Raw genomic sequence first — 68,897 nt, forward strand, 5'->3', positions numbered from 1 at the left:
TAATATAAGTCAGTCACAATTGTGATCAAAGTCTTAACTGATTTACAAATACGTAAACTCAGTTATAACATATCCACTTACCACAGTTAATACGCCCCTGTTCACAAGTGCTGTAGACAGAGAGCACAGTAAAAGATCACAGTTACCATTCTCCTGTATGTTAAATCGATTTTGTCTTTCTCATTTCCGCATAATAGGCCTACATAGAGTATACTTGCACTGCTATACTGTAAATAGGTACTCACCAGTTCCCAGTGGGTTTCCTGATAACTGTACCAGGCTTAACCATAGTCTCGTTGGAATAACAAGTGCAGTTGTCCAAAGTGGAGCATCTCCCTGTGTTCTCATCATAGTATGGAGCCTCTGCTGTGCATTTCGGGTAGCAGCCTGCACACAGAGAAAATGTCAAAGTTAGCATTAAGATCAACATCACTGTGAGGAGCAGATGAATCTCTCATGACAGATGTAAACATCTTCTGGGATCATAGCCTGTTGACAGATCGGTTTGACAGCACAAACAAATCCGGGACCATGTTAGATGGATCATCCATTTCCATGAATTGAGTCAGTTCAGTTACCTTCCAGCTTGCCGGTGAAGAGGTTGTTTTTGCCACAGGTCTTGATCTGTCCACAGGGATCATAGTGCCAGCTACAGTGGCCCTTCTCATTGTAGTAGTCGCAGTACACCGCTGTATGGGTAGGTAGAGGAATAGTTCATTTAAACACTGTGTTTTAATAACACATACAGTTGATGTCAGAAGTTTACATACACCTTAGCCAAATACACTTAAACTCTGTTTTTCACAATTCCTGACATTTAATCCTAGTCAAAATTCCCTGTTTTAGGTCAGTTAGGATCACCACTTTATTTTAAGAATGTGAAATGTCAGAATAATAGTAGAGAGAATTATTTCTTTCAGCATTTATTTCTTTCATCACATTCCCAGTGGGTCAGAAGTTTACATACACTCAATTGTGAAGTAATTGGTCTACAATTTCTTTTCTGAGGTCTTGGCAGATTTCTTTTGATTTTCCCATGATGTCAAGCAAAGAGGCACTGAGTTTGAAGGTAGGCCTTGAAATACATCCACAGGTACACCTCCAATTGACTCAAATGATGTCAATTAGCCTATCAGAAGCTTCTAAAGCCATGACATCATTTTCTGGCATTTTCCAAGCTGTTTAAAGGCACAGTCAACTTTGTGTATGTAAACTTCTGACCCACTGGAATTGTGATACAGTGAATTATAAGTGAAATAATCTGTCTGTAAACAATTGTTGAAAAAATGACTTGTGTTATGCACAAAGTAGATGTCCTAACTGACTTTCCAAAACTATAGTTTGTTAATAAGGAATTTGTGGAGTGGTTGAAAAACTACTTTTAATGACTCCAACTTAAATGTATGTAAACTTCCGACTTCAACTGTACATGTAATTAGCATCTTATTGAAAGACTATCCTTGGCAGACTCATACATACTTAAAAAAGAACAATAAAGCATTACACATGTAAGTAATGGTAAAGTGTTAGCATTACTTTTAAATGAAATACTGAGGAGAATATTAGCGTCAGTTGTGATCTGTTACGTACGGCACATGTCTGGCGTTCTCCAGCGGACACACACGTCCTGGTCACTGCAGGCCTCAGCGTAGGCTGCCACGGCTGTACAGAAACCCAAGAACTTCCCCTCAAACTCACAGGAGCATGACTCCAACACACAGGCCTGGTAGTAGGGCTCTGGGTCCACCTGGAGAACAAAGCAGAACATCTTAACTGAATGTCTATTTAAAGGTGTTACATAATAATATAATATATGCCATTTAGCAGATGCTTTTAAAAATCTTGTACGGGTGGTCCTGGGAATCAAACCCACTATCCTGTCATTGCAAGCACCATAATCTACCAACTGAGCTACAAAGGACCCACATGTTTGGGGTGAACTATCTCTTTAAGCCTACCTTTAAGTGGCAGTCCTTGAAGGTGTGTGATGTTTGGGGTAAGCTATACTTTTAAGCGTACCTCTGTAGCAGTCCTTAATTAAAGGTGTTTAATGTTTGGGGTGAACTGTCCTTTTAAGCGAACTGTACCTTCAAGTGGCAGTCCTTAAAGGTGTCTCCCCTGAGGATCATACAGCGTCTCTCGGCCCAGGTGGAGCAGTAGGAGTGGCGCTGGCACGGAAACACCTCATTGGTCACGTCAGAGCAAGGGGGTGTGGCCGTCTTCCAGCTATTGCCGAAGGCGAGGGGGCTGGACACCACCGATGACCCACTTATCTGCAGGTCGTTCATCTCGTTGGAATCGAAGTTTCCGCAAAGTCCACACACTCGATTCTGTGAAAGTACAGCTGATTAATTAGGTAATTAACTTGAAACAAATTAATTAATGAGTTACTTAGGCAAGACAGTTGTGCTAACTAAACCATAGCTTAATACTAAACAGTACTTAGTAGCTATGAAATTATATTTCAGAAGTTGCAATGACATCACAGTAGTTGCAATGATATTTCAGCAGTTGAAATGATCAATGAGCAATAGGGAAATCTTACAGGTTACATCTTTAACGTCTAGACAGAGAGAACTCACCCTCCAATGGTCGTCCAGTATGACAGTGAGTCTGGAGTGTTTGTCCCAGATGAGGGTTAGTCCTCTAGTAGGCACTGAGATGATGATGTAGAGCCCCACAGTGTGGGTGGAGTACAGAGGCTCCGCCTCCAGAGAAGCCCATCCCCCTTGGAGCCGTCTCGTCACCTTCATTTCATTCAGAGTCAGAGTGACTTTACCCTGAGAGAAAAGACAAACACATCATTAATGAAGTTAATAACTCTCCATATTACAGTCCAAATAACAGAGGTATTCAGTAAAAAATAAAAAATACATGCAAACTTTCTGATACTTATTTACATTATTCAATACAATTAGTATCTAACTGGTGATACCAAGTGGTGCTTAGTCCTACTTGATAAAACACACCAAATAAACTGAGGGGAAGTTCTATGTAATAATGTACTTCAAAAGCATGGCGTGACAGAGGAGAGAAGTGAGCTGTGTGTATTACCATCAGGTCTAACACGATGGTCCGGGAACAGGTCAGAGCCTCGTCACAGCATGGGACACTCTCCACCTTGACAGAAAACGACCCAGCTCCACTACCACAGCCATCCTATGAGAGAAGGAAGAAAACAGCGGAATTGGTTCTATAAAGAAGCAGTACCATTCATTTCCCAGCAGTATAGAATAGAAAACAAAACAAAATAAACAACAATGCTTGATAACCCAATGAAAAGGTGATATCGGATGGCCTTCTGTGACTCACCTCCACTAATGTGTACTGACAGTTCCCATCGTAGCGGTACCATTTAGAGTCAAAGGTTTGATAGTGTCCGTTCCCATACACCAGGCATGTACCAGGGCATGGTTTATCTACACAGCTCCACTGGGCTTGACGGCAGGTGCTGGGAGGTGAATGGAGACAAACTTTTAGGGGGCGATTCCTAACTTCCACTTAAGTAGAATTATTTGCTTAGTCATGTATTGATGTTAATAGGAAACTAAGTGAAAAATCAACTTAAGTAGAGGTTAGGATTCAAATTCTGGATTCCATTTCAGACAGTGAGTATAACACACTATCTTTGCTTCAGCTCAGACTCAGACAAACACTTCCTGATGTTCGTTAGATATAATACACTACCTGGTGTGTTTGTCTTTCAAAATAGACAAATCCCCAAATCGTATTTGTGATACATTCACTTATGCATGTTATCTGTAATTGATACACACTTCAGAAGTAGCAAGGCAACAGTTGTGGCTCACTCACCATATTCTACAGTTGGTCTTGACACTCTGTCCTGCTTTGAACACTCTGCCGCTGTATTCACAGGTGCAGTTGTCCACAGTGACACACACACCCCTATGGTCTTCCAACTGGCCCCCTGGACAGTAACAGCCACTTGTACAACTCTGAACAGCACTCTGGGAACAAAGAATATGAGTATCTCATTGACCGAATGGATAGCTGAGAGTTACCCTGCATAGTGCATATACTGTACAGCAGACTAAAACATTAACAGTTTTAATTTCTACTTTTGGGCTAGCATTAAATATTAACTTTTTTGTTTTTGTTTGGAATATTAACAGTGAACTTACTGTTGGTTTGCTCAGACTGGCACATGTTTCTCGAGCTGTGTCTATTGACAATTGTGAGCAATGCACACAAACTTTCCCCTGGGTGCAAACTGAAACAGACAGTAACATACAGTATTATCTTTGAAGGCATGTCAAGCGCCACAAAATATATATATATATATATATATATTATATTTACCACAATCCTCAGAGCACTGCAATTCTCCATCCTCACATTTGCTGCAAAAGATTATAAAAAGGTGGATGTAAGATGTTGGTGTGTTGGAAAAGACGCCTTCCTGATACATGTATCAAGTTTCAAATTGTTATTGTTACTTGCACTAGTACAGTGAAATGCCTTTCTTGCTTACTGTTTCCCAACAATGCAGTAGTACCATAGAAAATAAATAAAAAAGTAAAGTATAACAAAAACACATCAGAAATAGAAATAAGAAGAACATGAGAAAGTAAGTAAGAACTGGATACAGGTCCAGTTCCAGGGTCAGTGCCAATACCATATTTACAATTAAAAACAACTGAGAATAGGCATTGGTCTGAAGCTGAAAAAGAAAGGAAATTCACATGAGCACCACAAAGCCTATTCCACCCATGCTCTACCAAGGTTTTCCAGCACACAGCTTTGACCTACTACAGTAGCTATATTGTACTTCAAATTATGTGTATGCAGGTTGCTTGGGATTCAAACCTTCTCAAACAGCCTAATTCATACTCTTAGAGGAGGTGCTCCCACAATAATGTTATTTGTACCGCATACATGGTAAAGTATTGGATTCTTCACACACCACAGTAAGACATTATCCCATTACCCAACTTTTCATGCTTTATTTTATTACACTGAACAAAAATATAAACATAAAATGTAAAGTGTTGGTCCCATGTTTCATGAGCTGAAAAAAAAAATCCTGATTTCTGTAACTGTTAGCTTACCTGTGTAATATTGAATTATGCTCAGAACCACTTGTGTTTAAAACATGGTGCTGTTTTATCAATTGCTGTACTGATCAATGGACAGTTCATTACCTCTGTCAAAACTATATGTAGCTTAAAGTTATGTTTGTACTTGTATTTCTTTTTGCAATAAAATGGCGATGCAAAAATAATACACATTTACAATAGGCCTATATATATATACACTACCAGTCAAAATTGTGGACACAGATACTCGTTCAAGGGTTTTTCTTTATTTTTACTATTTTTGACATTGTAGAATAATAGTTAAGACATCATAACTATGAAATAACACATATGGAATCATGTAGTAACCAAAAAAGTGTTAAACAAATCAAATTATATTTTATATTTGAGATTCTTCAAATAGCCACCCTTTGCCTTGATGACAGCTTTGCACACTCTTGGCATGTTTTGATTTTAGAGAAAGGGTAGCGAGTCAGTGGTTCCTGCACCATAGACAGGCAATTGCTTTGGCGTTGAAAGATTGCTTTGATATTTCTATATGATCAACTCACAAATAATCTACACCTACATGCAACAAACAGTACCTCTTGCGCTTTTGACAATGATTTCACGAGGCCTACTTCACATCATATATGCCTAAATACTAAGCAGCTCTGATAGCTAAGGCATCGCCATCAGGAGCAGGTGCAATTTGGACGTAGGCTCAGTTCAAGACCAAGCAAACTTAGAACCACTGGCTTGTCAAGCAAAATTCAAAGCTGGGCTGTACAACATGCAAAAAGGTAGTAAAAGAGTGGGTGGAATGTACAGTGACATCCTCTGCCTCCGATGAAAAAAAGCAACAAAGGGCCCTCAAAAAAAGGTTTTTGAACATGCCCAAACCAAGGCCCATTTAGCACAAGCAAGCATTGTTGGCAAGGCTAAAGAGGACACCTTAACACAGGTTGTAGTTAACGCTCAAAATAAAAACATAGACACTACAGCCAGTCTTCCGAACAGCTTACAAGGAGACTAAACGTCACAGACCCGCTCACGGTTTTGAGCAAGAAATGGACTGTCAGGAGTTAAATGGACTTGACATGGGGAGAATTCTCCATTCCAATGTTGCTTGCTCCAACATACAGCAACATATTTCATCCGAAATGAAGCAAAAACTATTTGAAAGAATAGTACAGTGTTCTCCCAAAATCAGCCTAATGCTCGATGAGGCTACTGGTTTGAATAAACAGAGTGCCTTGATTGTATACATCAGACTTCAGCTGGCAGATATGGACCTACAAGCAAAAATGTTTGTTGATCTTGTGGAACTGGAGGATTTATCTGCTGGGGCAATTGTCCGTAATCTGTTATCTGCATTAGAGGGTGTAAAGTTTACTGAAGACTTTCTCTCCAAAACACTCATTGGAATTATGTGTGATGGTGCGTCTGTCATGCTGGGACGCAAGAGCGGAGTCGCAACAAGGCTCCAGGCCCTCTTCCCTAATATAACTGTTTGGCACTGCTCGGCACACAGGCTTGAGCTCGCAGTAGGTGATGTGGTAAAAGAGATGGGAGCTATCAATCATTTAAAAATACTTATGGACAAGCTATATGCGCTTCATAGCGTATCTAACAAAAACCGAATGGAGCTGAGGGAGTGCACAGAGAGTTTAGACATTCAGCTGTGCAAAATCGGCAGGATCTTGGACACTAGATGGGTGGCATCCAGTTTTAGAACGGTAGAGTCTGTGTGGAAAATTACCCGGCTCTTCACAAGCATTTCACCACAGCAGCTGAGGATGCCTCCTGTGACGGCGTGACCCATCAGAACTATAGTGGCCTTTCCATGCGCATATCCTCGCATGCGTTTGTTAACAATCTAGGCCTTATGTGTGATGCACTTCAAGGACTATCTGAATTGTCACTCGAGCTCCAAAAGAGAGACTGCACAATTATTACTGCACACATGGCAGTCACCAGGGAAGCGAGGGTGTTCAGTGCAATGGCAGAGCAGCCAGGCCGACACACACAACTCAGCCAGAGAGGGATTCAGGAGAACTCTTTCCAAGGCGTCAAACTGAATGGTGGAAGACCCAGGGCAGAGTCCTTAATCAGAGGGAGTTTTTCGAGAGCTTGGCGAGGAACATGGAGGCTAGAATGTTCTCTCAAGGAGGACGGGCGGTGGACAATACAGGATACAGCCAGTTCATAGAGGAGCTGAAAGTGCTTTACGTGCAATACTGGCCGGAGGACACAGGAGCACTGTATGGAGAAACAGAAATAGTCTCTCTGCCAGCAGTTTGGCATTGACAGTCCACATATGGTCATACGGGCCTGCAGGCAGTACAGGGACACTAATGGTAATGATAAAGGAGACATTCCAGACTTAAAGAGCTGCTGATGGCAGTCAGCACCATCCCCATCTCCAGTGCAGAATGCGAGCGGGGATTTTCTCAAATGAATCTGATTTGCACCTCAACCCGCGCCTCTCTGCATACCTCCACCATATCAGGGCTACTCTTTCTGAACCTTGTTGGCCCACCCCTGACCAAATTCTACCCAGTCCCCTATGTGAGGTCATGGATTGATAAAGGACACAGATGTGTCACAGACACCAGGAGCAAAACAAAAAATAGGGAGGATAAGATGCACGAGGAAATAGCTGTGTTGTAGGAGTTTTGGAAAACTAAGGTAGGAACATCTTTTTCCTTTACAAACCTGTTCTGTACTGTGAAGTTAATCTGAATATGCACTTCATATTATCAAATAGGCAGGAGGCCTATATATTATATAATATGTGTTCTGCTGTAGGCTACATTGATTTATTTTATTTGAAGTATATTCTGATATCAAATCAAATGATTGTGATATGTTTGTTCTACTGCTACATTGATGTCTTGAAAAGTATATGCAATTCGAGTCTTGTAAGCCCCACAGCTGAGTATGTGTGTGTCACGATCGTTACAGGAAGCGGACCAAGGCGCAGCGTAATAAGCGTACATACTTTATTATTACTGAACACGACACAAAAACAATAAACAACGATGCGTGACGTCCTGAAGTTATACACAACAAACCTTAACGGAACAAAATCCCACAAACCCGAATGAAAAACAGACAGTTTAAATATGGCTCCCAATCAGAGACAACCAACGAACAGCTGACACTCGTTGCCTCTGATTGGGAGTCACTAAGGCAAACATAGAAAACAACAAACCAGAACCCCCAACATAGAAATACACCACATAGAACAAACACACCCTGGCTCAACAACTAGAGTCCCATAGCCAGGGTGTGACAGTACCCCCCCCTAAAGGCGCGGACTGCGACCGCGCCTCAAAAAGAGCAAAACAGGGGAGGGCTGGGTGGGCATACCTCCTCGGCGGCGGTTCTGGCTCCGGGCTTGACCCCCACTCCTTCTCTAACCCCCCAAAGTACCCCTGGTCCGGTCTGGCCCTGCTGGCCGGAGCTGGACTGAACACTGGTGGAGCGGATTGCTCTAGCTCCGACGTGAAGCCTCTGACCGGTGCCGGACCAGCCACCGGTGGAACAGGCACGGGCCGTGCCGGACTGACGACGCACACCACTGGCTTGGTGTGGGGAGCAGGAGCGGGCCGAGCCGGGCTGTCGAAGCGCACCCCTGACTTGGTGCGGGGAACAGGCACGGGCCGTGCCGGACTGACGACGCACACCACTGGCTTGGTGTGGGGAGCAGGAGCGGGCCGAGCCGGGCTGTCGAAGCGCACCCCTGACTTGGTGCGGGGAGCAGGAACGGGCCGAGCCGGGCTGACGAAACGCACCACTGACTTGGTGCGGGGAGCAGGAATGGGCCGGACCGGGCTGACGACGCGCACCACTGACTTGGTGCGGGGAGCAGGAATGGGCCGGACCGGGCTGACGACGCGCACCACTGACTTGGTGCGAGTGGCAGGAACAGGCCGGACCGTACTGGGAACACACACCACTGGCCCTACGTGGGGATCAGGAACAGGCCGGACCGGACTGGCAACACACGCCAGTACCTCTCGCCGTGCCTCTACAACCTCCTTCCCCCTGGTGACCAGTGACTCCCGTAACCTGGCGTCCTCCTCTGCCAATCCGCTGGGCCGCTCTGCCGCGGTCTCCTGCTGGCCCGTCGTCCACGGCGTTAGCCCCCCCCTAAAAAATTTCTGGGCGTCTCCCCTACCCGTGGACCAGGTCTCCATGTCCCTCGCCAGCCTTTCGCCCTTCTGCCACAAGGTCAAGCCCTTCTCCTCCTCACTCGGCTTGACCCAGTCGAGGAGGCGAAGGAGATCTGTTAGGGATCTCCCTGGCGATGGCTCCTGGACACGCTGCTTGGTCACATCTTGGTGGGATTTTCTGTCACGATCGTTACAGGAAGCGGACCAAGGCGCAGCGTAATAAGCGTACATACTTTATTATTACTGAACACGACACAAAAACAATAAACAACGATGCGTGACGTCCTGAAGTTATACATAACACAAACCTTAACGGAACAAAATCCCACAAACCCGAATGAAAAACAGACAGTTTAAATATGGCTCCCAATCAGAGACAACCAACGAACAGCTGACACTCGTTGCCTCTGATTGGGAGTCACTAAGGCAAACATAGAAAACAACAAACCAGAACCCCCAACATAGAAACACACCACATAGAACAAACACACCCTGGCTCAACAACTAGAGTCCCATAGCCAGGGTGTGACAGTGTGCATATGCATGTGGCGGGTGTTCTGCAGTGACACCTAAAAATGTTGCTGTGCATTGATGTCTTGAAAATGTGGCTATAAGAAATTCAGACTTGTAAGCCCCACAGCTATACTAGAGGAAGTGGACATAGTATATGTTTGAGACCAACGGGTGGCCGAGGCGTGACGGTGGCTGTGTGAGAAGCGCACCAGTATCTCACATAACTAGAATGAGATTCACTTTCTAATGTCTCTCTCCCCCTCTGCTCCGATAGACATGACCCTGAACTCTCATCTCTCAAGCGTTGCACGTAATCATTTATTTAGACTCTATGCTGTTGGCCACCAAAATATTTGATCAACTTCCAAATATTGTTTTACAAAAGAGAGAGAGAGATAGGCTTTTGGCACGAGTGCATCTGCCATCACCAGTGAGTGAGATGCGCATCATTGGGTGAGTCAGTGAAACTGGAAAGCATTTTTAGGACTACAATTTCCTCCTCATATTGTGTCATATTGTGTCAATATGTGTCTCCACACACCTAGGCCTAGGCTATTGATGGATTCAAGACAAGGTCGTTTTTATTGATCTATGATTCTCAGTTTGTCAGAATCCTGTTCTGAACAGGTTGACTTCAACAGATTATTTTAATGTCTGGAAGGGTTCATTCCAAAATGATTTAGTTCATTTACTCAGTAGTGATTGCACGTTTATTTCTCTGGGTTAAAATATAATAGTCTAAAACAGTTGATTTGTTGAAAACAAACTCATTTAATCAAGTAGTTAACCAAGTTAGTAAGCATTTTGTTTTCTTTTGACTGCAAGCTGCTGCAACCTGATCTCATAGCATTTTGTATTATTCTGTATGTAAATCCTAGTTTCTCCATTTAGTATGATAAAGTATGTTACATTTCGTATTGTATATATTAATTTGTGGATGTCCATCATCCATTTCACATGATATGTTACGAACAACAATTTGTATGATATGTTACGAATTGCAATTCCTATGATCTGTTATGAATTTCAATTCGTGCAATATGTTAGGAATTTCCAATACGTATGATATTGTAATGAAACAGGCAGGGAGCAGGTCTCGAACCTTTAACCTTCTAACCCGAAGTCCAGCGCGCCATCGACTGTGCCCCAAAAGCATGCTCACGTGGCAGAGTCGATATCCACGCTTATAAACCCAGGGTTGTTACACAACTCCCTCCTTTCAAAGTGCGTGTCCTCGCGCTAGCTTACAACTCAACGTCTTACAGGAACGCGCTCAACGGCCAAGCACACGCACGTTCGTGGATGCAAGGTTCGATCACTTCTGACACCAATGTAATGAAACAGGCAGGGAGCAGGTCTCGAACCCTCAACCTTTTCTAGCCCGAAGTCCAGCGCGCCATCGACTGTGCCCCAAAAGCATGCTCGCGTGGCAGAGTTGATATCCGCGCTTATAAACCCAAGGTCATTACACAATGTTATGAATTCCAATTTGTTATGGCTAACTTTAATGTTAGCTAGGTGGCTAACGTTAGCTAGGCATTAGAGTTAAGGTTAGGGTTAGAAGTTATGTTAAAAGGTTAAGGTTAGTGTTAGTGGAAGTGTTAGCTAACATGCTATGTAGTTGAAAAGTAGCAAAGTTGGTAATTAGCTAAAATGCTAAAGTTGTCTATGATGATATTGGAACACTCAACCTTTGGGTTGCTAGACATTCGCGTTATACACCCATCCTTCCACCCCGACCAACTACCCTTGTTTTTGCCTTAAAACCTTTTACTACAGTGGGCTAAATCAGAGTGTTTCTTGGTAGTCTTAAACAAATCTACTTTGAAACAAAAGTATACACCTCACACAAGGTTATGGTTTTAAAAAATGAGGACACCTGTAGCATGACAGATATAGAGTTGAAATGTAATACATTTTGAGTTTGCATCCCAATATTACACTTTACAGCATATATATCACAGAAGACTGAAATATAACTAAACCGTTTGACATAGAAACACTGGATTTTCAGTGGGTGTTTTGAAATGTGTATTAATGATGAAATTATTAAAAATATTAATAACATTCCACCCATGAGGCCACTAGAGGGCGATTTGGTCATTTGACTGCAGGAAATGGTTTTAAGTAACCTTCTGTCTTATGTAACCATATCTAAATTAACATATACTGATTTCTGTGTCCCGGCTTTAATTTACTATGTTACATCTAGTCTATGAGACCAGGCTGGCACATGGAATGTCACACAAGCAGTGATTCTTAGTGATTTTTGTTGTTTTACCCTGGTGTACCATCTGCAGCCCCCTGACTACTTTTTACTTTTGCATGGAGACTTTTTTCTGTGAACACACTGAAAAGTAACTTGACACTGTGTTGATCAGTCAGCACATATTTTGATTATAAGAATGACAAGACAGCAGGAGAAAGAGTTTATGCTGGAGCTGAAATTTTTTCTACACTTTTGAAACAGCGATGCTGTCAGTCGAGTCTGGTAAATTGATTATAGCTAGCATGCACAACTGAGGTTCTGTTTACATGTGCGTTTGGGGTTCAACCATTTACTATTTGCGGTTCACAACTATCTTACTGTTTCTTAACAAAACAATTTGTTATCTCGGCTATGGTTTGTGTGATCTTACCGTAGCTTGGTCTGTGTAATGCAAATGTTTCCCAAAGTTTAGTGGTTTTAAACTTAACGTAACTAACTAGAAAGTAAGAAAGTATGACCTATTGGGGTGCATGAACTGGTCATACACGTTACAACTTTACGTTTGCTAAGGTTACTTAGTTAGCTAAAGTTGAATTGACTATCATAGCAGCCAAGGACGTTCGCTAGTTTATTTGTGCATATTTGTTTCTTCTCCGATTACACGCAAGTGTCTAGATCAGCAGTTTAAACATGATGACTTCAGCTTTATGTGAAAAACCTTATTTTACTAAATATAGCTAGCAAATGTTCCTCGCTTGTTGGTTAGCAACCTAGCCAACGTTAGCTCTCATCTGACTGGTATAAGGTTATGTTAGCTAGCTAATCAAAACCACATTCATTGGCTTGCTACCTTTATTTCCCTGGTTGTTAGCTAGCTAGCTTTCAGCTGAATGGTGTTAACCAGGTACATACAGTGGGGGAAAAAAGTATTTAGTCAGCCACCAATTGTGCAAGTTCTCCCACTTAAAAAGATGAGAGAGGCCTGTAATTTTCATCATAGGTACACGTCAACTATGACAGACAAATTGAGAAAAAGAAATCCAGAAAATCACATTGTAGGATTTTTAATGAATTTATTTGCAAATTATGGTGGAAAATAAGTATTTGGTCACCTACAAACAAGCAAGATTTCTGGCTCTCACAGACCTGTAACTTATTTTTTAAGAGGCTCCTCTGTCCTCCACTCGTTACCTGTATTAATGGCACCTGTTTGAACTTGTTATCAGTATAAAAGACACCTGTCCACAACCTCAAACAGTCACACTCCAAACTCCACTATGGCCAAGACCAAAGAGCTGTCAAAGGACACCAGAAACAAAATTGTAGACCTGCACCACGCTGGGAAGACTGAATCTGCAATAGGTAAGCAGCTTGGTTTGAAGAAATCAACTGTGGGAGCAATTATTAGGAAATGGAAGACATACAAGACCACTGATAATCTCCCTCGATCTGGGGCTCCACGTAAGATCTCACCCCGTGGGGTCAAAATGATCACAAGAACGGTGAGCAAAAATCCCAGAACCACACGGGGGGACCTAGTGAATGACCTGCAGAAAGCTGGGACCAAAGTAACAAAGCCTACCATCAGTAACACACTATGCCGCCAGGGACTCAAATCCTGCAGTGCCAGACGTGTCCCCCTGCTTAAGCCAGTACATGTCCAGGCCCATCTGAAGTTTGCTAGAGTGCATTTGGATGATCCAGAAGAGGATTGGGAGAATGTCATATGGTCAGATGATACCAAAATAGAACTTTTTGGTAAAAACTCAACTCGTCGTGTTTGGAGGACAAAGAATGCTGAGTTGCATCTAAAGAACACCATACCTACTGTGAAGCATGGGGGTGGAAACATCATGCTTTGGGGCTGTTTTTCTGCAAAGGGACCAGGACGACTGATCCGTGTAAAGGAAAGAATGAATGGGGCCATGTATCGTGAGATTTTGAGTGAAAACCTCCTTCCATCAGCAAGGGCATTGAAGATGAAACGTGGCTGGGTCTTTCAGCATGACAATGTCCCAAACACACCGCCCGGGCAACGAAGGAGTGGCTTCGTAAGAAGCATTTCAAGGTCCTGGAGTGGCCTAGCCATTCTCCAGATCTCAACCCCATAGAAAATCTTTGGAGGGAGTTGAAAGTCCGTGTTGCCCAGCGACAGCCCCAAAACATCACTGCTCTAGAGGAGATCTGCATGGAGGAATGGGCCAAAATACCAGCAACAGTGTGTGAAAACCTTGTGAAGACTTATAGAAAACGTTTGACCTGTGTCATTGCCAAGAAAGGGTATATAACAAAGTATTGAAAAACTTTTGTTATCGACCAAATACTTATTTTCCACCATAATTTGCAAATAAATTCATTAAAAATCTTACAATGTGATTTTCTGGATATTTTTTTCTCATTTTGTCTGTCATAGTTGACGTGTACCTATGATAAAAATTACAGGCCTCTCTCATCTTTTTGAGTGGGAGAACTTGCACAATTGGTGGCTGACTAAATACTTTTTTTCCCCACTGTAGGCCAGCTGCTGGACTTTGGCTAGGTAGCTAATGTTACATAGCTAACGTTAGCTTGCTTGTACAATCAAAATATCTGTTTGCATTTATTGATTAACCTCAGCCTGAATACCACCATATAGCTAGCTATATACAGAAGCCTAGGTTTGTTTGCATACACTTCTTATGACTGGCAGCATGGTGCAAGCAGCTGTGTTGTTGCCGAGCAACCAACCTGGTGTTAGAACTCTGAGATTCTGCTGAAAAAATATGTTAGCATTGTCAGTAATGCTACAAAAAGGAAGCACATTGTTGTTTCTTAATGGGCGGAAATGTGCACATGAGAGCGATAAATTATAAATTTAACAAAAACTGTTGCACCTACACATTTTGTCATTCCGGCATTTTGTAAGTCCAATAATCACTTTATGGACAGTATAGTCTAGTTTTAATCCATCATCAGAATTTGAGCTAGGTAGGCGCAAGAAATACTCTTAAAAATCAATTGCTAACAATCCTGTTCATGGCCGGACGGCTCAGGACGAGAGGTGGGGAGTGTGTTGTGTACCTCCAATCAAGTTGATTTGCCAATTTCCATCGCGATTGGTGTCATATTGGCTTAGATATAATGGTAGGGAGATTTTAATTTAACACAGAGCTTCAATCGATGCCTATATATTGTGGGGGCGATAATGTGCAGGGTTACTGGAGTGGTAGGGTTAGATGCACTATATATACAAAAGTATGTGGACACTCCTTCAAACTAGTGGATTAGGCTATTTCAGTCACACCAGTTGCTGACAGGTACAGTTGAAGTCAGAAGTTTACATACACCTTAGCCAAATACATTTAAACTTAGTTTTTCACAATTCCTGACATTTAATCCTAGTAAAAATTCCCTGTCTTAGGTCAGTTTGGATCACCACTTTATTTTAAGAATGTGAAATGTCAGAATAATAGTAGAGAGAATGATTTATTTCAGCTTTTATTTCTTTCATCACATTCCCAGTGGGTCAGAAGTTTACATACACTCAATTAGTATTTGGTAGCATTGCCTTTAAATTGTTTAACTTGGGTCAAATGTTTCGGGTAGCCTTCCACAAGCTTCCCACAATAAGTTGGGTGAATTTTGGCCCATTCCTCCTGACAGAGCATGTGTAACTGAGTCAGGTTTGTAGGCCTCCTTGCTCGCACACGCTTTTTCAGTTCTGCCCACACATTTTCTATGGGATTGAGGTCAGGGCTTTGTGATGGCCACTCCAATACCTTGAATTTGTTGTCCTTAAGCCATTTTGCCACAACTTTGGAAGTATGCTTGGGGTCATTGTCCATTTGGAAGACCCATTTGCGACCAAGCTTTAACATCCTGACTGATGTCTTGATGTTGCTTCAATATATCCACATCATTTTCCTTCTTCATGATTCTATCTCTTTTGTGAAGTGCACCAGTCCCTCTTGCAGCAAAGCTCCCCCACAGCATGATGCTGCCACCCCCGTGCTTCACGGTTGGGATGGTGTTCTTTGGCTTGCAAGCCTACCCGTTTTTCCTCCAAACATAACGATGGTCATTATGGCCAAACAGTTCTATTTTTGTTTCATCAGACCAGAGGACATTTCTCTAAAAAGTACGATCTTTGTCCCCATGTGCAGTTGCAAACCGTAGTCTGGCTTTTTTATGGCGGTTTTGGGATTATGAGGAGGAAATTATAGTCCTAAAAATGCTTTCCAGTTTCACTGACTCACCCAATGATGCGTAGCTCACTCACTGGTGATGGCTGCACTCGTGCCAAAAGTCTATCTCTCTCTCTCTTTAGTAAAACAATATTTGGAAGTTGATCAAATATGTTGGTGGCCTACAGCATAGAGTCTAAATAAATGATTAAGTGCAACGCTTGAGAGATGAGAGTTCAGGGTCATGTCTATCGGAGCAGAGAGGGAGAGAGATCATAGAAAGTGAATCTCATTCTAGTTATGTGAGATACTGGCGCGCTTCTCACACAGCCACCGTCACGCCTCGGCCACCTGTTGGTCTCAAACATATACTATGTCCACTTCCTCTAGTATAACTGTGGGGCTTACAAGTCTGAATTTCTTATAGCCAAATGTTCAAGACATAAATGTACAGCAACATTTTTTGGTGTCACTGCAGAACACCCGCCATATGCATATGCACACATACGCTGTGGGGCTTACAAGACTCAAATTGCATATACTTTTCAAGACATCAATGTAACAGTAGAACAAACATATCACAATAATTTGATTTGATATCAGAATATACTTCAAATAAAATAAATCAATGTAGCCTACAGCAGAACACATATTATAATATATAGGCCTCCTGCCTATTTGATAATATGAAGCGCATATTCAGATTAACTTCACAGTACAGAACAGGTTTGTAAAGGAAAAAGATGTTCCTACCTTAGTTTTCCAAAACCTCCTACAACATAGCCATTTCCTCGTGCATCTTCTCCTCCCTATTTCTTGTTTTGCTCCTGGTGTCTGTGACACATCTGTGTCCTTTATCAATCCATGACCTCACATAGGGGACTGAGTAGAATTTGGTCAGGGGTGGGCCAACAAGGTTCAGAAAGAGTAGCCCTGATATGGTGGAGGTATGCAGAGAGGCGCGGGTTGAGGTGCAAATCAGATTCATTTGAGAAGATCCCCGCTCGCGTTCTGCACTGGAGATGGGGATGGTGCTGACTGCCATCAGCAGCTCTTTAAGTCTGGAATTTCTCCTTTATCATTACCATTAGTGTCTCTGTACTGCCTGTAGGCCCGTATGACCATATGTGGACTGTCAATGCCAAACCGCTGGCAGAGAGATTCTATCTCTGTTTCTCCATACAGTGCTCCTGCGTCCTCCAGGCCAGTTTTGCACGTGAAGCACTTTCAGCTCCTCTATGAACTGGCTGTATCCTGTATTGTCCACTGCCCGTCCTCCTTGAGAGAACATTCTAGCCTCCATGTTCCTCACCAAGCTCTCGAAAAACTCCCTCTGATTAAGGACTCTGTCGCTGGGTCTTCAACCATTCAGTTTGACGCCTTGGAAAGAGTTCTCCTGAATCCCTCTCTGGCTGAGTTTTGTGTGTCGGCCTGGCTGCTCTGCCATTGCACTGAACACCCTCGCTTCCCTGGTGACTGCCATGTGTGCAGTAATAATTGTGCAGTCTCTCTTTTGGAGCTTGAGTGACAGTTCAGATAGTTCTTGATGTGCATCACACAAAAGTCCTAGATTGTTAACAAACGCATGCGAGGATATGCGCATGGCAAGGCCACTATAGTTCTGATGGGTCACGCCGTCGCGGGAGGCATCCTCAGCTGCTGTGGTGAAATGCTTGTGAAGAGCCGGGTAATTTTTCCACACAGACTCTACCATTCTAAAACTGGATGCCACCCATCTAGTGTCCAAGATCCTGCCGATTTTGCACAGCTGAATGTCTAAACTCTCTGTGCACTCCCTCAGCTCCATTCTGTTTTTGTTAGATACGCTATGAAGCGCATATAGCTTGTCCATAAGTATTTTTAAATGATTGATAGCTCCCATCATCTTTTACCACAACACCTACTGCGAGCTCAAGCCTGTGTGCCGAGCAGTGCCAAACAGTTATATTAGGGAAGAGGGCCTGGAGCCTTGTTGCTACTCCGCTCTTGCGTCCCAGCATGACAGACGCACCATCACACGTAATTCCAATGAGGGTTTTGTAGAGAAAGTCCTCAGTAAATTTTACACCCTATAATGCAGATAACAGATTACGGACAATTGCCCCAGCAGATAAATCCTCCAGTTCCACAAGATCAACAAAAATGTATACAATCAAGGCCCTCTGTTTATTCAAACCAGTAGCCTCATCGAGCATTAGGCTGATTTTGGGAGAGCACTGTACTATTCTTTCAAATAGTTTTCGTACATTTCAGATGAAATATGTTGCTGTATGTTGGAGCAAGCAACATTGGAATGGAGAATTCTCCCCATGTCAAGTCCATTTATCTCCTGACAGTCAAGTTCTTGCTCAAAACTGTGAGCGGGTCTGTGACGTTTAGTCTCCTTGTAAGCTGTTCGGAAGACTGGCTGTAGTGTCTATGTTTTTATTTTGAGCGTTAACTACAACCTGTGTTAAGGTGTCCTCTTTAGCCTTGCCAACAATGCTTGCTTGTGCTAAATGGGCCTTGGTTTTGGCATGTTCAAAAACCTTTTTTTGAGGGCTCTTTGTTGCTTTTTTACATCGGACGCAGAGGATGTTACTGTACATTCCACCCACTCTTTTGCTAGTTTCATCCTTCCAGTCTTCTCCTGGCCCAAACTCCCTACCTTTTTGCATGTTGTACAGCCAGCTTTGAATTTTGCTTGACAAGCCAGGGGTTATACGTTTGCTTGGTCTTGAACTGAGCTGCCCCCCCGTCCGCCTCTCCCGCCGAGTCTGACTCGCTAGTAGGCCTACTATCTAGTGGAGGTGCTGGTGGTGATGCTGAACTGGCGGGTTAAGCAGCTCTGCTAGCTAAGGCATTCGCCATTAGGAGCAGTTTGCTTCTCACTCCTCTCATCCGGCACTGACAGTTCTCTGGCTCATTTCGGGTTCAATTCAACATATTTTTCAGGATTGTTGGACTTTACAAACTTCATCAAAGTTGATTGCCTTTTCTTATTCATTTTTTATTTGGCTTTCCCTCAGTTCCAAATTCAGTAGGGAGACAACTAGCCTAGGCTACGTGACGTGATTACGTAGGGACCTCTTCACTAGCTGACCACCACTGCCAAGACCTGTTTCAAGATCATTTACTTACCTCGCCGGCCCGCCCCATAACCTATATGTTCAAATGCCGCTTATCGTGAGGTATTTTAACTCAGGCTAGCAAAATCTTGACTTCCTTAACATATAAGCAACTGTCTTAACACTAATGCTGCTAAGGTTTATATGCATGCGATGATATTTTCTTACATGTCCTATTACATTACAAGTTCGTCACAAGCAGGAGAAACGACAATCAAACCATTGCAATTTCTGTTTAAGCGTGCATTAAAAGTTTTTGATCAGAAACCGAATACTCATCACCATTGTTTAACATGTTTAAGAAACACAATTTGTTACGTTTTTATTTGTTTTTGTAAATGTTCAACTGTAAAGCTGCTTTTTAAATGTTTACATGGACTTGCTCCACAACCCATAAGTAGTCAAGTGACTATCTATAGGGTCACATACTAGGGGAGCAGTGAATGGAAACTGTAGAGTTCCAGTGTGTAGAACAGCTTTTGCCCAATCTGCATTTTCTGTAAAAGCTGTTCAACACTGGAACCAACCTCCAGAAAACGTAAAATGTGTGACTACAAAAAGTAGTTAAAAGAACAGCTGTTTTTTACTATGTGTTTTTACAACTCATAAGTCCAATAGCAATGTTTCCGATGATTGATTATTATGTGCAATGTCTTGACTTCTGTGTGGAAACGTATCTGTATGACCTGACCTCTGGCTTTTTATTATGTTGTCTTTTCATATATAATGTTTTTTCATGTTTGTACAGTATGTTACCCTGCCCGGGGACTGCAGACAGAAATTAGCTGTTGGATCAATCTGGTACAACGCATCTTTTCTCAAGTATACTGAGACTTATGTTTTGTTGTACATTGTCCCTGTTCAAATAAATGTATTAATAATAATACCAACAAACAGTAACATGTTCCGTTATAGGACTAGATCTCCTCTGTTTTTTGGACATGTGCAAGAGTCAGAAAAATTATTCATGGTAACATTGTCATCTGTAATGGCACCTCCATAAAGTAGTATGTAAGAGGAACTCACCACTGTCGTCCATCGATGACAACAGGTCCTGGTGGTGTGACTCCTCCCTGATGGTGACAAGGACACTGGGCCTTCGGGGTACAGGTGAGCCCCCCGTTCAGATGAGTGCCCTCCAGACAGCCACAGCCCTCCACAGGTGCATCCTCCACCCAACACCTGGGGTCTGGCCCAGATAGGGAGAGACAGGTGCTGTTGCACGCCTGCATTTCGTAGTCAAACCTCTGATTGTTCTCACACGATACCGCTGGAAATCCAAAATGACATTAATGTTAATAAACATTAACAGGGTGACTCTAATCGCTAATAACCTGCTCACCCTAGTCACCCTTACCTATGTAATAAACTCTCAAAGTTCCAGAATGGTATGAAAATGGCAGTCATTGTGGTCAGGGAGAAATCCAAACCAGTCTAATTGGAATGAATGGCAGTAGAGGCATAGTTGATGCATTTCCTGCTTTTACTTATGCAGGAAAATAAAAGTAATGTGATAAATCAGAAATTGTGTAATATAATTATTATCAACATAAAATATTGTCATCTAAATACAGTTTACACAGGTTTTATACACATTTTCATATATAAAAAGCCTCTAAAATATATGTAAACAGACCATAAATGTCTCAATGTTTGTTTTCTTGGAAAGCTGTGAGTGTTATTATATGATACAATATCAGTACTTGTTTGCATTTACTTGTCTAAGTCCTATCACAAACTGATTTCAGCCAGTGTATGGCTATGGATTGACCGCATTGTTCGTATGGAATGTTGGCCGTTAATTTGAAAAATTATTGGAATCATTCCACCTAACAAACATACAGTGTAAAAAATATTCAAATGTATTGTTTTACACAATATCTTATCACAGCAATGGCTGACCACTGACTTACCAACTCCCTTACCAAAATGGCTGACCTTTTATACCGTCATAAGAAGGTTAATGTCCATTCTATTATTCTGATTCTATGGGTGTTACTCACTGCAGTTGGTGGCCCTTCTCCAGTCACCCACTGTGATGCCCTGGTTGGCACAGGCTTTGGCATAGTTTGCCAGGGCCACACACAAACACTGCTGCAGCCCAGTCCCACAGTTACATGTTCTTTGGATACAAGCCTGCAAACATCAAGTGACAAATTGTTACAAAACATTGTTACATCATCATTTCCTAGTTAAATACAAGGTAAATACCAATTAAAATATATATTTTTGTTTGACCTTAATCAATGTATAAAAAGTTCTCACAAGAAGTGTGGGTACTAGTAAATCCTTGCCTTGTGGTAGTTGTCAGTGGACACGTGATCGTGGCACTTGGCAAAAATCCCGCTGGGGTCTCTCAAGGGGTGGCAGTTCTCATCCGCAAATATTTCTGAGAGGTAATCGTCCACATGTTAGATTAAGAAACACAAAAACAAAATTAGGATTTTTGCATTTCTATGTCGTATTGCAAGACGCATTCACATTCCCCTCATTCTTAAAGTCATATAGACTATGTAATGTATCCAACAGAAAAGAACAATAATGCTATGTAAAAGTAATTCTGTCACTATATGTATTATTTTCATGTAGTTATTAAAACAAACTGATTCATTTCCTTCATAGAAAACCAACTGAATGTATGTGAGAACCTCTTTTTTAAGTCATGATAAGTCAGAGGGACTTTACCGTTGTCGGTGTTGATGCAGACTTTAGGTATGTTAACAGGACAGTCCCCTACACTCCAGGACAGGGCAAACGGTTCCGCTGCATTTTCTACGATACCACTGCTTGTGTTGAAATCATCAGTGGTATCGGCATTGTAGTTTCCACAAAGTCCTTGCAAAAGGATAGTTTGTAGACAAAAAAACGTTACCACTTTATTTTACAGTACAGAAATAACCAGATACATGACAAAATGGTAATTACACAGTAATAACCTATACATAATTTGTTTGTTTCTTTAATATTCACAGGATTCAGTCAATGTGACTTAAACACTGATATGCTAATGATAACATATAATTATAATGATCATATATAATTATAATATATGATGCAAAACCATTATAATGATGAAAGCAAAGTACCTTCTGGCATCCCAACTTCACTCTGTGGTAGACTGATATAAAGCTGGAGGTCTGGAGACGTCTGCACTTGGATCTTCATGCCAAAGGATGTCAGTACCTGGACATACATGGATGACTGCCAGAACACCATGGCATTGTCTGACTGATGTAGGTCTCGGATTTCCTCTTTCTCAAACTGTACACTTTTGTGAGAGAATGTGTAGGTATTCTGTAATTGATAAACAAAAAAGTGTTTTAGATGTTGTTGATTATCATAAACATAGACTTTGAATGTAAAGGGGAAGCTAAAGTTACAAGCAGACTTAGAGTACCTGGTAAATCTGAAGAACCACTTTTTGGATAGAGGACGTCTTTTCAGAAAACTGAATGGATATCGTCCAATTAAAACCCTGTTTTATTTCAATCATAAAGAATAAGAGAAGTTAGTACTTTGGGTGAAAGTACTGTATGAGAATAACTCAAAATTACCATAGTGCTGTGAGATGAAAATCTATTGATTTACCTTAGAAGCCATGTATGTGCATTTACCGGGAAGGGCATACTGTTTTCCATCGAATGTGGTCACAAACTGCCCTTCAATCACACACCTTCTAGGGCAGCTATTCTGAGAGCATGTCCACTTGCCATTGTGACACACACTGTAGAGAAATACATGAGTATCATGTTACGGTATTTCTGAATCTAAATCAATAAGTTGACAAATTCAATGAGAAGTCTGGCTAGTTCACAAATGACATCCTTTTCAACATATAGTCTAGTGCAATACTTTTGACTAGAACCACATAGTGCTCTGGTCCAAAGTAGTGCACTACATAGGGAATATGTTGTCATTGAGACTCCTGAGTTCTGATTCTCTCACCAGGTCTGGCATTTAGTTCTGCGTTCTTCCCTGGGTGCATAGTTCCTCCCGGCATACACACATGGGCAGGCTGTCACACTTACACAGTCATGGCCCTCCGCTCGATCGTTCAGTACCTGACCTGAAACATAGCCATTTAAAACCCTCATCAACCTTATGTGATTGTAACACTAAAGATAATGTTCAAAATTGTCTCCCGGCAGGTTGCATAATATGTGACGGTAATCTTAAAAGCAGTGCATATCTGGTTGCTAAGACATTGTCTGTTCAATGAATCAGTTACAATTAATATTTTAAAGAAACCTTTTACACTTTAGCCTACACTTGAAACAGTGTTTCTCCGGATGACAGTGTAAGCCCTACCTTGGGGGCAGACACAGGTGCTGGTGATGTCCTGATCACTGGTTCTAGGTGCTGGGTTGGAACAGGTGGAAACAAACGCATCACCCTGCTCCTCAAAGTGCAGGTCTCCTAGGCAACTGAACTCAGCTGTATTACAACAGACAGACACACAAGTCTTTAAGAATTTGTTTAGAACAAAATTACTTCAACAAGATTAATAGTCAATAGAATGTGTTATAACTGTTCATAACATATTTATAAACTATCTAATAAACTAACAGCTTTTATAAACTTAGATTTTTTCTGAACTGATCTACTTACGGCAGCGTGTCAAGGTCCTCCAAGCGTAGCTGGTCTGACACTGATGGGCAATTTCTTTGTAGAACGCACATCCTACATAATGCTCTTTTTCATATCCGTAAATATTCTCTTTACAAAGATTTATGTATTTGCCTGTGTCAGCCTTCATACATTCAATGTAGTTGGAGAAGAACTTCTGGCAGACCTATTAAATAATACATAATACATACAGTACATCATACTGTACATCATACTGTAAAACACTACTGCAGACTTCAAAACAATATAACCTACGTTACAGCAATATGGCATATTCTATATAGAACTGTTAACATCAAGACTTGCCATAAAGTTGCAGGGTTCTATGTCTTAAATCCATTCATTACAATTCACCAGAAGTCTAGTGTTATTCACCAGCCATAACCTTGAGGCCAAGCACACAATACCAGAGATCCCAAGAAGTGATACTAGTACCTTACCACCAGATTGAAATGGCAGTCCACATCCCAAATAGCACCCTATTCCCAAATAGTGGTCAAACAGAAGTGCACTGAATAGGGAATAGGGTGTCATTTGGGACGTAGACCATAATTAAGCAAAAGTACCATGCTCTCAGTGCGGAGGGAGTCCATGGTCTGGCACCCGTCCTTTGAAAGAACACTCTCTGCAATCAATCGCTGACGGTCATCTAATTTTGCAGGAAAATCTAGAGTAGTTAGTACACTGAAGTGTAGTTAGAGCGCAGTTTACAGCAAGAAGTGTAGTTAGCGCACAGCTAACAGCAAGAAGTGTAGATAGCGTCCAGACAATTGATATTCAAGAGGTTGTTCACTGTATTTGGCTCCATACTGCATTTTGAACCTCTCAAATAGTGATGCATCAAGTCGATGGTCAATTTCAAAGTAAGATTAATTAGACAATCTATATGTACAATACAAAATGCATCAAATTGATATACAGTGTTTATATATATATTTAGAAGTACAAAAAATATGTTTCTAAGATAATCGACCTGGTATATCTGGTCGTCCACAGAGTCCAGTCATTCCACGGACTAGCTCCTGCTCCAGTTTCACCTGTTAGAGGACAGACCAGGGACCAGTCAATCAATCATGTATGAAATAATAGGTCATCTCGGCACCCGGAACCTAATCAACTTTGTTAAGGATGTCATGAGAGATCAAATAATAGGTAACAACAATGTATTTGAAGCCGTTTATGGATCACTCACCCAGAGAGAGTCGATGCCCACGCCCACACTGCTCCAGATGACAGACAGAGGTAGAACAGTGCTCCTCAGCTTGGTGTAGATACCATATTGGAACACGTGTTGATAGGTGTGATCGTAGGGAAGGGACACCCTGTCACAAACACGTCATAGTCAATCGTCATCATCATCATCTTCCCCATCATTGATTAATCATGATTGTTAGTGATTTATAGCACAACTGATTGGCATTTTAAATGGCATTACAAGAAAATTGTTACAATGCCAAAAAGGTTAATGATAATTTTAGACTGTATATTTTCTCGGTGTGAAGAAAAGGGAAGGACACTCTTTAGCTAATATTTGGTGTAATATATAATTAATAACTTGGTCATGCTAGAGATCTCAGATTAATGATGTATGTAACTGCATTACGCAAGAGACTATAGTAATATCATCTTGGTGCATTTGAAGGTAACCAGATTCATCCATCCATTATTTCCGCTAGAGCTAGGAGCTTATGTAAGTTAAAATGTAATTACCAATAATTACAGTTACAAGCAAGGACAGACACTTCACTATTCAATGTAATCACTTGCTTTGATGTAATAGTGTAACTGCCAGTTTCACAGACCACGATTAAGCGCATTGGATTAAAAATCACATTCAATACAGGATACATACAGTATATCCACTGAACATACTTTTAAATCAAGCTTTACAGTTGGCTTTATCTGGATCTCAAAGACCCACTCCTAAACTGTGTTATGCATGATTTTATATGAAAAGTAAAAATATCTGGAACTCTGCAACTACCCCTTTATGTGTATTCTGTTTTTGATGAGTAAATAATTAAATAGAATTGAACAAAACTATAATATAATCAAATAGAATAGAGTAAATAAAGGCACAAACATTCTCTGCTCGACGAAGATGGTTCCATTGTACAGGATCCGGGTCTGGATCTTGTTGACGTTGATCTCGATATAGTCCAGTAGGCCATTTTTACCTCGATGCACGGTGATGTCACAGTCCACCCGGTTGTGAGTAAAACGTGTCAGGGTGAACGGACAGGTGGAGCGGACGTAGAATGCCGTTCCGTTGAACGTCTGGACGACTCCACTGCCAAAGGTCTTGCACACATCTGGAAACAAACAGAGAAGAGTCAGAAGTCTGCTGCAGTAATAAATCCACATAAAAAAACGGAATTTAAAGGGAAACTCCACCACTTTTCAACCTCATATTCATTATCTCCAGCACTAAACCAGTGTCTACATATGTGAAAATGTAGCATTTCTACAAAAATAAATAAATTTTTATTACGTTAAAAAGTTAATCATATATTGGAATATATTTCAATAAAATATAAATATATTTAAATATATTGTCAAAATGTATTTATCAAATATATAAATAAATAAAATAAAGGTACATACAGTGCCTTCGGAAAGTATTTAGAACCCTTGACTTTTTCCACATTTTGTTACGTTACAGCCTTATTCTAAAATTGATTACATTGTTTTTTTCCCCTCATCAATCTACACACAATACCCCATAATTGTCACGACTCCCTCCGAAGCTGCCTCATCTCCTTGTTCGGGCAGGCTTCGGCGTTCTTCGTCACCGGCCTTCTAGCCACTGCCGCTCCTCTTTTCATCATTCCATTTGTTTTGTCTTGTTTTTCACACACACCTGGTACATCTGCTCCCCCATGTCTTTGTGTGTTATTGTTCCATGTGGAGGTGTCGCTAGCTCGTGTTGAGCATTATGTTACTTTTATCGCCGGGATATTCACCCGTGTGTTTTGTTTTCCCAGTACGTATTTAAGTCGCACTGTATTTGGTTTACGCATTGCTGCGGACTACTGTATTGGCTAATAAACCCTATTCTATGATTCACACCTCCTGCGCCTGGCTCCGCCCTACCCAAACAGCATGGAGTCAGCAGGAGCGGGGAATATGTCTGGAGTCATTGAGCAGATCCGGGAGCATTCCACCATGTTAGCCAGCTTGGGCGACGTGATGGATGGGGTTCTCCAGGCCGTCCAGCGCCTGGAGAAGAGAGGATCCGACCCTGCGGAACCAGCTGAGCGACCGGATCCAGCCACCCACACACCAGCAACCAGGGGTATTCACCTGTCTCTACCGAGGGAATACGACGGGACAGCCGCCCGCTGCCAGGGTTTCCTCCTGCAGCTGGACCTCTACTTCAACACCATCAGCCCTGCTCCATCGGATCGGGAGAAGGTGTCCGCCCTCGTCTCCTGCCTCTTTGGGAAGCCCTGGAGTGGGCCAACGCGGTCTGGAGTGAAGGAGGAGAAGTGTTGGACAACTACGGAGAGTTCGCTCGCCTCTTCCGTGCAGTCTTTGATCATCCCCCCAAAGAAAGAGAGGGGGGCGAGTGTCTGTTCCATCTGAGGCAGAGGACAAGGACCGCGCAAGACTTTGCCCTGGAGTTTAGAACCCTACCGGCTGGGTCCGGGTGGAACGAGCGGTCCCTCATCGACCATTTCCAATACAGCCTGCGTGTGGACGTCCGAAGGGAGCTAGCCTGCCGGGATACCACTCTGACCTTCGACCAACTGGTGGACATGGCCATCCGGTTGGACAACCTGCTAGCTTCGAGAGGACATCCTGGAAGGGGCCTGCCCATTTCACCCCCCCTCACCCCGGCTCACGTTCCGATGGAGCTGGGTGGTGCAGCGTTCCGGGAGAACGGAGAACGACAGATCCAGTGTCACTCTTGTGGCATAAGAGGACATTCTGCTGGACGATGTCGTCAGAGTTCTTCTGGTTCTGGAGGCGACAGACAGGGCACTCTCGCGTCACCCCAGGTAGCACAAACCCACACTTGTTCAGAGCCCTCTGCTGTGCATTTAACCATCCACATCAACTTCCCTGATTAAACGGTAGTTCCCCAGTGTAAGGCGTTGGTAGATTCAGGTGCAGCTGGGAACTTTATGGCTCTTAGTCTACGTATTACATTGGTTCCCCTGTCTATTCCATTGCCCGTCAAAGCACTTGACAATCAACCATTAGGGTCAGGTTTTGTTAGGGAGGTTACAGCACCAGTCACTATGATTATGCAGGAGACCCATAATGAGCAAATGACGTTTCATATTATTGAGTCCCTTGATTTCCCTGTTGTGTTGGGCCTTCCCTGGCTAGCACTACACGACCCCACCTTTTCATGGCCGCAGAGTGCTCTCACGGGGTGGTCGCAAAAGTGTCAGGGTAGGTGTCTAGCTGTTTCCGTTGGTTCGACCACGGTGGAAAGTCCAGACAATGTCTCCATCGTCCGCATTCCCCCCGAATACCTCGATTTGGCGCACGCCTTTTCCAAAACGCAGGCGAACAAATTACCACCCCATCGCTCGGGGGATTGCACGATAAACCTACGGTTAGACGCTGTACCGCCCAGGAGTCATGTATACCCCCTGTCGCAGGCTGAAACGGAGGCTATGGAAACATACGTCTCCGAGTCCCTGCGTCAGGGGTTCATACGTCCCTCCACTTCACCCAATTCCTCAAGTTTCTTTTTCGTGAAGAAGAAAGACGGGGGTCTGCGCCCTTGCATTGATTACCGTGCACTTAATATAATTACAATTCACTATAGTTATCCTCTACCCCTCATTTCCTCTGTGATCGAATCAATGCATGGGGCGCGCTTCTTCACGAAATTAGATCTCAGGAGTGCGTACAACCTGGTGCGTGTCCGGGAAGAGGACGAATGGAAGACAGCATTTAGCACCACCACGGGGCATTGTGAATACCTGGTGATGCCGTACGGGTTGATGAATGTTCCATCAGTCTTCCAGTCCTTTGTGAACGAGGTGTTTCGGGACATGCTTGGTCGCGGTGTGTTGGTCTACATGTCCTATATACCAGGCGCTAAGAGCGTGGAGGCAGACGCACTGTCACGGCTGTACGACACAGAGGAGAGGCCCATTGATAACACCCCCAAACTCCCGGCCTCCTGCATTGTGGCACCGGTGGTGTGGGCGGTGGACGCGGACATTGAGCGGGCGTTACGCACAGAGCCATCTCCACCTCAGTGCCCAGCTGGGCTTCGGTACGTGCTGTCTAGTGGGACATTCATAACATTGAATTAAAATATGTTATTACCTGGTGGGTGATAGAGGAAGCAGATAATTTCTTCAACTGCAAACAAGAGTTTTCGTCGAGCTTGCTAACACAGCTAGCTACCTAGCTGGCTATCTAGCGCTGTCTTTAGCGTGCCACCAACGTGCAGTGTGACTGACCAAGGTAAGAATTGTCTTGAACATTAAAGTTGAGTAGAGTTCAGTAGAGTTAATGTCATGTATGCATTAGATATAATTTAATTTCCAAAGCTATTGTTAAATAATCTTGTCTGCGTGAATCAGGCCTTTGTGGCCGAATTGTTGCAAAGAAACCACTACTAAAGGACACCAATAAGAAGAAGAGACTTGCTTGGGCCAAGAAACACAAACAATGGACATTAGACTGGTGAAAATCTGTCCTTTGGTCTGATGAGTCCAAATTAGAGATTTCTGGTTCCAACCGCCATGTCTTTGTGAGACGCAGAGTAGGTGAACGGATGATCTCCGCAAGTGTGATTCCCACCATGAAGCATGGAGGAGGAGGTGTGATGGTGTGGGGGTGCTTTGCTGGTGACACTGTCTGTGATTTATTTAGAATTCAAGGCACACTTAACCAGCATGGCTACCACAGCATTCTGCAGCGATACGCCATCCCAGCTGGTTTGCGCTTAGTGGGACTATCATTTGTTTTTCAACAGGACAATGACCCAACACACCTCCAGGCTGTGAAAGGGCTATTTGACCAAGAAGGAGAGTGTTGGAGTGCTGCATCAGATGTCCTGGCCTCAACAATCACCTGACCTCAACCCAGCTGAGATGGTTTGGGATGAGTTGGACCGCAGAGTGAAGGAAAAGCAGCCAACAAGTGCTCAGCATATGTGGGAACTCCTTCAAGACTGTTGGCAGTACCTGGCGCCGACGGGCAGTACCTGGCGCCGACGAAGATGGCGGTCTCGCGACTAGCTCTTAGGAAACGTTCCAGAATATAATATTTTACATTTTTAGCTCAGAAAGTGTTTTGTATCATTACATACAGCCGGGGAAAACTATTGGATATCAGAGCGGCGGTAACTCACCAGCATTACAACCAGGGATAAGACTTTCCCGAAGCAGATCCTTTATTTGCTCTTCCCAGGGCAACTGAACTGATTCCAGCGGCTGACCCAAAACATTGCCGGCGGAGGAGAGGCACTCGGAGAGGCCTGCTGGTTCGACTTAGGAGGCGCGCACACCACCCACCGCTTCCAAGTCTACTACTCGCTAATGTTCAGTCTCTGGTTAACAAAGTCGACGAGCTCCGGGCAATAATTTATTTCCAGAGAGACATCAAGGCCTGTAACATACTTTGTTTCACGGAAACATGGCTCTCTTGGGATATTCTGCCGAAATCTGTCCAGCCAGATGGGTTCTCAGTTCATCGCGCAGACAGGAATAAATATCTCTCCGGGAAGTAGAAGGGTGGAGGTGTGTGATTAACAACTCATAGTGTAATTGTAGTTCACCCGACCTAGAATACATCACAATCAAATGCAGACGGTATTATCTCCCAAGAGAATTATCTTCGGTTATAGTCACGGCCGTGTATATCTCCCCTCAAGCCGATACCATGACGGCCCTCAAAGAACTTCACTGGACTTTATGCAAACTGGAAACCACATACCCTGAGGCTGCATTTATTGTAGCCGGGGATTTTAACAAAGCAAATTTGAGGACTAGGCTGCCGAAGTTCTATCAACATATCAACTGTTGTACTCGCGCTGCTAAAATCCTCGACCATTGCTATTCGAACTTCCGGGATGTTTATAAAGCCCTCCCCCGCCCTCCTTTCAACAAATCTGACCATGACTCCATTTTGCTCCTCCCTTCCTACAGGCAGAAACTCAAACAGGAAGTATCCATGCTAAGGACTATTCAGCGCTGGTCTGACCAATCGGAATCCACACTTCAAGATTGTTTAGATCACGCGGACTGGGATATGTTCCAGGTAGATTGCGAAAATAATTTAGACGAATACACTGAAACGGGGACTGAGTTTATCAGGAAGTGTATAGGTGATGTTGTGCCCACTGTGACTATTAAAACCTACCCTAACCAGAAACTGTGGATAGATGGCAGCATTCGCACAAAACTCAAAGCGCGAACCACCGCATTTAACCATGGCAAGGTGACTGGGAATATGGCAGGATACAAACAGTGTAGCTACCCACTCCGCAAGACAATTAAACTGGCAAAACATCAGTATAGAGACAAAGTGGAGTCGCAATTCAACGGTTCAGACACAAGACGTACGTGGCAGGGTCTACAGACAATCACGGACTACAAAAGGAAAACCAGCCACGTCGCCGACACCGACGTCTCGCTTCCAGACAAGCTAAACACCTTCTTCACCCACTTTGAGGATAACACAGTGCCACCGACGAGGCCCACTACCAAGGACTGTGGCCTCTCCTTCTCCATGGCCGACATGAGAAAGACATTTAAGCATGTTAACCCCCGCAAGGCTGCCGGGCCAGATGGCATCCCTAGCCGCGTCCTCAGAGCATGCGCAGACCAGCTGGCTGGTGTGTTTACGGACATATTCAATCTCTCCCTTTCCCAGTCTGCTGTTCCCACATGCTTCAAGATGGCCACCATTGTTCCTGTACCCAAGAAAGCAAAGGTAACTGAACTAAATGACTATCGCCCCGTAGCACTCACCTCTGTCATCATGAAGTGCTTTGAGAGACTAGTCAAATATCATATCACCTCTACCTTACCTGTCACCCTAGACCCACTTCAATTTGTTTACCGCCCCAATAGATCCACAGACAATGCAATCGCCATCACACTGCACACTGCCCTATCCCATCTGGACAAGAGGAATACATATGTACGAATGCTGTTCATAGTCTTAGCTCAGCATTCAACACCATAGTACCCTCCAAGCTCATCATTAAGCTCGAGGCCCTGGGTCTGAACCCCGCCCTGTGCAACTGGGTCCTGGACTTCCTGACGGGCCGCCCCCAGGTGGTGAAGGTAGGAAACAACATCTCCACTTCGCTAATCTTCAACACTGGGGCCCCACAAGGGTGTGTGCTCAGCCCCCTCCTGTACTCCCTGTTCACCCATGACTGCGTGGCCAAGCACGCCTCCAACTCAATCATCAAGTTTGCTGATGACACAACAGTAGTAGGCTTGATTTCCAACAATGACGAGACCGCCTACAGGGAGGAGGTGAGGGCTTTGGGAGTGTGGTGCCAGGAAAATAACCTCTCACTCAACGTCAACAAAACAAAGGAGATGATCGTGGACTTCAGGAAACAGCAGAGGGAGAACCCCCCTATGCACATCGACGGAACCGCAGTGGAGAAGGTGGAAAGCTTCAAGTTCCTTGGCATACACATCACCGACAAACTGAAATGGTCCACCCACGCAGACAGTGTGGTGAAGAAGGCACAACAGAGCCTCTTCAACCTCAGGAGGCTGAAGAAATTTGGCTTGGCACCTAAAACCCTCACAAACTTTTACAGATGCACAATTGAGAGCATCCTGTCGGGCTGTATCACCGCCTGGTACAGCAACTGCACCGGCCACAACCGCAGGGCTCTCCAGAGGGTGGTGCGGTCTGCCGAACGCATTACAGGGGGCAAACTACCCGCCCTCCAAGACACCTACAGCACCCGATGTCACAGGAAGGCCAAAAATATAATCAAGGACATCAACCACCCGAGCCACTGCCTGTTCACCCCACTATCATCCAGAAGGCGAGGTCAGTACAGGTGCATCAAAGCTGGGACAGAGACAACGAAAAAAAGCTTCTATCTCAAGGCCATCAGACTGTTAAATAGCCATCACTAGCACATTAGAGGCTGCTGCTGCCTATTGAAATCACTGGCCACTTTAAGAAATGGAACACTAGTCACTTTAATAATGTTTACATATCTTGCACTACTCATCTCATATGTATATACTGTATTCTATTCTATAATATTCTACTGTATCTTAGTCCATGCCGCTCTGTCATTGCTTGTTCATATATGTATATATTCTTAAATTCCATTCCTTACTAGTTTTGTGTGTATTGGGTATATGTTTTGAAATTGTTAGATATTACTTGTTAGATATTACTGCACTGTCGGAGCTAGAAGCACAAGCATTTCGCTACACCCCGCTATAACATCTGCTAAACACTTGTATGTGACAAATAACATTTGATTTGATTTGGAAAAGCATTCCAGGTGAAGCTGGTTGAGAGAATGTCAAGATTGTGCAAAGCTGTCATCAAGGCAAAGGGTGGCTACTTTGAAGAATCTAAAATATCAAATATATTTGTTTAACACTTTTTTGGTTACTACATGATTCCATATGTGTTATTTCACGGTTTTGATGTCTTTTACTCTTTCTACAATGTAGAAAATAGTAAAAATAAAGAAAAACCCTTGAATGAGTAGGTGTGTCCCTTTGACTGGTACTGTATATTTATGAAATATATTTTGGAATATATTTTACTAGCTACCACAGCATGCTGTCAAAATGTATTTCCACACCATGTATTGAAATATATCAGCAGAAAAACAAATTTTGTAATATGTCCATATATTTATGTACATATATTTAAATATATGTAAACATATGAGCAATCTAAAGTTTTAAAAACAGTGATTTTCAAACACTATGAGATTCACGATGACGTAGGAAGCAAGAAAATACAGCAGGTTTTAAAAATCACTGTTTTTCTTACTTGTAATCCTACCCTTTGAAGCATTTTTAGGACCTTTCTTCTTACACTATCTTTTTAACCACAGATCATAGAAACTTTCCGTCTTCACATATGTAGACACTGGTTTGGTGCTGGAGATAATGAATATGAGGTTGAAAAGTGGCAGAGTTGCCTGGACCAGACACAGATTAAGTCTGGTCCAAGACAAAAAATAATTGTCAGTGGAGATTCTCCAATGAAAGAGCTTTTTAGTCCGTGCCTAGGCTTAATCTGTGTCTGGGAAACTGGCCCTCTATGTATATGTAATTTAGAGGAAGGTACTTGACTTACTTTGATGGGTATCAGAGGTTGAAACAGAACCAACTGGGCCTAGAACTAGAAATAACAAAATATTAATATGTCAGCCTATCCATATGCAAAATGGAGTACAATTCTGTACAGTAATAACACATTTCACCATATATACATTTGCTGTGGGGACAATCAGTTAATCCGAATAAAAATGCAGAATAAAAATGCATAAAATGCATTAAAAAACCTAGTCAGTCAAGTTTCAAAGAACACCTACTGTACCTGAAACAAGAGAATGCAAGACAGCTACCAAAATCCACCCTGGAGGAACCATGCTCCCTGCTCACCAGTCTGAATGAGAGACAGCGACAGAGAGAGAGAGAGAGAGTGTGGCAGAATCACAGGACAATTCACTGAACTGCCGTTGTATCTGGTCTTATATACCCTACTCTGACCCACCTGCTTTGAATAAGACCAGGAAATAAATCAAAGATTAAACCATTATTCCACCTAGTCATTATAGAGTTAATAGCAATCCCTTTCCAGTAAAATCTTTCCTGCATATCGCCGTACAGTAGGTGTATTTTCTTTTATTTGGAAAACTCTGGGGAATTTTTTACTAATGACGCCCAATCCTTTATCAGGGCCATGTTCAGCAGGCTAACATTGTGGAACTGTCATGAATAGAGCTGATACAATTCCTTATTCTACATGCCAGAGAGGGGTGTTTGTTCTACAAGCTGTATTTCTATCTGAACGTTGCACAACGTCGTGTCCTCCAGCTGAACGTATGGAGCGATTTCAGTGGCAACAGAAATTGTATTTGAATTCCATAATTTTGAATTTGTATTAGGGTATTGAATTTGAATGTAATATTTTAAAATGTGTAATACACAAATAGAATCATTGAATTCATCAATGTAACTTGTATTTCATGATTTGAAACATAATTGAATGAATATTGCAATCAGTTTAAAAATGATACAGTATTTTAATTTAATTGAATATTCAATTTATATATTTATATATTCAGTTTAAATATAGTAGATATTGCATTAATTGTCTGTGTATCAAGTTTACAAACTATAATTTCAAGCTTATCGAAGTTTCATACAGTGCCTTCAGAAAGTATTCATACCCCTTGACTTATTCCACATTTTGTCATGTTACAGCCTGAATTCAACATTTATTAAATAGTTTTTTCCCCCTCACCCATCTACACAAAATTCCCCATAGTGACAAAGTGAAAACAAAAAATCTGAAATCTTTGAATAATAAAACAAAATGAAATACAGAAATATATTTTTTATGTAAGTATTCACACTCCTGAGTCAATACTTTGCAGAAGCACCTTTGGCAGCGATTACAGCTGTGAGTCTTTCTGGGTAAGTCTCTAAGAGCTTTCCATACCCGGGTTGTGCAACATTTGCCCATTATTATTTTCAAAATAGTTCAAGCTCTGTCAAATTGGTTGTTGATCATTGCTAGCAACCATTTTCAGGTCTTGCCACAGATTGTCAAGTAGATTGAAGTAAAAACTCGAATTCGACCGCTCAGGAACATTCACTGTCTTCTTGGTAAGCAACTCCAGTGTAGATTTGGCTTTGTGTTTTAGGTTATTGTCCTGCTGATAGGTGAATTCCTCTCCCAGTGTCTGGTGGAAAGCAGACTGAACCAGGTTTTCCTCTAAGATTTTGCCTGTGCTTAGCTCCATTCCGTTTCTTTTTTATCCTGAAAAACTCCCCAGTCCTTAACAATTACAAGCATACACATAAAATGATGCAGCCACCACTAAATATAAATACGGAGAGTGACTCTCAGTAATGTGTTGTAATGGATTTGCCCCAAACATAACACTTTGTATTCAGGACCAAAAGTTCATTGCTTTGCCTCATTTTTTCTGTACAGGCTCCCTTCTTTTCACTCTGTGAATTAGGTTAGTATTGTGGAGTAACTACAATGTTGATTATCCATCCTCAGTTTTCTCCTATCACAGCCATTAAACTCTGTAACTGTTTTAAAGTCACCATTGGCCTCATGGTGAAATCCCTGAGCGGTTTCCTTCCTCTCCGGCAACTGAGTTAGGAAGGACGCCTGTGTCTTTGTAGTGACTGGGTGTATTGATACACCATCTAAAGTGTAATTAATAACTTCACAAAGGGGCATTGGAAAACCTCCCTGCTCTTTGTGGTTGAATCTGTGTTTGAAATGCACTGCTCGACTGAGGAACCTTACAGATAATTGTATGTGTGGGGTACAGAGATGAGGTAGTCGTTACAAAATCATGTTACAAAGTCCATGCAACTTATGATGTGACTTGTTGAGCACATTTTTATTCCTGAACTTAGGCTTGCAATAACAAAGGTGTTGAATACGTATTTGTCACACCCTGATCTGTATCACCTGTCTTGTGCTTGTCTCCACACCCCTCCAGGTGTTGCTAATTTTCCCCATTATTCCCTGTGGAGTTATACCTGTGCATTTATACCATGACTGACCCAGCAGACTCGGATCAGCTCCGCAACGCTGTCTCTTCCCAAGGAGCCACCATTGGAAGACACGAGGAGTTACTTCAAGGTCTTATGGAAGGATTCCAGACCTTGGCGGAACACCATGACTGTGCCTTCCATACATTGCTGGAGCAATTCCGCAGATTGTCTGTTAGGCAGCCCGTCACTACAGTAACCCCCCAGACTGTCAGTTACCCAGCTACCAGCGGCACCTCTTCCCAATCTACCCCGGCTTCCCGAGAACCCTGCTTACCTCCTCCGGACCACTATGCTGGAGATCCAGGATCCTGCCGGGCGTTCTCTCATCTTTGAGCTGCAGCCCTCTTAATTTCCCTCGGATCGCTCGAGGATAGCGTACTTGATAACGCTGATGTCTGGGAGGGCTCTCGCCTGGGCTGCAGCGGTGTGGGAGCAACAATCCACCGTTTGCCTCAGTCTGGAGGAATTCGTAGCGGAGGTACGTAAAGTGTTTGATTCTCCGTTGTCCAGGAGAAAGGCGGCTCGTAAGCTGCTCCAACTACGTCAGACTCCTGTAGTGTGGCAGCTTACGCAATGGATTTTTGCACGTTGGCGGCTGAGAGTGCCTGGAACCCGGAAGCCCTGTTCGACGCGTTCCTTCATGGATTATAGGAGGAGGTTAAAGATGAGCTCGCAGTCTGGGAGCTGCCTACGGATCTCGACTCGCTCATCGCCTTGACCATCCGGATTGATGGGCGGCTACGGGAACATAGGAGGTAGAGGAGGTCTGATTCCGGTCCCACTTGCTCGCCCAAGGATCCCACCTCGCCTCCGAGGAATCCCAGAAGTCCCCGGCATCTACGTTCCGAGAGTCTCCGAGGTCTGCCGACTCGCCTCTTCCGGAGCCGATGCAACTCGGCAGAGCTAGGCTGTCTCCAGCTGAACATTTACGAAGACTTAACATCAAGAGTTGTCTGTATTGCGGGACTACCGGTCATTACGTGTCTACCTGTCCATTAAAAGACAATACGGAGAATTTCCCTTCTCCCCTTCCTCGCACCCCTCTCCATGCCATCCTGCTGTGGGGCGACCAGTCGAAATCTCTCCGGGTTCTCATTGACTCTGGGACCGATGAGAGTTTCATGGACGCTACCCTGGTGTCAGAGCTGGGCATCCCCACTCAGCCCCTCTCCATTGCCATGGACGTTAGAGTGCTGGATGGGTCACCCACAATACTACTCCTATCAACCTGCAAGTGTCAGGAAACCACAGTGAGTCGATGCAGTTCACGCTCATTAAGTCTCCTCATGTTCCCGTGGTTTTGGGGTTTTCTTGGTTCCAGCGACACAATGCCCTTATCAACTGGACTGCTGGTGCTATCATGGGCTGGATCCCGTTCTGCCACACCCATTGCCTGAAGTCGGCGCAGCCTGCCCCGGGACGTCTTCCTGTGGGCTCGGAAGAAGCCTCTGACCCTCCGCCGTTCCCACGGAGTACCAGGACCTCCGGGAGTTTTTCAGCAAGGCCCGGGCCACTTAGCTTCCTCCGCATCGACCCTATGACTGTGGGATCGACCTTCTCCCAGGCACTACACCACCCCGGGGACGGCTGTATTCACTGTCGGGTCTGTAGATCAAGGCTATGGAGACATATATATCGAGGATTCCCTGGCTGCAGGTGTATCTGTCCTTCTGTCTCCCCCGCCGGCGCAGGGTTCTTCTTTGTGGAGAAGAGGGACAAAACCCTGCGCCCTCCGGAAAGGTGAGAGTGGTGGTGGATTGGCCCCAACCCACATCCAGTGTGCAGCTGCAACGCTTCTTAGGATTTTCCCATTTCTATCACCGTTTTACCCGGGGTTACATCACCCTGGCTTCCCCCATTTCAGCACTCACCGTTCATGTGGTCCCCAGCTGCTGACCAGGCGTTCCTGGACCTTAAGCAGCGCTTCACCACAGCGCCCATATTAATCCATCCGGACCCGTCCCGTCAGTTCATGGTGGAGGTAGACGCTTCGGATGTCAGCTTGGGGGCTGTCCTGTCCCAGTGTTCTGCCCTGGACCTTAAGCTGCATCCCTGCGCCTTCTTCTCCCATCATCATCACAGAGAGGAATTATGATGTGGGGAATCGAGAACTACTCGCGGTGAAGATGGCATTGGAGGAGTGGAGGCACTGGTTAGAGGGGGCGGAACTTCCATTCATTGTGTGGACGGATCACAAGAACCTGGAATATCTCCGCACCGCCAAGCGTCTCAACTTCAGACAAGCTCGATGGGCCCTGCTGTTCACCCGGTTCAACTTTACCATCTCCTACCACCCGGGGTCAAAGAATGTTAAGCCGGATGCGCTTTCACACCGCTATAGCCCTGCTGCTACACCCTCGAACCCCGAGACCATCCTTCCTACCTCGTGTCTGGCGGCTACACTCATCTGGGGAATAGAGAACCAGGTCCGTGAGGGGGCCCGGCTAAACGGATGTTTGTCCCAGACGTGGCCCACTCCCCGGTCCTGGAATAGGCTCATTCCTCCAGGCTTGCCTGCCACCCTGGCTCCCGTCACACCCTGGCCTTTGTGCGACAGCACTTTTGGTGGTCCACCATGGTCCCTGACGTCTCCGCGTTCGTCGCCTCCTGTGATCAGAACAAGACTCCTCGGCAAGCTCCGGTTGGCCTCCTTCAACCTCTTCCTGTCCCTCACCGTCCCTGGTCACACATATCCCTGGACTTCGTCACTGGTGTCCCTCCATCTGATGGCAACACCACTATCCTCACAGTGGTGGACAGGTTTTCCAAAGCCACCCATTTCATTCCCCTCCCCAAGCTACCGTCTGCCAAGGAGACGGCCCAGCTCATGGTGCAGCACGTTTTCCGGATCCATGGATTTCCAGTGGTCCTCAGTTCTAGTCCCGGTTCTGGAAGGCGTTCTGCACACTCATTGGATCATCAGCCAGCTTGTCCTCCGGGTTTCACCCTCAGTCTAACGGCAAGTCGGAGCAAGCTAAGCAGGACCTGGAGGCAACTCTTCGTTGCCTCGTCTCCGCCAACCCCACCACCTGGGGCCAGCAACTTGTGTGGGTAGAATTCTTGCTCTTGTGACTGACTGATTTCGAACCAGGTCACCTGCATGTCACAAGACTGTGTTAGCTCACTTAGCAAAGCCCATAGGGATGAGTTCAGGAAACTAAGTCTTCAAGTCTCCAGCAAGGTTACTCATCAAAAGAGCGTGGTTAATCAAACCACCTCATTTACATTTCACCCCCCTTTGACCTTATACTCAGAGATCACGGCACCAATATAACTGACTGGGTTCGAAATCAGTCCTACTGCACAACAACATTTTCTATTGCAAAGAGAAGCAGAAGGATCTGTGCACCCCATTTAATGAGAGTGCAACAGAGGTGGCTTAGTGATCCATGCATGTGATGAGCAACCTTGCCTGAGACCTGAAGATGTGTTAGTTTGACTAATGGGGTTCTAACCCAGGTCTCCTGTGCACCAGACAATGTAACTTTTCAGGTCTCAGACAAGTTACTCATCATGCGAGCGTGGTCACCGAACCACCTGTGTTACACTTCACCCCCCTTTGACCTCCTCCAAGCAGGACCAATGCCTCGGCTTTAGCTCAGCAGGCTAACAAAGTCTTAACCAAGTCAGTCACATGTTACTCTTATAATAAGTACCCTTGCCAGAGACTCGAACATGTCTAAAATATTTATTTGGGGAACACATTCAATCAACAACCAACAACCAACACCACGTCCTTTGTTTTTTCCTTTATCATTGCAACAATGATGAAATTTTTTTGGGAATCGCTGTAAAATGTTGATATTCTCACTTTCAAAGTGGTGTATTAAATACAAGGTTAACTTTTACACTCTAAAAAGAGATACGTGTTCCCTGAAGTCTACGGTTTTTAATGATATATATGATATTATATACTGTGTCACTTTTAAGAAATGTGCTAACAAACCTGTTCCATATGTATACAGTGCATTCGGAAAGTATTCAGACCCCTTGACCTTTTCCAGATTTTATTACGTTACAGCCTTATTCTAAAATTGATTAAATCGTTTTTTCCCCTCATCAATCTACACACAATACCCCATAATGACAAAGCAAAAACAGGTTTTTAGAAATGTTTGCACATTTATAAAAAAAACTACTGAAATATCACATTTACATAAGTATTCAGAACCTTTACTCAGTACTTTGTTGAAACACCTTTGGCAGCGATTACAGCCTTGAGTCTTCTTGGGTATGACGCTATAAGCTTGGCACACCTGCATTCTTCTCTGTAGATCCTCTCAAGCTCTGTCAGGTTGGATAGGGAGTGTCGCTGCACAGCTATTTTCAGGTCTCTCCAGAGATGTTAGATCGAGTTCAAGTTCGGGCTCTGGCTGGGCCACTCAAGGACATTCAAAGACTTGTCCCGAAGCCACTCCTGCATTGTCTTGGCTGTGTGCTTAGGATCATTGTCCTGTTGGAAGGTGAACCTTCGCCCCAGTCTGAGGTCCTAAGTGCTCTGGAGCAGGTTTTCATCAAGGATCTCTCTTTACATTGCTCCGTTCATCTTTTCCTCTATCCTGACTAGTCTCCCTGCAACTGAAAAACATCCCCACAGCATGATGCTGCCACCAACATGCTTCACCGTATGGATGGTGCCAGGTTTCCTCCAGACATGACGCTTGGCATTCAGGCCAAAGAGTTCAATCGTGGTTTCATCAGACCAGAGAATCTTGTTTGTCATGGTTGTGGTCCTCTGTAGCTCAATGGTAGAGCATGGCGCTTGTAACGCCAGGGTAGTGGGTTCGATCCCCGGGATCACCCATACGTAAAAATGTATGCATACATGACTGAAAGTCGCTTTGGATAAAAGTGTCTGCTAAATGGCATATCATATCATATATCATCATATCATATCATGGTCTGAGAGTCTTTAGGTGCCTTTTGGCAAACTCCAAGCGGGCTCTAATGCGCCTTTTACAGAGGAGTGGCTTCCGTCTGGCCACTCTACCATAAAGGCCTGATTGGTGGAGTGCTGCAGAGATGGTTGTCCTTCTGGAAGGTTCTCACATCACCACAGAGGAACTCTGGAGCTCTGTCAGAGTGACCATCGGGTTCTTGGTCACCTCCCTGACCAAGGCCCTTGTCCCCCTATTGCTCAGTTTGGTCGGGCGGCCAGCTCTAGGAAGAGTCTTGGTGGTTCCAAACTTCTTCCATTTAAGAATGATGGAGGCCACTGTGTTCTTGGGGACATTCAATGCTGCAGAATTTTTTTGGTACCCTTCCCCAGATCTGTGCCTCGACACAATCCTGTCTCAGAACTCTACGGACAATTCCTTCGACCTCATGGCTTTGTTTTTGCACTGACATGCACTGTCAACTGTGGGACCTTATATAGACAGGCCTTTCCAAATCGTGTCCAATCAATTGAATTTACCACAGGTGGACTCCAATCAAGTTGTAGAAACATCAAGGATGCACCTGAGCTCAATTTCGAGTCACATAGCAAAGGGTCTGAATAATGTATTTGTGTTTTTTATTTGTAATAAATGTGCAAACATTTCTGAAAACCTTTTTTCTTTTTGTCATTATGGGTTATTGTGTGTAGATTGCTGAGGATTTTTTTTTATTGTAACGTAACAAAATGTGGAAAAAGTCAAGGGGTCTGAATACTTTCCGAAGGCACTATATATTATATCCATCAGGGAGAGAGGTAACCCATTTTAACAAAATATGCTGAGACCACAAACCTTTTACAAAAAGCCAGGATATGTCTAAATAAAGATGTCCAGTTTTAGTCTCATTGCAGATTTACCCTATTACACTGTAGGGCAGTGTTTCCCAAACTCGGTTGGATGTTTAGTTTTTTGGCCTAGCACTACACAGCTGATTCAAATAATCAAAGCTTGATGATGAGTTGGAATCAGCTGTGTAGTGCTAGGGAAAAAACCAAAATGTGATGTCTTAATGCTTGAGATGGTGTGGAAGACCAAATAAAATGAAACAGCTATGCTATTTATAGACATTTTTTTTTAATATGACCATACATCACAGATATAAAAATATATATTTTGACCCCTCAGTCACATTAAAGGGGCAATATGCAGTTCAAACAATAACAAAGCGGACTCCCCTCCACTGTAAGCAGCTGAGGGATGGGGCTGGAGAAATGTAACCAGTAAAATTCATATAGAGCTATGGATGCAAGGACTGACCATCCATCATACTGTATAAAAATGATAGTTGTAACCATGTTTTGAGGCTATACAGTGTTTGTTTACAATTACATTGCTTAAAAACAATCGAGTAAAACAAGCTTATATTTGGGGTTCTGATGGGATACTACATTTGAATTAAACACGAGGCATTTAAAAGTTGTATTCTTCAAGAATTAATGCCTTTTTTGTCAACAATCTACACAAAATACTCTGTAATGTCAAAGTAGAAGATTTATTTTTTAAAGATGAATACAAAATTCATAACTAAAATATAGTTGTTGCATAAATATTCAGCCCCTTTGTTTAGGCAAGCCTAAATTAGTTCAGGAATAAAATGTGGCTTAACAAATCACATAATAAGTTACATGGACTCGCTCTGTGTGAAATAATAGGGGTAAACATGATTTTTGAATGACTAACCCTTCCTCTGTCCCCCGTACATACATCTGAAAGGTCTCTGTCAATGATTTAATTTCAAGCACAGATTCAACTACAAAGACCAGGGAGCCTCATAAATAAGGGCAGTGAATGGTAGATTGGTAACAATAACAAATTAGAAATGTAATATCTCTTTAAGCATGGTCAAGTTAATAATTATGTTGTGGATTATGTATTAAACCACCCAGACACAAAGATACAGTCATCTTTCTGATTAACTGAACTGCAAGACAGGAATTAAATGCTCAGGGATGTTACCATGAGGCCATTGGTGATTTTAAAACAGCTACAGAGTTCAATGGCTGTGATGGGAGAAAACTGAGGATGGATCAACCACATTGTAGTGACTCCACAATAATGAACTAAATGACAGAGTGAAAATAAGAATACAAATATACAGAATAAAAACATTCCAAAACATCTATATTGTATGCAACAAGGCAATAAAGTAATATTGAAACAACAAAACTGCAAAGGAATACACTTTTTGCCCAAATGCAAAGCCTTATGTTTGGGGAAAATCCAACACAACACATCACTGAGTAACTGCCTCCTTATTTTCAAGCATGGTGGTGGCTGCATCATCAATCAAATTGTATTCATAACGCCCTTTTTACATCAGCAGATGTCACAAAGTGCTATACAGAAACCCAGCCTAAAACCACAAACAGCAAGCAATGCAGATGTAGAAGCACGGTGGCTAGGAAAAACTCCCTAGAAAGGCAGAAACCTAGAGAGGAACCAGGCTCTGAGGAGTGGCCAGTCTCCTTCTGACTGTGCCGGGTGGAGATTATAACAGTACATGGCCATTAAGGCCAGATTTTTCTCCAAGATGTTCAAACGTTCATAGATGACCAGCAGGGTCAAATAATAATCAGTGGTTGTAGAGGTTGCAACAGGTCAGTACATCAGGAGTAAATGTCACTTGGCTTTTCATAGCCGGGCATTTAGAGGTTGAAATCGCAGGTGCGGTAGAGAGAGAGAGTTAAAAACAGCAGGTCTGGGACAAGGTAGCACGTCCGGTGAACAGGTCAGGGATCCATAGCCGCAGGCAGAAGAGTGGAAACTGGAGCAGCAACATGACCAGGTGGACTGGGGACAGCAAGGAGTCATCAGGCCAGGTAGTCCTGAGGCATGGTCCTAGGGCTCAGGTCCTCCGGGATGGGAGGGAGAGAGGGAGAGAGAGAGAATTAGAGGGAGTATACTTAAATTCACACAGGACACCGGATAAGACAGGAGAATAACGCCAGATATAACAGACTGACCCTAGCCCCCAGGCACATAGACTATTGCAGCATAGATACTGGAGGGGGGGGGGGGGGACACCGTGGCCCCATCTGACGATACCCTTGGACAGGGCCAACCATGCAGGATATACAGGTGCAGCTGAATAAATTAGAATATTGTGGAAAAGTTAAGTAATTTCAACAATTCAATTGACAAAGTGAAACTCATATATATCGTGGATTAATTACACAAAAAGTGAAATAGTTCAAGCCTGTATTTGTTTTAATCTTGATGATTAAGGCTTACAGCTCATTAAAACCCCAAATGTAGTATCTCAGAAAATTAGAATATGACATAAGACCAGTGAAAAAATGACATTTAATACAGACATGTCGTCCTTCTGAAAAGTATGTTCTTGTACATGCAGTCAGTACTTGGTTGGGGCTCCTTTTGCATGAATCACTGCATCTATGCGGCGTGGCATGGAGTCGATCAGCCTGTGGCACTGCTGAGGTGTTATGGAAGCCCAGGTTGCTTCGATAGCGGCCTTCAGCTCGTCTGCATTGTTGGGCCTCGTGTCTCTCATCTTCCTCTTGACAATACCCCATAAATTCTCTATGGGGTTCAGATCAGGCGAGTTTGCTGGCCAATCAAGCATAGTAATCCCATGGTCATTGAACCAGGTATTGGTACCTTTGGCATTGTGGGCAGGTGCTAAGTCCTCCTGGAAGATGACATGGCTCCCCAAATCATCACTGACTGTGGAAACTTCACACAGGACTTCAAGCAACTTGGATTCTGTGCCTCTCCACTCTTCCTCCAGACTCTTGGACCTTGATTGCCAAATAAAATGCTAAATGTACTTTCATCTGAAAAGAGGACTTCGGACCACTGAGCGACAGACCAGTTATTTTTCTCCTTAGCCCAGGTAAGATGCTTCTGACGTTGCCTCTGGTTCAGGAGTGTCTTGTCACGAGGAATGCGACAGTTGTAGCCCATTTCCTGGATACGTCTGTGCGTGGTGGCTCTTGATGCACTGACTCCTGCCTCAGTCCACTCCTTGTGAAGCTCCCCCACATTTTTGAATGGCCTTTGCTTGATAATCCTCTCAAGGCTCCGGTTATCCCTGTTGCTTGTGCACCTTTTCCTACCACACTTCTTCCTTCCACTCGACTTTCCATGAAAATTCTTGGATACAGCACTCTGTGAACAGCCAGCTTCTTTAGCAATGATCTTTTGAGGCTTTCCCTCCTTGTGGAGGGTGTTGATGACTGTCTTCTGCACAACTGTCAAGTCAGCAGTCTTCCCCATGATTGTGAAGCCTACTGAACTGGACTGAGAGACCATTTAAAGGCTCAGGAAACCTTTGCAGGTGTTTTGAGTTAGTGTTTTGAGTTAGTTAGCTGATTAGAGTGAGTCTACATTATTGAACTTTTTCACAATATTCTAATTTTCTGAGATACTAAATTTGGGGTTTTCATGAGCTGTAAGCCGTAATCATCAAGATTAAAACAAATACAGCCTTGAACTATTTCACTTTTTGTGTAATTAATCCACGATATGAGTTTCACTTTGTCAATTGAATTATTGAAATGACTTAACTTTTCCACAATATTCTAATTTATTGAGCTGCACCTGTATGGTATGGGTATGCTTGACGTCGGCAAATACTGGGGAGTTTTGCACAAGGCCAAATCTACAATGGAGTTGCTTACCAAGACGGCATTGAATGTTCCTGAGTGGCCAAGTTATAGTTTTAAATTGGCTTGAAAATCTATGGCAAGACTTGAAAATGGCTGTCTAGCAATGATCAAGAACCAATTTGACAGAGCTTGAAGAATTTTAAGAAGAATAATGTGCAAATATCATACAATCCAGGTGTGCAAAGCTCTTAGAGACTTACCCAGAAACACTTGCAGGTGTAATTGCTGCCAAAGGTGATTTTAACATGTATTGACTCAGGGGTATGAATACTTATGTAAATGAGATATTTTTGTATTTCGTTTAATTTGTTTATTTCTAAAAACATTTCACTTTGTCATTATGGGTTATTGTGTGTAGATGGGTGAGAGAGAAAAATCGATGTAATCCATTTTGAATTCAGACTGTAACACAACAAAATGTGGAATAAGTCAAGAGGTATGAATACTTTCTGAAGGCACTGTAGGTATCCATGTTGATTTGAATGAAATATACAGTATGGGAGAAATACTTACCATATTGCTAAATATCAAAGCACTGTTTTGAGAAGTATTTTATATAATTCAAATCCACAGATATAATTAAATATTTTGACGTGGAGGAACTGTGATGTGTTAATGTGAAAGTTCCAAATATGAAAAAAAAACTTTTTAAAAATTGGTCATTCAGATCCCCATTTTGGCACATTTATTTAACATGCTTGGTCATATAAAAAAAACAAAAAAATCTATGAATAGCATACCTGTTTCATTTTATTTGGTCTTCCACACTACCTTAAGCATTAAGACATAATTAGGCTTTATACCTATTATTTATATAGTTTTGGCCATGTGAAACCACTCTTAATCTGGCCCCATGAAGTCTGGTTGGTGGCCATTTTGGACGAGATGGGTCCCATTATGTCTGGCGAAAACCAAACACTGCATTCCACAGTAAAAACCTCATACCAACGGTCAAGCATAGTGGTGGCAGCGTGATGGTTTGGGAATGCTTTGCTGCCTCAGGACCTGGATGACTTGCCTTAATAGAAGGAACCATGAATTCTGCTCTGTATCAGATAATTATACAGGAGAATGTCAGGCCATCCGTCTGTGAGCTGAAGCTGAAGCGCAGCTGGGTCATGCAGCAAGACAATGATCCAAAACACAATCAAGTCTACATGGAAATGACTAAAAGGCAAAAGAAATGGAAGTTTTGGAATGGCCTAGTCAATGTCCAGACCTAATCCCAATTGAAATATTGTGGCAGGACTTGAAACAAGCAGTTCATGCTTGAAAACGCATAAATGTCGCTGAATTAAAGCAGTTCTGCATGGAAGAATGGGCCAAAATTCCTCCACAGCGATGTGAGAGACTGATCAACAACTACAGGAAGCGTTTGGTTGGAGTCATTGCAGCTAAAGGTAGCACAACCAATTACTGAGTGTAAGGGGGCAATTACTTTTTCACACAGGGGGATTGGGTGAGCATAACTTTGTAAATTAAATAAATAAAATAAGTATAATTTGTGTTATTTGTAAACTCAGGAACCCATTCTCAGGAACCCATTCACTTTGATCTGGACTGTTTATAGCATGAGCGGTCGCGAGTAGATTTGCTTGGTTGGATATCAAAGCGAGAGCTGCATGTAGACACCTGTGTTCATATTCTTTGCTAGTTAGTGAGTTATTAGCCCAGTTATAGCTAATTTCTAGTCCGGGGGGGGGCAGGTTCGGGGACAAGGGGAGCAAGTAGCTGACTAGTGATGGCTATTCAGCAGCTTGATGGTCTGGGGGTAGACTCTATTGGCCAGTCTGTTAGTTTTAGCCATGACGCTCCTGTACTGCCCACGTCTGTGTGATGGAAGCGGGGAACACAGGCAGTGGCTTGGATGGCTGAGGTCCCTGATGATCTTCTTGGCCTTCCTGCAACACCTGGTGTTGTAGGTGTCCTGGAGGGCAGGAAGTGTGATCCTATTGTTGCGTTCAGCTTAGCGTACCACTATCTGTAATGCCTTGCGGTCAGCGACAGGGGAGTTGCCGTACCAGGCTGTGATGCAGCCCGGCAGTATGCTCTCGATGGTGCTCCTGTAAAACAGGAGGGCCCTCTGGGACAGGCCGAATTTCTTCAGCCTCCTGAGGTTAAAGCGTCGCTGTCTTGCCTTCTTCAATACGGTGTCCATGTGGTTTGACCATTTCAGCTTTTCTGAGATGTGTACGCCGAGGAACTTGAAGTTATTGATCTTCCCCACGATGGCCTCGTTGATGAGGATGGAGGCGTGCCCAGCCTGGTTCCTCCTGAAGTCCCCATCAACTCCTTTGTTTTGCTGACATTGAGGGAGAGGTTGTTTACCTGGCACCACACCGTCAGAGGGCCTACCTCCTCCCTGTACGTCTCATCGTTGTTGGTAATCAGGCCTAATACTGTCGTGTCGTCAGCGAACTTGATGATGGAGTTGGAACTGTGTGAGGCCACGCAGTCGTGGGTATACACGGAGTACAGGAGGGGCCTGAGCATGCACCCTTATGGGGCCCATGTGTTGAGGATCAGTGTGGAGGAGGTAATGTTGCCTAGCTTCACCACCTGGGGGCGGCCCGTCAGGAAGTCCAGGACGCAGTTTTATACGGAGGAGTTCAGTCCCAGGGCTGTGAGCTTTGTGGTGAGCTTAAAAGGGCACTATGGTATTGAAGGCCAAGCTGTAGTCGATGAACAGCATCCTCACATAGGCATGTATCTTGTCCAGGTGGGTGAGGGCAGTGTGCAGTGCAATGGCGATTGTGTCATCCGGTAGCGGGGCGGTAGGCAAATTGGAGAGGGTTGTGTGTGTCTTGGAGGGAGGAGCTGATGTAGCCTTTGATTAGCCTCTTGAAGTACTTCATGATGACAAAAGTGAGTGCTACAGATCGGTAGTCATTCAGTTAAGTTACCTTCCCTTTCTTGGGCACAGGGATGACAGTGGACATCTTGAAGCAGGTGGGGATAACGGCCTGAGCTAGAGAGAGATGTCAAAAAACACAACAACTAGCTGGTCCGCACACGCTCCGAGGGCGTGGCTAGATATTTCGTCTGACAGCTTTGCGAGGGTTAACACGTTTGAATGACTTACATACATTGACTCTGGAGACCGTAAGCTCGTAGCCCTCGTTGTCGTCAGGGGCTCTCCTCGGCAGCTCAGAGTTGTTTTGCACGAAATGTGAGAAAAAGGTGTTTAGCTCGTCCGGTATGGCGGCATAGACATCCGAGACGTGACTGGATTTCCTTTTGTAATCCGTGATTGTTAGAAGCCCCTGCCACATACGCCTCGTATCCGACCCGCTGAATCGCTCCTTCACTTTGTCCCTATAATTGTGTCTCACCATGTTGAGCGATTTGCATAGGATGTATTTGTACTGTTTAACCATACAATTGTCCCTGGTCACCTTGCTGTGTTTATGAGCAGCATCTCTCTCCTTCAGTTTCCCGACAAGGCTGCCATTAATCCACGGTTTTTGATTTGGATAAGTTTTGAAAGACACTATCGGTACCACATCATCTATGCATTTTTTTATGAATCTGGTGACTGAGTCGACGTATTCATTGATGTTATCCCCAGAGGAGACCCGAAACATATTCCAGTCCACGTGATCAAAACAGTCTTGGAGTATGGATTCTGATTGGTCAGACCAGCGTTGTACAGACCTGACCATCGGAACTTCCCTCTTGAGGCTTTGTTTGTAGCAGGAAGGAGCAAAATGGAGTCATGGTCAGATTTGCTGAAAGGAGGATGGGAGATGGCCTTATACCCGTGTCGAAAAGGCATGTATCAGCGGTCCAGCGTAAAATCTCCACGAGTTGGACAGTTAATGTGTTGATAGTAATATAATAGTAAATCCATCTGCAGATTGTTCAGGGTCCAATGAAGATCTTTGAGCATTTTTGGTGTCGGTTTGGAGCGGGATGTACACAGCCGTGGCGATATTCCCTGACAACTCTCTCGGAAGGTTAAAAGGGGTGACACTCAAAGTAAAACAGAGATTGGCTATTTCTGAATAGATATCAGTGCTAAACACTTACTACTATGAGTTGGCTTAGATAGACATTACGGTACTACACTGAATGTACAAAACATTAGGAACACCTGCTCTTTCCATGACATAGCCTAACCAGGTGAATCCAGGTGAAAGCTATGATCCCTTATTGATGTCACTTGATAAATCAACTTTAATCAATGTAGATGAAGGGGAGGAGACAGGTTAAAGAAGGATTTTTAAGCAATGAGACAATTCAGACATGGATCGTGTGTGTGCAATTCAGAGTGTGAATGGGCAAGAAAAAATTTAAAAGCCTTTGAAAGGGGTATGGTATTAGGTGCCAGGCACACCGGTTTGTGCCAAGAACTGCAACACTGCTGGGGTTTTAACGCTCAACAGTTTCCCATGTGTATTAAGAATGGTTCACCACCCAAAGGACATCCAGCCAACTTGACAAAAAAACGGTGGGAAGCATTGGAGCCAACATGGGGAGGGATTGAAACTCAATATTAGGAAGGTGTTCCTAATGTTTGGTGTACTCAGTGTATACAGTGTTAATTTTTAAACTCTGATATTTCGTAACCAATGTCTTAAAGCACCTACAGTTTCCCGAATGTAATTCTGCACGTACTTCATTGTTCCATTTTCTTCACCACTTCCCTGTTCACAAACAAAAGGAGAAAACCTTAAGCCTACATCTTGAAACCCTACCTCTTTAAGCAATATCTGGGATAGTATAAAAGTAATCATTCTACCCCCCCCCCCCACCCCACCTCCACAAAAAACAGGAAATCTTAAATCACATTGTCCTCTCCACTTCCCTTTTGCCAAACAAAGAGAGAAAACTATTACATCTTATGGTACAAATGAGACTAGGTGGGACATTTTACACCTACTTGGACTTAATAGTTAGTAAGTGAAAAAATTTCTTTCGAATCTTTGGAATGGGCAGATATTCTATTCAAGTTTCATTTAAATTGACAGATTAGATTGTAGTTTACATAATATCCTTTTATCACAAAATCACATTGTTTGGTCACGTAATGGGACTATATTAGCCCACTGTATTCAAAGCATTATTAGTTAATCAGTCAATGAAAGATTAAATACTTGAAAGATTGTGCTGGATTTAGTTAATCATCCCATTATATAGGATAGTAACATCTTATCTGTAAAATCAATAAGGATCTGTTGAGATATTATAAACTGCAGGATGCTTTTCTCTAGAGGATGATGCACTGTATAGGAACATCACAGGGCTGTAGGTACCTGATCCATTTGTGGCTCTCTTCAATGGATAAGAACAACAAACTTGAACATGTGCATGACAGATGAAAGAATACTTTATCAGGTTGGCATCTATTGGGACAACTCTACAGGGTAGTCACTAGGTGACAGCCACAGTCGTAAAATCTGATTTTAAACCTAACCCTAAAAATACTGCTAACCTTATACCTAATATTAAATGGTTTTCATAAATTTGTACACATATATATATATATATATATATATATATATACACACACACACACACACACACACACACACACACACACACACACACACACACATACATACATACAGTTGAAGTCGGAAGTTTACATACACTTAGGTTGGAGTCATTAAAACTCGTTTTTCAACCACTCCCCAAATGTATTGTTAACAAACTATAGTTTTGGCAAGTCGGTTAGGACATCTACTTTGTGCATGACACAAGTAATTTTTCCAACAATTGTTTACAGACAGATTATTTCACTTATAATTCACTGTATCACAATTCCAGTTGGTCAGAAGTTTACATACACTACGTTGACTGTGCCTTTAAAGAGCTTGGAAATTTTCAGAAAATTATGTCATGGCTTTAGAAGCTTCTGATAGGCTAATTGACATCATTTGAGTCAATTGGAGGTGTACCTGTGGATGTATTTCAAGGCCTACCTTCAAACTCAGTGCCTCTTTGCTTGACATCATGGGAAAATCAAAAGAAATCAGCCAAGACCTCAGAAAAGAAATTGTAGACCTCCACAAGTATGGTTCATCCTTGGGAGCAATTTCCAAAAGCCTGAAGGTACCACGTTCATCAGTACAAACAATAGTACGCAAGTATAAACACCATGGGACCACGCAGCCATCATACCGCTCAGGAAGGAGACACGTTCTGTCTCCTACTTTGGTGCAAAAAGTGCAAATCAATCCCAGAACAACAGCAAAGGACCTTGTGAAGATGCTGGAGGAAACAGGTACAAAAGTATCTATATCCACAGTAAAACGAGTCCTATATCGACATAACATGAAAGGCCGCTCCGCAAGGAAGAAGCCACTGCTCCAAAACCGCCATAAAAAAGCCAGACTACGGTTTGCAACTGCACATGGGGACAAAGGTCGTACTTTTTGGAGAAATGTCCTCTGGTCTGATGAAACAAAAATAGAACTGTTTGGCCATATGACCATCGTTATGTTTGGAGGAAAAAGGGGGTGCTTGCAAGCTGGGAAAAAACATCTCAACCGTGAAGCACGGGGGTGGCAGCATCATGCTGTGGGAGTGCTTTGCTGCAGGAGGGACTGGTGCACTTCACAAAATAGATGGCATCATGAGGAAGTAAAATTATGTGGATATATTGAAGCAACATCTCAAGACATCAGTCAGGAAGTTCAAGCTTGGTCACAAATGGGTCTTCCAAATGGACAATGACCCCAAGCATACTTCCAAAGTTGTGGCAAAATGGCTTAGGGACAAAAAGGTCAAGGTATTGGAGTGGCCATCACAAAGCCCTGACCTCAATCCTATAGAAAATGTGTGGGCAGAACTGAAAAAGCCTGTGCGAGCAAGGAGGCCTACAAACCTGACTCAGTTACACCAGCTCTGTCAGGAGGAATGGGCCAAAATTCACAGTTTCATCCGTTGTGCACCGGGGCCTCCCACTCCTCTTTCTATTCTGGTTAGAGCCAGTTTGCACTGTTCTGTGAAGGGAGTAGTACACAGCGTTGTACGAGATCTTCAGTTTCTTGGCAATTTCTCACATGGAATAGTCTTAATTTCTCAGAACAAGAATAGACTGTCTAGTTTCAGAAGAAAGTTATTTGTTTCTGGCCATTTTGAGACTGTAATGGAACCCACAATTGCTGATGCTCCAGATACTCAACTAGTCTCAAGAAGGCCAGTTTTATTGCTTCTTTAATCAGCACAACAGTTTTCAGCCGTGCTAACATAATTAGCCTTTTAAAATGATAAACTTGGATTAGCAAACACAACGTGCCATTGGAACACAGGACTGATGGTTGCTGATAATGGGCCTCTGTATGCCTATGTAGATATTCCATTAAAAATCAGCAGTTTCCAGCTACAATAGCCATTTACAACATTAACAATGTCTACACTGTATTTCTGATCAATTTGATGTTATTTTAATGGACAAAAAATTTGCTTTTCTTTCGAAAACAAGGACATTTCTAAGTGACCCCAAACTTTTGAACGGTATAATATATATACTCAGCAAAAAAAAAGAAACGTCCTCTCACTGTCAACTGCGTATATTTTCAGCAAACTTAACATGTGTAAATATTTGTATGAACATTACAAGATTCAACAACTGAGACATAAACTGAACAAGTTCCACAGATATGTGACTAACAGAAATTGAATAATGTGTCCCTGAACAAAGGGGGGGTCAAAATCAAAAGTAACAGTCAGTATCTGGTGTGGCCACCAGCTGCATTAAGTACTGCAGTGCATCTCCTCTTCATGGACTGCACCAGATTTGCCAGTTCTTGCTGTGAGATGTTACCCCACTCTTCCACCAAGGCACCTGCAAGTTCCCGGATATTTCAGGGGGGAATGGCCCTAGCCCTCACCCTCCGATCCAACAGGTCCCAGACGTGCTCAATGGGATTGAGATCCGGGCTCTTCGCTGGCCATGGCAGAACACTGACATTCCTGTCTTGCAGGAAATCACACACATAACGAGCAGTATGGCTGGTGGCATTGTCATGCTGGAGGGTCATGTCAGGATGAGCCTGCAGGAAGGGTACCACATGAGGGAGGATGATGTCTACCCTGTAACACACAGCGTTGAGATTGCCTTCAATGACAGCAAGCTCAGTCCGATGATGCTGTGACACACCGCCCCAGACCATGACGGACCCTCCACCTCCAAATCGATCCTGCTCCAGAGTACAGGCCTCGGTGTAACGCTCATTCCTTTGACGATAAACGCGAATCCGACCATCACCCCTGGTGAGACAAAACCGCGACTCGTCAGTGAAGAGCACTATTTGCCAGTCCTGTCTGGTCGAGCGACCGTGGGTTTGTGCCCATAGACGACGTTGTTGCCGGTGATGTATGGTGAGGACCTGCATTACAACAAGCCTACAATCCCTCAGTCCAGCCTCTCTCAGCCTATTGCGGACAGTCTGAGCACTGATGGAGGGATTGTGCGTTCCTGGTGTAACTCGGGCAGTTGTTGTTGCCATCCTGTACCTGTCCCGCAGGTGTGATGTTCGGATGTGCAGGTGTTGTTACATGTGGTCTGCCACTGCGAGGACGATCAGCTGTCATCCTGTCTCCCTGTAGCGCTGTCATTGCAATTTATTTTCCCTGGCCACATCTGCAGTCTTCATGCCTCCTTGCAGCATGCCTAAGGCACGTTCACGCAGATGAGCAGGGACCCTGGGCATCTTTCTTTTGGTGTTTTTCAGAGTCAGTAGAAAGGCCTCTTTAGTGTCCTAAATGTTCATAACTGTGACCTTAATTGACTACTGTCTGTAAGCTGTTAGTGTCTTAACGACCGTTCCACAGGTGCATGCTCATTAATTGTTTATGGTTCATTGAACAAGCATGGGAAACAGTGTTTAAACCCTTTACAATGAAGATCTGTGAAGTTATTTGGATTTTAACTAATTATCTTTGAAAGACAGGGTCCTGAAAAAGAGATGTAACTTTTTTTGCTGAGTTTGTATATATATATATATATATATATATATATATATATATATACACACACATACACACACACACACACACAAACACATTATATATATATATATATATATATATATATATATATAGACAATTTTGACTTTGCTCTGCCTCCAGAACAAGAATCATCCCAGTTTTCAAGGGAGATGTGAGAGAACCACCAGCTGAATGTGTAAATTAGGACCCCACCACCTTCTGACAGTACAGTACAGTACAGTACAGTATATGACAAGACCTGTGTGTGTGTACGTGCATTTTGTCATTACATGTAGCCAATCATAAAAGACCTACTGCGTGCACTATAGACACATAGGTTGTACCTCTGTCACGTCATGCCATTGTTATGAACGTTCTCAAGCCGCCCTCTGCCGGCGATATAGTGGTGCCCTAAAGTGATGATAAACCCAGTCATTCTGGGCGGAGGTTACCTACTATTTTGTGCCTGGAAAAACGATTACATTGCTGAAGTAGTCAAATATTTAGTAGGAAACAACTTTACCAGCCTTATCCTGTCATCAAATTTACTTTAGACATATGGCAATGTTGTCATTTGCTAGCAAAGTTCGTCAGAAATAGCTAGCAATGCTAACGTTAGCTAGCTAAAATCCGGTGGCCTTCCATCAAGCTAGCTAACGTTATACTGCATTTAAAGTCAATCTGGCGAGATCAAAACGATGACAAAAGGTTTTCCTAATAATTATTTGCCTACTTTTGAATGTCATAGTATTTCCAAGCCTCTAATGCACGTTGGATTAAATCTTCCATCAGCGCTCATTGACAATGCATTGAGTAGAATGCTCAGTCGGGCATCAGTCCAAAACGAACGTCAAAACAATATTGTGACGAAACATGCAAAGCATTTTGAGCATACTAACCATGAATAATAACGCTGACAAAATATAGTGCCCTATGAGTCCTGGTAAAAAGTAGTGCGCTGTATAGGAAATAGGGTGCCATTTGGGATGCCAATTGAATGGGGGTCAGTTGGTGTCGTTCTGTGCAAAACCACTCCAATGTTGACATATTGATTTTGAGCTAAAACATCAATACACTACACCAGGGCTATTCAACTATATTCTTACGGAGACTAGATGTAAAAAAGGTTAATTGCAAGGTGGCCAGACATTTTCCACATTCAATTACTCTTCAGAAGAACTGCATAAAAAAGCAACGCAACCACCAATAAAGCACTTTTCTTAAAATTAAATGTTGTTAAAAGTATTTAGGATAGAAGTGGAGAGCACTCAACCAACGTGAATCGATGTGCAACCCAAAAATTTGATCATCATAGAAAAGGAGCAATGGTCGCTCACCATTATTTTGTTTTATTTAAACAACTAGCCTATTAATAGCTTCTTAAAAGTAATAAGTCATTTTTAAATCATCTGAAAACTAAGCATCTCAATAAATAAAACAAAGATATTTCATATCAGGTAATGCCAAATTCCAGTCTGAAGGAAGTAAGTATGTTTGGGGTTTTAGGCTGGGTTTCTGTACAGCACTTCGAGATATTAGCTGATGTAAGAAGGGCTATATAAAATAAAATTGATTGATTGATTGATTTCCCTCAGTCATTGGGTGCGTTTTTTGTCACAGTCCCTTCTAACAAGTCCTTGTGAGTACCAGAGAGGGAAACAGAAGGCACATATGTGTTAGACTGGTAGCTTTCAGGAATGGGGTCATAATATTTTGTAACTTAAACCGTTGAAACACTAAAGCCAAATGTATTTTAGCGGTTTCTAGGTGCTAGAAACCGCTAAAAACCACAGTGCTTGTCATTTTGGCACTGAACGTCAGATTTTTGCAGATATTTCTTTGCAGATATTTTTTTAATGTTCAGAATTGATCAAAGGGCCAGTATAAATTAATAAACTGATCTGGCCTGCGGGCCGCCAGTTGAATAGCCCTGCACAACATAATATAATTTCTGACCACATGGCTGCTAACATTGAGAGAGTTATTTGGATTGCAGGAGAAATTCTTTGTGCCACATAAATATTTGCAAGGAAGAGTTCAATATTGAACCACTATATTGACGTGTATACATTCACAGTGATTCGAACTATGATCATGGCTTCTTGTGTTGATAAATCTTCCATCGACTGGACATTATGAAACATAAAATAGGTCCCACAAAATTACAATCAAAGGGGAAGAAACTGCGTTGTTGAAATAACAGGGCATATACCCACCACTTGCATACAGTAAACCACTCTTCAGTGTAACAAGCACTTCAATTCATATAATTGAAATATTGAGGTTTGCCCTGAAGAGGGCACAACATCATTGCTTTTGCTGAGGAGAAAAGCTAATGGGAAAGATATGGGGATATTACAGGTGTAGGGAGATATTATTTCCACACTGCACATCTTTCTATTTCAAATAGTTAGACGACACAATCTCACTGGATTACTGAAAGACCACATTATTTAGGCTAATGATTATAAAGCATTTTTATTGTGGAAATGTAGCCTACAGTATAAACAAGCTCAATAGAAGAAACAATGGAATGCAATGATACCAGAAATAGCCTACAATCACATCGAAACCCATTTTGAAAAGATTGCCCGATATAGGCTTTTAAAAAATTGTCAAACATATTGAATTGAAAACATGGTTTTGGCCGTGTTCGAGAGGATCAAAACCGCAGTGTATCATTGGTAAATTGTGACGGACTGACTGATCTACAAATAATAATTAGTCGTTATTTATGGTGATTTGTAAATCAGTCGATGCAAGGTGATTTGTAAATCAGTCAGTAGCAGTCACTTTGATTCTCTGGAACACGGCCAGTGCCTGTATGACAGCTAGCAGAAGAGCAATACCATCTACGTCAGAGACGAACACACGGACTCTCCGCCTTGCCTTACCTTACCTTCTTCCTCTCACATAGAGAGAGCGAGAGAGAGAGAGAGAGAGAGAGAGAATGAAAGAGCAGCCCTCATCAGTACCACTGCGATGACACTTCTGTAGCCTGTGATCACGGCTACAGACCAACTTCTGTCAACTCGAATTTTCATAATTAACGGTTTTTGGACCGTTGCTCGACTGTGAGGACAACCAACACTTACTCTTAACAACTAACTAACCAGCTACAGTCCTGTGAACATTTCGTGGGTGCGTTTGTTTCCCTTATGTCCCGAAAATCGAGCGACAATGACTATAGTCTTCGTAGTATGAGCAACCTGATGGGTGAGAGGAGGAAGAAAGTGAACGATGACGGAGAGCGGAGCCTCATCAAAGCTCCGTCCAACGCGAGCATCAACAGCCAGGCTGTCGCTGTCCCTGCCAATGAAGCTGCCTCCACCGGGGACCTGGAGAGAGAGGCGCGTAAACAGTTCCAGCAAGATGTCACACCTGCGTTTGTTTATGTTCTGGCTGCGTTCTCCGCGCTGGGTGGCTTTCTGTTCGGCTATGACACCGGGGTGATCTCGGGAGCGATGCTCCTGCTCAAGAGGGAGATGAATCTCAGCGCCCTATGGCAGGAGGTTCTGATCTCTAGTACAGTGGCTGCCGCCGCGCTGTCCGCGTTGGCCGGCGGGTTTTTGAATGGAGTTTTCGGGCGCAGGGTCTGCATCCTCCTGGCTAGTTTTATCTTCACAGCTGGGGGAATAGTGCTTAGCGCAGCTCCCAATAAGGAGGTTCTCCTGGTCGGACGTCTCATTGTCGGGCTTGGACTTGGTAAGGTGTCTCTTTAGTTTCTGCAACTTTTCACTTGTTTACTTATCTCATTCACAAGACATTTCCGCCCATGCGCAATTAGCCTGTTTACAGGTAGGGTAAAAAAATTAAAATAAAGTAATTGCCTACACAAAAAAGCAAACTTTGGTAAGAATTAGGTATGTCGACACAGAAAATAAGTGGACACAGTTGACAACTTTTTAGTTATTAAAATACAAATTCTAGAAAAGGGGTGTCTTGCCCAACTTTGGGGCAAGATGCCCGCTGGGGCAAGAGGCCCGCTGAAAATTAATTTGTTAAAATCCATTTAATCAGTTTTATTTAGTCATTTTTGAGTAATTCACTCTTGAAAGCTAGTTATCATATTTTTATTAGACAAATCAAATATCAAAACAAAATGGCATTGCACATCTCACTATTAATAACCTATGATGAGGTTATGATGTAGGCCTAACACTCTTTAAAAATATATATATATCTTAAATCCCAGCAGATGCTAGCTCATGCTAACTAACTAGCTAACTCACATTCCTACTCAAAATCAACATTTCTATTGTATGATTTATTTCTGCAGTTTAAAATATTGTATGATTTATAACCTCCAGATTCACCTGAAATTGGCTTACATTAATGCTAGAAACAAATTCTCAACCTAAAAGGGGTAAGATGCCCCTGGGGTTTTCAGGGTTTTACATATAGAATATCAGAGGAGGCATTTAGCTATAGGGCCTAGGCTATATATTTCAAAATGCTATTGGTAAGATTTTTGCAACTGATGTTACCAATCAGATCATGGTTTGTGTCCGATTGTGATTGGTCCCCGAGCCTATAGGAGGCCATTTTGAAATACACTGCTCAAAAAAATAAAGGGAACACTAAAATAACACATCCTAGATCTGAATGAATGAAATAATCTTATTACATACTTTTTTCTTTACATAGTTGAATGTGCTGACAACAAAATCACACAAAAATTATCAATGGAAATCAAATTTATCAACACATGGAGGTCTGGATTTGGAGTCACCCTCAAAATTAAAGTGGAAAACCACACTACAGGCTGATCCAACTTTGATGTAATGTCCTTAAAACAAGTCAAAATGAGGCTCAGTAGTGTGTGTGGCCTCCACGTGCCTGTATGACCTCCCTACAACGCCTGGGCATGCTCCTGATGAGGTGGCGGATGGTCTCCTGAGGGATCTCCTCCCAGACCTGGACTAAAGCATCCGCCAACTCCTGGACAGTCTGTGGTGCAATGTGGCGTTGGTGGATGGAGCGAGACATGATGTCCCAGATGTGCTCAATTGGATTCAGGTCTGGGGAACGGGCGGGCCAGTCCATAGCATCAATGCCTTCCTCTTGCAGGAACTGCTGACACACTCCAGCCACATGAGGTCTAGCATTGTCTTGCATTAGGAGGAACCCAGGGCCAACCGCAACAGCATATGGTCTCACAAGGGGTCTGAGGATCTCATCTCGGTACCTAATGGCAGTCAGGCTACCTCTGGCGAGCACATGGAGGGCTGTGCGGCCCCCCAAAGAAATGCCAGCCACACCATGACTGACCCACCGCCAAACCGGTCATGCTGGAGGATGTTGCAGGCAGCAGAACGTTCTCCACGGCGTTTCCAGACTCTGTCACGTCTGTCACATGTGCTCAGTGTGAACCTGCTTTCATCTGTGAAGAGCACAGGGCGCCAGTGGTGAATTTGCCAATCTTGGTGTTCTCTGGCAAATGCCAAACGTCCTGCACGGTGTTGGGCTGTAAGCACAACCCCCACATGTGGACGTCGGGCCCTCATACCACCCTCATGGAGTCTGTTTCTGACCGTTTGAGCAGACACATGCACATTTGTGGCCTGCTGGAGGTCAATTTGCAGGGCTCTGGCAGTGCTCCTCCTGCTCCTCCTTGCACAAAGGCGGAGGTAGCAGTCCTGCTGCTGGGATATGGCTATTTAGTAGGGGTGTAACGATTCGTTTTAACAACGATTCGATTTGTATCACGATTCGTGGTTGTCGATACGATTCAAGGACGATATTGGTTCATTTAGAACGATACGATCCGAAACGATTCAGTGACTTGAAATCGATTCAGTAACCTTTTAGCCAAAAATTCAACCAGTGTGACTGAAATAAATACCTGGATACTGGACAGTGCAGGTGAAGTTTCCTAGATTCCTGTTTCTTGTAAGGACCGCAATGGTGGCTTGATAATTTCTCGCTCGTCGGCTTCTCCTCTGTCGTCCGCCATGCTATGTTTTGTTGTCTTTGCGCCTTTGCGCTGCTGCTGGCGCGGGGCGATGACGTCACGGATAGGCAGACTGAATCGAGTAATGTTTAAAGCCTTTATCATTAAAAGTGCTAAGAAAAAACATCCATATAAAGTCTGACGTGCTTAAATCCAATGGGTTATTTCCTAGTATCGATACAATCGATTTATTACATTTTAAAACGATGTTAGATTGATATATGTTGTCCAAAAGGCCAACTCGCCGAGCACAGATCGATGTAGTTGGATCATAGGAATATAAATCGATACATCGATGTAGTAGATGGATCGTTACACCCCTACTATTTAGCCATATACCAAAACAATAATCAAACCAAATGTTACTAACTTCATCCCACTACTTTAAGACTGGCTTGTTGTCAGGGTTACTGATATCTGACTGGCTTGATGTCAGGGTTACTGATATGGTGTTTTTGGAGGTAGTAGGCTTTTACAAGATTTCACGCTGTTTGGCATTCAATAAGAATTCGATGTACAGTGAGGGAAAAAAGTATTTGATCCCCTGCTGATTTTATACGTTTGCCCACTGACAAAGACATGATCAGTCTATAATTTTAATGGTAGGTTTATTTGAACAGTAAGAGACAGAATAACAACAACAAAATCCAGAAAAACGCATGTCAAAAATGTTATAAATTGATTTGCATTTTAATGAGGGAAATAAGTATTTGACCCCTCTGCAAAACATGACTTAGTACTTGGTGGCAAAACCCTGTTGGCAATCACAGAGGTCAGACGTTTCTTGTAGTGGGCCACCAGGTTTGCACACATCTCAGGAGGGATTTTGTCCCACTCCTCTTTGCAGATCTTCTCCAAGTCATTAAGGTTTCGAGGCTGACGTTTGGCAACTCGAACCTTCAGCTCCCTCCACAGATTTTCTATGGGATTAAGGTCTGGAGACTGGCTAGGCCACTCCAGGACCTTAATGTGCTTCTTCTTGAGCCACTCCTTTGTTGCCTTGGCCGTGTGTTTTGGGTCATTGTCATGCTGGAATACCCATCCACGACCCATTTTCAATGCCCTGGCTGAGGGAAGGAGGTTCTCACCCAAGATTTGACGGTACATGGCCCCGTCCATTGTCCCTTTGATGCGGTGAAGTTGTCCTGTCCCCTTAGCAGAAAAACACCCCCTTAGCATAATGTTTCCACCTCCATGTTTGACGGTGGGGATGGTGTTCTTGGGGTCATAGGCAGCATTCCTCCTCCTCCAAACACGGCGAGTTGAGTTGATGCCAAAGAGCTCGATTTTGGTCTCATCTGACCACAACACTTTCACCCAGTTCTCCTCTGAATCATTCAGATGTTCATTGGCAAACTTCAGACGGCCCTGTATATGTGCTTTCTTGAGCAGGGGGACCTTGCGGGCGCTGCAGGATTTCAGTCCTTCACGGCGTAGTGTGTTACCAATTGTTTTCTTGGTGACTATGGTCGCAGCTGCCTTGAGATCAATGACAAGATCCTCCCGTGTTGTTCTGGGCTGATTCCTCACTGTTCTCATGATCATTGCAACTCCACGAGGTGAGATCTTGCATGGAGCCCCAGGCAGAGGGAGATTGACAGTTATTTTGTATTTCTTCCATTTGCGAATAATCGCACCAACTGTTGTCACCTTCTCACCAAGCTGCTTGGCGATGGTCTTGTAGCCCATTCCAGCCTTGTGTAGGTCTACAATCTTGTCCCTGACATCCTTGGAGAGCTCTTTGGTCTTGGCCATGGTGGAGAGTTTGGAATCTGATTGATTGATTACTTCTGTGGACAGGTGTCTTTTATACAGGTAACAAACTGAGATTAGGAGCACTCCCTTTAAGAGTGTGCTCCTAATCTCAACTCATTACCTGTATAAAAGACACCTGGAAGCCAGAAATCTTTCTGATTGAGAGGGGGTCAAATACTTATTTCCCTCATTAAAATGCAAATCAATTTATAACATTTTTGACATGCGTTTTTCTGGATTTTGTTGTTGTTATTCTGTCTCTCACTGATCAAATAAACCTACCATTAAAATTATAGACTGATCATTTCTTTGTCAGTGGGCAAACGTACAAAATCAGCAGGGGATCAAATACTTTTTTCCCTCACTGTACCAAAGGTATTTATAGCAACTTCTGGGTGACTCATAGTCTTGACGTTGCCTTTGACAGGGAATGAAGGTTGGCGTGTCATGCTTAGTAGAATAATGTTAATTGTATGGAGTCAAACGCACATCACTTTGGGCAGGAAAATCATGTAGTGGTAAAGTAGTGTGCCAAGCTAGGAAGTCATCACTTTTAAGCCTTGTCTTAATTATTGGTTTAATTGAGCACAATACATGGAGGAATGGACGAAGGGTGCTATGCTTTGTGTGTTTTTGCTGTTTGGATGTACTAGTCATAGTCATTAGCTGATCTTTGTTTTTGTTTTGGACACCAATTAATAGACCCAGCGAGTAAGCCTGTGCGAATATGAATCAGCTTTTTATCTTTCAAGTACCAAAACCTCTCTCTCTCTCTCTCTCTCTCTCTCTCTCTCTCTCTCTCTCTCTCTCTCTCTCTCTCTCTCTCTCTCTCTCTCTCTCTCTCTCTCTCTCTCTCTCTCTCTCTCTCTCTCTCTCTCTCTCTCTCTCTCTCTCTCTCTCACACACACACACATACTCACACACACATACTCACACACACAGAGTAGACTCTCACTCTCTTCTCCCTCAATATTACCCCACAGACACATCAATCTTTCAAAACATATTGAATTGTTATTATTTTCCCAAGATTGAAAGAGGCAGTTTATCCAGCCATCGAATTTGAATGCATGAGCATAAGGCTGCATACCTATTGTAAAATATAGTGGTGGACCTTTGATGTTATGGAGCTATTTTGCTCCCACATGGATATCAAGGATCTGGAAGGATTCTGTATGGAGGAATGGTCTAAGATCCCTCCCATTTTAGAAAAAGGCTTAATGCCGTTATCCTCGCAAGTAAGGTATTAAAAACAGGGATGTGAGAAAAACAATTATTACTTGTTAAACAAAATCTCTTTCTCTGAGCAATTTTTTTAGCATAACAGAATATAATTTTCCCTTTTTTTGCATACAGTATACCTCAGTATTTTATACAGTCATTTTTGCTCATCTTTATAAATAATTTCGGACCCCACTGTATTCCGAGCGTACCCTGTCACACGTCCAATCACATTTACATGACGGCAGGCCGGGCTCTTCATAACTTTAATTGCTTAGCATTTCTGAGTGAAAGCGGGAAGGTCATTCTTGGCGTTTGTCAGGAGGAGGCAGAAATGCGTACCTTTGACTGGTCTTTAACACAAGCCTGGGGTTTGGTCCATCTCAATATCTTGGGCCAATTACTGGTGAGTTGACCTTTAGGTGAACACATGGGAGAGCTGGGGGAGAACTGTGCGGAGTCCCAAATGGCACCCTATTTCCTTCACAGTGCACTACTTTTGACCAGGGCCTATAGGGCTCTGGTCAATAGTGAACAAAATAGGGAATAGGGTGCCATTTGGGACGCATCCTTGTTCTGTGGTATGACTATAAGGCACAGAATGATGATGATCTGTTTCTATTGAATGATATTGTCCGTTTTATTATTGGCAGATAGGTATTTATTGACCAACAACATTGAAGTCCTCATTTGATCTCAATCAAAACATACCTTAACTGATTGAAAAATTACTTAATGATGGTGTTAAATCAGGTTTCCTGGATATTACGAAAGGTGTCCTGCAAGGGTCGATTCTGAGTCCTAGTAAATTTTTCTGTTTACATTAACAATATCAACTTGTCTGCAAAACATTTTAACATGCACTTGTATGACGATGATACTGTTGTGTATACTATTGGCCCCACGGTTGACCTTGCTCTATCTGAACTACAGTCTGACTGTTGTATTTCAGAAAAACTTTATTGACCTGAAATGAGTACTGAATGCAGGTAAAACTAAGTATATGTTGTTCTCTTGCAGGTAAAACTAAGTATATGTTGTTCTTTAGAGCGCATAATAATATGTTTGATGATTTGAGCATATGTACTTTGGATATTGCATATTGATGTGTTAGTTAAGAAGCTGAGAATAAAAATGGTCTTCTATAGACATAGGTTCTGCCTCTCGCTAAATAATAGAAAGCAGATTATTCAGTCGACGTTCCTATTGGTCCTAGACTATGGCGACATCATCTATATGAACGCAGCTGCCACTTCTTAAAGCCGTTAGATGCAGTTTATCATAGCGCATTGCACTTCATTACAGACAACAATTTTAATACTCATCACTGCATTCCCTACCAGAAAGTTGGTTGGCCCTCTTTGATGTCACGTAGGTTGATACATTGCTATGTTTTCATTTATAAAGCCATTTTACAAAAAGTCCCACTGTAACTAACATCATTACTAAACTTTAGACATATGAGTTACCACACACAGTCTCAGGGATGGCTAACTCTGGAAATTCCTTTGGTCTTTACTGAGTTAGGGAAATCAGCTTTTTGTTTTCTTGCACCTTATTTGTTGAACAATCTTTTTAAAAAAATCTGAAATTGGATGTTTTGGTGCCTCTAGGGCAATTCAGAAAGCTGATTGAGGACCTTATTACTGATGAATGTGTTTGTTTTTTATGACCGTGTTTTTCTTTCTGCTTGCATTTCGTATTGATAGTTTGATGTGTGTATTTTCTGTAAAGTAGACCTTGGTCTCAGAATGAGTCCCTGATAAAATAAAGGTGAAATAAAAGAAGACTTTCTTACTGTGGATGGGATATTTCAGTCTGATCCTGAAAATCCATGACCCCTACTGCAGTAGCATGCACCTTTTGAATTATAGAGAGTGCTACTAGTCCTCCATTGAAACCCACAGTGTGAATTCCATGACTTCCACAGGGTGACAACTTGCCATAAACAGAAAGCCTTTGACACATGATGCTAGTTCCTTTCAGGACTGTGTGTGCCGCTGTCCTTTGTCCTGAAATGAGAGGTCATTATAATGGATGGCTGTGACTGTGAGAGTCTTGGTGCTGGTGGACTCCACATGTGTCTGAGAACTGAGTAAAGGCCTGGAGAGACCAGAGAGACTGACCAAAGGCTGTCGATGATAACAAGAGGGGGAGGAAAGGAGGGCTCTCCCACTCTCTCAGAACCCACCCAGCAAGCCGGGAACATTCCTAGAACATTAGCTAATAAAAAAAGAGACGGAGACGCAGAATATTGACTTAATATGAAATCATATGAAATAATCTAATCTTACGCAGAGGTAATATTGAAAAGGCAGTTGTGTTCTGTCCACAGCTCCACCAATCTGTCTTCCATCACCTCGGTCCACATGGTGCGTGTTGTTGTTGCTTTCCACTTCGCCATCATTGTTTTGGTCTCACATGCTGAGTCGTCATTGGCTATTGGCAGTAGTCCTTGCCCAATCGCGTCATAGCACTTCTCATACTGCAAGTTGCATGGCCAACATTTCTGACGTCAGAAAATTATCGGGACATCCAACAGGGGTCTGGAAAACGGAACAGCCATCATCGGTGTGTCCTTGACTCGCTCAGATTAGGCGCGTCCCGACGTACTGATCCTATCCCAAATTCATAGGATTTCACCCCGATCATGAAAATGTGTCTGGGACTGCAAAAACGTGGCGAATTTGTGGCCAAATCGTGTAGTGTATGTCCTGCATTAGGGATTTATCTAACATTAGGATAACATCCCAAAAACATTCACTCTCTCTCTAGCTGTCTCTCTGTCTCTGTCTCTTTCTCTGTCTGTCTCTCTCTCTCTGCCTCTCTCTCTCTCTCTCTCTCTCTCTCCTTTATTTTAATCCACAATAAAAACTTTCCAACATAATAAACCCTCCTATACTCTTAATTGCATTCACAACCATGTGTTTGGTTCAGTTATTTGTTCTGTTCTCTGCTTGCGTATGATGAAAATAAAATGACTAACATGTCAAATGTGGATGTAGAGGAGCGGCCGTTGACAGAAGAGCAAACCGAGTAGAACCTTTTATCAATGTTGAAGCATGCTCAGCTCTAGTTGTTTACTTGGTGGTGTTACCCACTGGAGGAACTGGGTATGCATGCTTTTTCTCCAGTCCTGCATTAACACACCTGACTGAAATATTAAACTAATCAAGGACCTCACTCTGAGTCTGGACCATGATCAGCTGAATCAGGTGTGTTAGGCTACTGCAGGGCTGGAGCAAAAAAATCTGCACACCTAGTAGCTCTACAGGTGCAGTTGGTAACTCTATGAACCACACATCTAGGGTTGGTCACCCCAGGTGTGTACCGTATGAACGACACCCCTAGGGTCCCTACCTTTAACAGTAGGACCCATCCCTCCAGCCCTTACTCCTGGGTTTCAAAAAAAATGAATGAAACGCCAATAAAAATGTCTCACGTCTCCCAGATAATGATTTACCCCAGCCGGTGTCGTATAATGGCAAGGCTGCATGGTGAATCAAGCTGTTCCCATGGCAACAGGTAGCTACGTCATCTGCCGGGCAACTGAAGGAGAGACAGGAAGCAGTGCACTGTGGGTGCTATTAATAGTCCCTTATCGGTGTGTGCGCAGAGCGGAGCCGTGATGTCACGGCCCTTGTCAGATTAATCCGGGCAAACACATGTTGTTTGTTCTAGCAGTCAGTGTAAATATGTAGTAGTTTTGGCATGGTCTGTGGCTGCAGCAGCTGAGAACACCACTGACTTACATACTGTATAGGCTACAGTATCTCTGATGGAGTGGATGCACCTGAGATCTATGTTGTAGATCTGGTTACAGAGATGACTGATGTTGTGGTTGATGTTGTTTAGTCTGTCAGACATGATTGATGTTGTTTACAATGATGAGGGCTCTAGTGCCCTATTGGCTAGTGTGTGATTGGTGCAGCAGCTCTGAGGTTGAATGTTTTGATTGGTCAGGTTCTCTAGATGAGGGATGTGGCTGAGGACACTCAGCTTCCACTTGATTGACAGATGTAGAGGAGTGTGGAGAGGATATGTTGTTTAATGCCTAACTCAGACCCTATACCACTGTACTTGAATGAGGTAAACCAGTGAACTGAACTAATCATAAAAGCTGAATTTACACTTATCCATAAACTTTGACTGTACTGTATGATCCGGGGTAAAGTTTCCCCTAGGTGCAGATCTGGTATCAGCTTCCCCTCCCCCAATCCTAACCTTAACCATTAGTGGGGTACTGATCCGAGATTAACGTCTAGGGGCATTTTCACCCTACACTGTACAGTTTTACACTCCTCATCTTCCCTCTGCCCCATCCCACATGAGTAGGTATTGCGTCCATGACGGTGCCAGTGTACATAGCTGAGGCGTCTCCCCCCCACCTGAGAGGCCAGCTGGTGACAGTAAACACACTGTTCATCACGGGAGGTCAGTTCACTGCCAGCATCATAGACGGGGCCTTCAGCTACCTACGCCACGATGGATGGAGGTGAGACACACACACACACACACACACACACACACACACACACACACACACACACACACACACACAATTGCTGTATATGCCTCTTCTTTTAATATCTCAATGATTTTACATGGTACATCATTTACCACACTTACATCAGGATTGAATTGAGAATGCCTCATATATTCCAATTCAATTCTTGAATTTGAATTGGATTTTAATTTAAGTAAGTAGTAAACAGGATACAGAATTGCAATTTGAATTTAAATGAAAGTAAATAGAATTTAATTAACTGAAATTCAAATGCTTCTATTCTAAACTGAATGTACAAAATATTAAGATGCTGGCCCATGTTGTCCTTTGGGTGGTGGACCATTCTTGATGCACACAGGAAAATGTTGAGCATGAAAAATTCAGCAGCAATGCAGT

General features: G+C 43.1%; 2 protein-coding genes across 2 annotated transcripts in view; one reads left to right on the forward strand and one right to left on the reverse strand.

Annotated features, from left to right (window-relative positions):
- Positions 1 to 241: 241 nt before the first annotated feature.
- LOC311129224 (mucin-19-like) lies at positions 242 to 26,855 on the reverse strand (the record flags this gene model as incomplete). The annotated part of the gene is made up of 22 exons (XM_084161526.1): positions 242 to 387; positions 579 to 689; positions 1,591 to 1,747; positions 2,088 to 2,330; positions 2,583 to 2,780; positions 3,055 to 3,159; positions 3,313 to 3,451; positions 3,814 to 3,906; positions 20,236 to 20,479; positions 21,213 to 21,345; positions 21,504 to 21,598; positions 21,895 to 22,044; positions 22,296 to 22,503; positions 22,798 to 22,933; positions 23,155 to 23,275; positions 23,518 to 23,643; positions 23,950 to 24,001; positions 24,402 to 24,484; positions 24,809 to 24,872; positions 25,028 to 25,157; positions 25,919 to 26,147; positions 26,852 to 26,855. 22 exons carry the CDS (start codon positions 26,853 to 26,855, stop codon positions 242 to 244), a joined length of 2,967 nt encoding a protein of 988 aa, XP_084017652.1.
- Positions 26,856 to 58,223: 31,368 nt separating this feature from the next.
- LOC311129225 (proton myo-inositol cotransporter-like) overlaps positions 58,224 to 68,897 on the forward strand; it is a gene marked incomplete at both ends in the record, with an annotated part of 13,747 nt that continues 3,073 nt past the window's right edge. Inside the window, 2 exons of the mRNA XM_084161527.1 lie at positions 58,224 to 58,770; positions 68,330 to 68,489. Coding sequence (XP_084017653.1) covers positions 58,224 to 58,770; positions 68,330 to 68,489 — 707 coding nt within the window. The remainder of the gene's footprint in view (positions 58,771 to 68,329; positions 68,490 to 68,897) is intronic.

This window comes from Coregonus lavaretus, assembly GCF_964263955.1.
Source record: "Coregonus lavaretus genome assembly, chromosome: 5".
Taxonomy (NCBI): Eukaryota; Metazoa; Chordata; class Actinopteri; order Salmoniformes; family Salmonidae; genus Coregonus; species Coregonus lavaretus.